The 50,764-nt window shown below is 43.1% G+C and overlaps 2 protein-coding genes and 1 non-coding gene across 3 annotated transcripts; 2 read left to right on the top strand and 1 right to left on the bottom strand.

The window, feature by feature from the left end:
* Window positions 1-1,643: 1,643 nt before the first annotated feature.
* Window positions 1,644-6,240, top strand: LOC141591611 (succinate dehydrogenase subunit 6, mitochondrial). The gene is made up of 3 exons (XM_074411996.1): window positions 1,644-2,016; window positions 3,481-3,583; window positions 5,767-6,240. Exons 1-3 carry the CDS (start codon window positions 1,831-1,833, stop codon window positions 5,919-5,921), a joined length of 444 nt encoding a protein of 147 aa, XP_074268097.1. The 5' UTR covers window positions 1,644-1,830; the 3' UTR covers window positions 5,922-6,240.
* Window positions 6,241-8,412: 2,172 nt separating this feature from the next.
* On the bottom strand, window positions 8,413-13,110 carry LOC141591610 (fasciclin-like arabinogalactan protein 16). Its single transcript, XM_074411995.1, has 3 exons — window positions 11,509-13,110; window positions 9,757-9,872; window positions 8,413-8,900 (listed from the first exon to the last, which is right to left on the bottom strand). The coding sequence occupies exons 1-2, from the start codon at window positions 12,845-12,847 to the stop codon at window positions 9,805-9,807; spliced, it is 1,407 nt and encodes a 468-aa protein (XP_074268096.1). The 5' UTR covers window positions 12,848-13,110; the 3' UTR covers window positions 8,413-8,900; window positions 9,757-9,804.
* A 22,457-nt stretch (window positions 13,111-35,567) lies between these two features.
* On the top strand, window positions 35,568-35,674 carry LOC141593702 (small nucleolar RNA R71). Its single transcript, XR_012521771.1, has one exon. It is a non-coding gene; the product is annotated as a small nucleolar RNA R71 (small nucleolar RNA).
* The last annotated feature ends 15,090 nt before the right edge of the window (window positions 35,675-50,764 follow it).

The raw sequence follows: 50,764 nt of genomic DNA, 5'->3' as shown, positions 1-50,764 counted from the left end.
TCTCATGGGCTTTATCTACCGTCTACTCCGCATTATCAAGACCTCAAAATTGACAGATCAGAACAATTCGACCCGAATAACCCGACTTGCACCCAAATTAATGATCCAATGTTATCTAATCCGACCCGAATATTTATTATTATATACTGACCGTTATTTCAAATAAGTTGATAACAATTCACCCGAAAATGATTTGAACCGAAATAACCTATTCCAACCCGAATTCTTACAAACTCGAAATGGCCTGAGTCGAGCTGATTCAAACCAATTGACCCATTTGCCAAGCCTAGTATACTCCCCTTGATTATAATTTTATTATCTCTTCCCCTTCTAAAATTTACGCACGAGAATGCCTCTGTTGACGATCCTTTTTCTCCAAATCATCTAAGGTTCCTCGAACAATGTGATACATACCAGATAATTCCTTAACCATTTTCTCAAAAAATTATTCGACATTTGACATTAATTATTCGATACATACATAGATTATTTGTTATCGTAATGTAATTGTAGTATAATGTATGAACAAACCAATGTATATAAAGCGGAAAAATGTTATTATTCTTCCTTGTGTTTTAGACTATAATTTTTTTATCAATGTTCTATCTTGGCAAGTAATAATATTATATTAATAATGATAATAATATTATGGGTTTTTCTAACGTGTGTCCTAAGAGCACATATTAATAAACCAAATATGGAAAGATTCACAACATATTCTCATGATAAATGTAATTATAAACTTTATTTTACCATAATTAGTGAGAATATGTTGTGAATATTTCCATATTTAGTTTATTAATGTGTGCCCTTAGGACACACATTAGAAAAACCCTAATATTATATTGTAATAATTTTTTTTCTTCGCTGGGAGAGCTGGATCCAAAAATTTTCTATTTCTCAGGATGCAGGGGCTTGCGCGGTCGTTTATATTTTTACTAGACTTAGCTTTGTTATTGCTAAGGGAGTGGGGGCCTAGATTGTATCTCGGCTTGCCACTAATTTATTGTAAAAAATTTGATTATTTTTAATACAAGTTCCGGTTTATAATAAGGGAAAAAAAATAATACTCCCTCCTATTCTGAATAATTGTTCCATTTGCCATTTCCGTCTATTTATATAACTGTCCCATTTGCCATATTTGGACATGTTTTTTGACTTTCCTACCCTTGACTCTTTTGTTTATTTACCACCCCTAAACCATCACATTCAATACTTTTCATTATTTAACTCATATATTCTTACCCCTATATAATACTTTTCATTATTTTACCTCCATTCCTTAATTTTCGTGCCATTATCCAAATGGGACAGTTATTCAGAATAGGAGGGAGTAATAGTTAAGTTAAATAAAATAAAATAAAATAAAATAAAATTAAGTTAATTTAAGTTCGACTAATATAAGTTCAGTTCAGAAAAGTTCAGATCTTATAAGTTCGGTTCAGATCTTATAAGTTCGGTTCAAATCTTATAAGTTCGATTTGATTCATATCCTATAAGTTCGATTCGATTCGAGATCCTATAAGTTGATTCGAGATCTTATAAGTTGATTCGATTCAGATCCTATAAGTTGAGATCGATTCAGATTCAATAAGTTGATTGAGATCCTATAAATTGATTCGAGATCAAAGTCGTTTTGATTCGAAAAAACAACGCGCCTAAATCCCTACGTTTTGTTACGGCCCAAATTTGTGCATTTACAATTTACATCACTCAATTCAACCTCAACTCAAAACCCACAAATTTAGTGACAAAATCGTCACAAATTTTACACAACACAACAAAAGCCAAAAGAAAGAAGCTCAAGACCAAGAGAAAACCCAGAAAAAAATGGGAGAAATCGGAGAAGATGCATCATTTTATGCAAAAAGTTGGAATGGTTGGAAAGGGTTTTGGTCTGATCGATTTGCATATCTTGATAATTATACAAAGTTTGTCAAAGATAAACCTTTACCTGCTTGGTCTGATTCTGATGTTGAAGCTTTTATTGCCTCGGATCCTGTTCATGGCCCTACTGTATTATTCTAATTCTTTTTGGGTTTTTAATCTTTTGATTTTGTTGGTTTTTGTTGTTTGATTGATTTTGAATCTAGGTTTTATTGATGAATTTGATGTGGGTTTGTTGTATTTTGTGTTTGATTTCATTTTTTGCCATATGGGTCTGGAAATTTGTTGTTTTGGGTGTTCTCGACGCAATTTTTATCTTGGGTCATTCAGAAACCGTCTACTCGCAATTTGAGGGAGCCCTTGTGAGATTGTGGGTGTTGGAAATTATGTATTTATGGTGATTTTGGGAGATTTTGGTTTAACTTTGATGTATTTTTGTAATGATTATTGGGTAATGGAAAAGAAAGTGGATTGATTGTGAAAAAGGAGGGATTTTGGTGGAATGTTGATTAATTTTTGTATGAGACGGATTTGATGGCTAGTAAGTGGATTAATATGATTCACTTAGAATTTCATAGGTTATGATGGTTTAATTTCGTTGTTTTTACTTTAGTGGTTTAATTGATTAAAATTGAGTGTTATTTGTTTTATGATTATTGGGCAATGGAAAAGAAAGGAAATTGATTGTGAAATGGAGTGATTTTGGAGGAATTGTTGGTTAATTTTTCGCATGTGATGGGTTTGATTGGAAGTAAAAAAGGGTTCTAAGAACTGGTAAGGAACATTCTAAGTGAATTAGTTGGATTCATATTCCGTATATAATGGTGTCACCTTAGTAGTGTTAGATTTAGTCATAAGATACTCATGTTCTTTACCACATGTATTGATAATGTGAGGGTTTGAGTTTGGTTAGGTGAAAGTGATGAACAGTTAAGATGGCATCTGGAGTTACTATGGATAGGATGTGAATCTAGTACTTGATCCTCAATACTTTTGAGTTTCTGAGTTTCCACATATTGGATGGGATTAAAGCTTGTAAACATTTGGGAATCTGATGTTCACTTGATGTCTGGAACGTCGCTGGATGAAACGGATTTCAGATACAGTTATTGTGTAGAACCTTCTGTAGAATTTATCAAGTTCACTACTTCCACTCTCTTATGTGTAGTATTTGCCCGTATTTGTTAAACAAAAAGTTAGGCAAAACCTGCTTATAAGCTATGAGCATCGTTCTGTTGATTATGAGAAATCACAGATAAGCTTGAATTTCTCTACTACTTCTGCTCTATCATGTCGAGACATTAATTTTATGTGGTGTAGTCTATGATTTTACGGTTTATGCCGGTTTTGTCTTGTTTTTTAGTGATCCAGCTTTTAGTTATGCTTGTATATCTTAGTTTTGTTTTTATTGTCGTTTATGGGCCAAACACTGATGTTTCTCCATTTCATCCATTAATTTCTCTTTTCGAGTTGCGCTTGATTAGCATGTAGTACTATAGCTTTTGGTTTTATTATCATTATTGTAGCATTCATCAAGTTCTCAGTGGTAGCGAGATTACGACTGAAGCATGTTTTGTATTACCTTTCTGCCAGCTGAAAACTGCCAGGGAAGCAGCCAAATATGGCTTTGTTGGAGCTACTATTGGAGCTGTCTCAAGTGCAGGTGTTGCATGGAAATACTCAAAGAGCCCTCATGGTATTCCTCCCTCTTTATTTTACTTCGTATCCCTTCCTTCTGAAATTAGGGTGACTGGAAGATTTAACGTCCGTATGTTCCAATAAGATTATGAATGAGCTTTTTTGAGCAAAGGTTGGTAGCCTGTTTAAATTTCTACCTACTCTTGAACGGCTGATCATCAGACGTAAGCTAATGATGACTGACACTAAGTACTGATTTACCATGATAAAAAGATATGTTAAGATCCTTAAGGCTCGTCGTTATAGGTTGTTTCTTAGATTATAAATTATCATTTTTTTGAGACACACTTACCCTTCAAGAACCTTGCATTGTAGTCTACCTTTGCCGCCACTCTAGAGACTTTCGTTGAGGGCTATTTACCACTATGGCCATATTTAGATAAAATCAGAACTTCATATGATTCCATGGTGCTCCTACAGAGTATTATTTGCTGTCGGAAACCTTGTTCCGAATTGTTTCATGCCCAATGCGGCGTCTTGGACAACATTCTGGATTTTTTTGGTAATATGTGGTGCACATAAATTATAATATACTCAGGATGATGTTAACAATCTACAAATTATGCCAGCGAGTCACGGGGAGGAGAGTTTTGAGTCAATTTATCATCTTAACAGTAGTTATTAGTCTTATTTTCTATTTCCAATAGAGCCGAGAGTCTCATTACTTTTTTTTATTATTATTATGGATTATGATGAAATAAAGCAAAATGACTCGCTAAAATGGTTGGGCTTCTTTCTATTATGAAGAACTAATACTTAGATGTAGTTCTCGACAAATTTGTCATCTTGGTTCATTTGGAAACAGCCTCTTTGTTTCGCTAACACAAGAAGGCTTCTTACATCTGAACCCCCCACCTTGCGATTTGCATAACCCATTGGTGGCACCAGGGTATGTTGTTGTCACTTGTCACTGTAGTAAATAGTCTCGACATGGGTTTGTAATGGTCATAAGGTGTCCATTATTCTAGTGTTTACAGTTTTAGCTTACTTGTTGCCCAAGGTGCTTATGTGATGCTAAATTGTAAGATTATCCGACAAGAACGATTTAATGAGTCACGGTCTGAGCACAATTGAGAATTTTTGAGGATCATTGTAGGGATGCTTATAGGTTACGATCATGAAAATTGATCCAATATCAAGCAATAAAATTGTGGATCAAGCCATCATCAAATTCTAGTGTTATCCACAATGTGGGTCTAGAAAATTTTACTGGTTAAACCAAGCAGTTATGATAGCCCGAATGCCCGATATGAACAATAACATGTTGCATCAAGCCATTTCTGAATTTGCCCTTGGTTAAGGCAACGTGAATCAAAATACGAAGCTAGATTGTCAACTACCCAACTCGGCACTGACAAAATTACTCCTACGGCGCCTATAAGGTGATATTTAGATAGAACTCACTTACTGAGGTTGTCTCTTAATGTCGAAATTGAATGGTAAACATAAGAGTTAAGACCTTATTGGGCCGAATTAATTGAAAATTATCCAAGGGGTCTGTATGGGCAGGTGTTAGCACTCGTAGGCCGTAGCAGCTGTAGACCACAATTTAGTTCATCTGATTTGAGTCACATGCCAATTCAGGTACACCATACCAATGCCCACATCAAATTCTACTTACAACCTCGTGATTATTGATACCTTCGCTTCATCAATCCTCATCCCGTAGGTTGTTAGTTGTTACTATCATAACATGTGTTCCTATGTTTAAAACTGCTACTTTTTTCCTCTTTTGTAGAGGTTCATGGCTTTCTCTTGGATGATTGGAAACTAATTGAAACCTCATCATTTCGCACAATAAGTTGAAATAACCGATTATAAATGATGACAATATCTGCAAGAGGAGAATAGTGATTATTTGCATTTGTTACACCAGTTGTTTTACTGATCGTTTTGCTCCAAAGTATTTTTTTATTTCTTCTATAGTAAAGTCGTAAAGGATAAAACACTTGTTGCATTATTCATTATGTTTGCTGCTAGACGGCCTATAATTCCTTCATTTTGAAACGGGGAGTAGAATTGACAATGTTCATGGTATAAAAGGACGTGATGTTCTATGGACTCTTTTGTGTAAGGGAGCCGTAAGGGCAATTTGATGATGATGGGCTTTGAAATGAGATCATGAGTACCACATCTTGACTTAAGTGCGACTTTATACACCTTGTTGTTCAACATTTGCAGGTGCTGTGCTCGCCTTTGGTGCCGGAGCTGTTTGTGGTGTGACATTTGGAATTGAATTCGCAAGCCATGCCCTACAGCTTTACAGATTGGACACCATGACTGCTCAAACTAAGTTCATGGAATGGTGGGAGACCAAATCGGCTAGTCGATCTTAACAAGCCTGCATTGCTATGTGCTCAGCTGGAAGTGGTTCTCTTTTGAAATAAATGGTATACCTGTGTGTTGCTATTGTAGTACTGCCATTTGATTTCGTAGTACTCTTGATTTACTCAATGGCATGACAATGGGAAGCTACTAAATACTCGTGAATATTTAGATTTTTTTTGGAAAACTAGCATGAGTGTTTATCAAATCTTGTCTTTTCGCGATTTTAATTGAATCAAAATGTGGTTGCAGTCTTGACTCTTGCGGATACATCTCTCTAGAATAATTTGTGTTAATACATATGAAAGCTTGGAAAAGGTTTTTATTGCACTGGCTGTGGTTCGTGCCATTTATGGTTGCTTTAACCGTCGTCTAGGTAGTGTTTATGCTTGATATAAGATGCACACCTCTAAGAATGCGTTCAATGTCGTCGAGTGATTCGACCAGACCTAAGAAGGTGTCTCCACATTGATTAGATGAATTTACGATGTTAACACAAAAACTCTTAGCCATCATATGGTGACTTTGTTGTTCGATAATAAGAGATTATTTGACGTCACAAGGTTATAGCTCTAAGAACTCAATGTGTTTCTGCTACTGTGAGTCGAGAAGATGTCTTGAACGAGAATTATGTATTTTGGGATCCTCGGGTGACGATAGTAGAGTAAGTTGAATTTGTCAACACAAACACCTGTATACCCCGATGTCATTTGTTTACCTTTTCCATTTTGGGGTCAGCCAGTTGTTTACCAGTTTACCTTTCTATTTGGAGAATGTATTTGATGGGCAAATTGACCTACACATTTAATTTGGTTCACTTGTCATCTTATAATTGGCTCTTTCCCCTTTGCTTGGTCTTTATGCCAAAATGTATTTGGAGTATGCCACTTGGAAACCCGGTTTAAATGTTTAGTAGTGTCTTGTGTGAATCGCGACCTTCTATTTTAGATTTTCGGGACCATTGCGAATCCCCAAACGACGGTGTGAGAATGGGTTTGAGGCTCTGAATTCAAATTCATACACACTATATGATCTTTTGTGGCATATTGGTGTGAAATATTTGCATAAATAGGATTATACATCCAGTTGTACCATAAGCATGGTACAACCAAGTATAAGAATCCGAGCTTACGTGTATTCTTTCTGAGCTAATTTAAATTTCATGTTTTTAATGTGTAAATGAATGAACCCAATATTTTCTAATAAAGCTCATATTCTTTAATATAAAGCTCGGATACTTTGACACAAAGCTCAGGTTCTACACCGTACAACATATACAACTGGTTGTATAGTCCATGAATTGAAATATTTGTGGTGATTACAAACAATCCCATAAAATATTTGTGGTGAATATTTCACAAATCACCCTTGGGAACCCTTTTAAAATTTTCCAGAAGATTTTGCCGGGGTGATCCGGTAAGATATCTCAGAAGTGGCTTTCATTCTTTCAATATCGGTATTTTGGGTGCCTTTCAAACGACATTATTAGACCAATTTCGGCAACAATAGTTTTTTATTTATTTATTTTATTTTATTTTATTTATGCTATCCGGTTTAGTCCGTTTTGAGTTTATAACACTGATCCATTCCCAAAACTCAAACTCTAAACTTTGGCGAAATTAGAACAATCTCTTAATAATTTAGATGGAGTTGAGTAGTTGACTTGAAACTTGTGTAAGGCACTTTCGTAAGTGATTCCTATAATCGATTGGCATATTAATATTTTAAGAATATACATATTGGCGGTGATGATAACATTTAATCTACCAAATGAGGAGAACCAACCACTGATTGAATGATTGTTTTAACTATTATTTTAATCCAAATTTTTTTTTTTTTTTTTTTTTTTTTTTTGTCAGAATGGTTTGTTTTTATCTTAGCTACTGTTCAATGTATTATTAGGATCGCTTATTTTAATCCAAATTTATGCAGTGTTAATGTACTACCAACAATTGAATTAGGTCAAAAGTATCTTATCACTTTTTTTTGTACCTTCTTACGTGACTATGACATTCAAGAAATATAAGCCAGACAATGACACATGACCTCACTACCTTAGGAACATTTTCTTTTCTTTAGATATAAACAAACTATAAATTCTTCTCTATAACAATTTTCGCAAATGATCTACGACGATCGTAAATTACGACGAGATAAATGTGAGTATATTATGATAAAAAGTGAACACTTTATAATGATAATATAACGGTGGTGAACTGATAAAGCCACATTTTACCATAAAATGTCATTTTTTGTCCGTTGTAACTTACAACCATCGTCAGGGTGACCAGGAACAACTTTTTTTTGGTGAAATCAACATAATATATATAAAAACTAAATAAAAAATGTTAATAGAAATGTCAACGAGGTTGATTTACCCATCTACGATAGATGAGTAACACCGTAACACCTCGAGTCAAGAATATCGTCATGCATTATGACCTTGGCAATCGACGATACCACGGTGGCAAAAAAGTAATAAGAATATAAGACTATTAACAATACAAAAAAGAATCAATTTATTAAAATGCACAATTATTAGGGTCCAAATTGTTTATTAATGAAGGGGTAGGGCAAAGATTGATGAATGTGAATGCAATATTTGCCCCCCACCAATCCATCTCTCTTCATCACACACAAAAATAATTCCCCCAAACACCACCGACACCCTTCAACATCACCAACAAATTAAAAAAAAAATACAAAAAAAAATACAGAGTAATAAAATACTCTTTAATTGTATATTTATATAAACTAATAATAAAGCAGTAATTCTCTTAAGGTGGGGGAACTATGCACTGGGAAAAAGCAAGGACTCAAAAAGGAGTTTATGATTATATATTGCAAACCTCCTTGATATTTCCCAAAATATATATTGTAAAAATATGCAAACCGAATTAAAAAAAAAATTAAAAAAAGAGAAAAAAGAAAACTGTATTAACATCAGTGATCATCTGGGAGCTGTCCACTTTTGTCCAACAATTTTACATCTGCATAAAATAAATTATTTATATTAATTATAGTTTTATCGACGATTTATATAAATGGTGATTTGTTTTAGTGAACAAATATCGGCGCAATGGTTAGTCTCTTGTAAGGCTGTTTTACACTAATATAGGGTGAAACAGATTCACCAATAAAGAAAAGCTAAAAGCTATGCTACTCCGACACTTCACTTAGCTGCCGTATCAAATGTCTGACACGGCACGACACGACAATTCAACACTTCATTTTAGACCACAAAATAGAAAAATTCGGACAGAATAGTCGTATCCGACGAGAACTGTCAGAGAGTCGGAGTAAGACCGAATCATAGCATTATAAATGGAACCCGGAAAAAAATGCGGTTGAAAAAACCGTTTACACAAACGCTTGTGTAAGGAGTTTTGTTAGTTCTCTTTATATGGATACTATGCTTAATGTGCAAGGTTTATCTTAGTCATGAAACTAGAAATAACTTGTAGAGTTGTAGGTTACCATCTAAGACACTTTCAAATTAAGAAATATATCACAATCACCACCAAAACCTCCCTTAAAAGTCTTAAAAATAGAGGGATGGGAAAAAGAGGTTCATAATGCCTTAGAATCAAAGCAAATGGCACAAATATATTAAGAAAACTTAACCCATATTACAAACTTTCTTAGAAAGTATAGATTATTTTAAGGCAAAGTACCCAAAAACAAGAGCAATACCTATATGCAACAAAAAAAAGGTTCTAAAGTCGAAATCGACTTAAAAAAAGAAATCGGAATAATATAAAAATCAAATGAATGGAAATATTGGTAGGGGAAAGGAATAAAACAGGTATTGTGAGGTCATGAGAAAAAGAGACAAGAATGTGAAACCTTTTGGTTTCCTGAGATGCCTACTGTCAGCCCGAAATGGCGATTCTCTCATTGGCAAGGGTTGAAGCGCCTTCCCATCGAGCCTAGCATCCAGCAAGTCGTTTCCAGCAGTTTCCCTGTTAACCAGCACGAAAGCTTGCTTTAGATTTAAAGACGATTTCACAAAAGGGCGACAATTACTGTTTCAGTCGTAAATGAATCACATGGTAAAAACTAAAAATACATTCATATAGGGAAAATCACGAGACATATTAACACGAATTCTTTTTTTTTTTTTTTTATGACGAGGGGGTTGAATCCCCCGGGCCCATGCATTCCCGCACAACCACATGGACCATGTAAGCCACCCCCTTCGGGGGGCTGCAGTGGCCAAGTGATTAACACGGATTCATTATATGCATTGATGGGTAAGGGGTAAATAAGCGGCCTTATACGAAATATTATGTGAGACCGTATTGTGCTTGTTCCTGCGGGAAATAAAAAGACGACAACTTTACAAGGGTAACTTTTTAATCAAACTAGCCAAATTATTGATTCATCTTCCAACTCGTGATGCAACGGGAATTTGACGTGTCAAGAGAAATTTTAATAAAATGTTTTGACCAGTTAACCAAAAGGAAACTTTGTCAATAAACATGATTAGACAAACCCAAACTGTAGGGCTTAACCTTTAATACAAGTCTCTATCGCAACCTCGTGTTCTTTCTTCTACTACAGCTAATGTTCAATGAAAAACAGTTTTCAATAGCTAACAATTTGCAACCAAAAACTTTGCCAGCCCACTTTCCCTAATCGATGCCAATTTACTGCACAGTTCCGCGTAGTTCATAATTCATCAATAATGGCTTCCTCTTATACAAAGTTTACTAGTCTGTATTCTGTAACCACAATCTCATTACCCTTGTGCCCTACAAACTCGTACAATCTACGATTAGTAAGGGCGTAGAAAACAGCAACAGTCACGCTCGTCCATCCGCCCACAAAGCAACTTGCTTTCTCACAGCAACAAAACATCCCAAATTATGATCCATATATTCCAATGATTTTGACTTGGTTTTAAATTACAATGAATAAAGCAACGCGTCTTACTAATTGGCTGTGTTTCATTCTAGTGGAATATCAGTCCTTTGACGCAATTCTCATTCTGAATAATCGCGAGACAAACTTTGCTAAGGTTTACTCCATTTGTGAAGGACCTTAGAACACCGGGCCTCGGGGTACTAGAATTGCTCTATTCCTATAACCTTGACCACTACAATTATCAAACAAACCGGAAATGATCAAATCCAAAACTTAACACCAATTCCTCTTCAGTAGTGGCGGAGCTAGGATTTGAACCCAGCGGAGGCGAACTGGTTATGGTATAAGGAGAACTAAAAAAATTTCAAAATTTTCAACTAAAACTTTTACGATTTCCATCCGCTAGCCCCTGCTAGCTCCATCACTGCTCTTCAGTCAATCGATAATCAAATGTCCAATACTAACACAGCTATGAAGGAACTATCTTCATAACTTACACTTACCAAGTTAATGTTTTTTTTTTACCAAAATCTGGCATTCGAGTCGCATTTAATCAGTAATTGAGCTAAATCAAACCAAAATCAAACCTAATTCACTAAAATTTGCATTACAAAACACAAAATTGGCAACAAAACAATTAAATCACAAGCACAAAATTGAATCACGACTACTAACAAGTCATTTCCATACGTTTGTTCAGAATAATCACACAAGATTAGCGAAAAACCATACCTCTTCTAGCTTTGGCAACAACCTTAGCAGGTCGATTCGATATCTTAATATCATTCTCAGTAGAATCACTCTTATCCTCAATTGGGAACAAAACACCATCAATCCCTTGAACCGAGATCCTCCCATCAGTATAAATATCCGGGTCAAACAAATACGCCGACCCATCACCCGACCCAAATTTAACCGAACCATCAGCTTCCTCAGCATCTACCTTATGAGGAAGCCTCAATGTATCATACCTAACTTTACCGAACCTCCTAACAGCATTATACATACTCTCTTCGGTTTGGTACTCAGGTATTACATGATAATACACTATTTGTTCCGGAGCTCCAGGTTCGGATAACTGGTCCGTATTTAACCTCGACATAGCCTCGTCATTTGGGGCTAAAACCGTAATTACATACCCTTCCGATACTAGCTTCCCCATTTCCGTAGCTAACGAGGTTAAATTAACTAGAATATCAGCTAGTTCGTTATAACCGCCGTAATGTAATAGCGTGTGGATAAAATCCTTTACCTGGGCCTCACCGTCGAAATGATGGTGTGGCCCACCTGGCCCCGGCGCTGGGGCCGGGGCCATGGACGGACCAGGGGACATCGCGTCGTAGATTGAGACCGTCTGCGATGTCCCCGGTCCGGAAGGTGGACCCGAGGACGATAGCAGCTTGGATTTCTTTTTTACCAGCCTGTTCGTCCTCGGGTCCACCTGCGGTGCTCCCTCGGGCAGCACCGCGGAGATGGAGCGGAGGTTGCGTCCGCGGTTGTTGAAGTCTTCCTGGACCGACTGCGGAATCAAAACCCGCTCTATCCCGTGGATCACGCCGTCCGGTTTAACGACGTCGTTCGGTCGAATCACCCGAGCTCGATCCACCGTCTTCTCACCACCATCCTTCAAATGAACCTTCTCATTCGATAAGGTAACGTGATGCCTATGACTCGGCCACTCGTCCGAGTCAACTCGAACCGGAACCACATGAAACAAAAGCAAAGTCTGAAGAGACTTAATATTCCCCGGTTCAAGTAAAAACCGCTTAAACTCCGGGTCTAAATCTCGCTCCAATGCGTCATTTTTCGGAGCAAATATAGTAATATTGTGGGACCCAACAACTTGCTCAAGCTTCTGAAGAAGAAGCGCTTTCTCTACCAACTCAGCTAACTCGGTATAATGCGAATCGAGCAACGCAACCAATACCGAGTTAGAATGGATTGGACTCGGACTCTGACTCCGACTCGAACTCGATTTAGCTGGTCTAGCTGGCAATGCGGAAACCGAGACGGCGAAGAATTGGAAGGAAATGAATAGGAAGAGACTACAGAAGAAGCCAAGGTTACCCATGGCTTTTTTACACAAATGTGGATCAAGAATCTGAGGGGGTTTTTTTTTTATTGGGATTATTTATTTATTTTGTTTTATTTGATTAATTGAATTGAATTGAATTGAATTTGGGTTATTGAGAAATATTGTTGGGTTTAGTTATGAAGGAGAGAGAAGAGAAGAAAAGAGTGTGTGAAGGAGAAGAAGAAGAAGAAAGTTTGGAGAGAGAGTGAGTGAGAAAGACAGAGAGAAAGAGAGAGTAACTGCGTGTTTGGTGAAGGAGTGTCGGTTCCGCTTGGCAATGTGAGTAGTAAAATGTCCGATATGGTAAATTGTCGTATTCTCTTCGTCTCGGTTATTTGTATTTGATTTTGTTGGGTTAGAGTTGGATTAAAATGTAGGTGGTAAATTGTCGTATTTTTTTTCGTTTCGGTTATTTATATCTGATTTTGTTGGGTTAGAGGTGGATTAAAATATAAGTAGATGACGAGTTAAATGTTAAAACAATTTTGGTAATAGATATGTAAATAAATGATTATGATCGTGACGAAAAAAATATATTTTTGATGATGAAAAACTTAGTTAACCACATTTTCTTAGAAATAAATAAAAAATACTCGTACTCTGTATTTAAGTAGAATAAAAAGTAGGTTTGTTATGACTCGGGAAAAAAAACACTTTATATTGGCTCGAGTATATAACCATGGAGTTGGACAGTCTTATTTAGTTATGACTTAAAAAGGACACCCGTTTGTCAAGTTATAAACAAAAAGTCGTAATGAATCGGGTTAATTGCGGGTTAGCATACTTGAAAAATGGATTAGATAAATTTCAGGCCACAAATTAACCTCAATTTATCTTGGTAAATTGGCTCGGGTTTGTTATTCGGGTCTACTTAGAGGTGCTCATTGGGCTGGGCCGTGCTGGAGTAGAGCAGCACTGGCACGACACTACCATAAGACCGGGCTGGGCTGGGGTGGTTTTCGTCAGGCCCGGCATAACACTATAGGACCGGGCCGGGCCGAGCTGGTTACTTTTTTCTTTTAAAAAAAAACGAGTTGGGCTGAAAAAACTCAACACTAGCACGGCCCATAGTGCTGATCGGGCTGGGCCAGACCGAACTAGACTGGCCCGCCATGTTATCCACCTCTAGGTCTACTACATCCGCCACCCGGTGTATCTAAAAACTTTCATGTGAGTCTAACAATACAAGGGTGACGTGGAGGAAGACAATTGGTTCGTGACATAGGCAAGGTACATGAGCAGGTAGGTGACGATAGGGAGGCGAGGGTCAAGGTTCGGACAGGCTGGAAGTGGGCCCCACAAATGGGTACGTAAAAAAGTAGCCAAGTAAAAATGTGGGCTTTGAGTTTACACAAATTCTCATTTGTGACATGCAATATCCGTCACTTTGGAGTGACGGATACCATTTTATCTCACAAAGTACTCATTTTTTCTCTCTTTGCAACACTGTTCATGTGGTCCCCTTTCTCCACTAACCTATTTTGTTACCATTTTTACTCACAAATTATCCGCCATAAATGATAACCCGTCACAAGGGAGACCAATTGGTGAGTTTAATGGTTTTAATTAAATAAATAGAGAGAGAAGTAGTGAGTTGTGTTGGGTCAACTTGGGTTGTTTGGTTGAGGAGTTGTGAGTTGAAGTGGGTTTGGTTGTCCCATGTGATTTTATTTCTTTGCATTTAGTGTTAGATTCATTCACTATTTGTATCTAATTTTATACTTTGTCCGTTTTGGTTAATAATGGTTGTCTTTGATTTTGACACAGAGATCAAAGAAGATAAAGTGATTAATTACTACTCCCACCATTCAACTCCACTTTACATCTTTTATTTATCACGTTTGCCAACGCAACTTTTACATGATAAATATCGTTAGCTGCGTATTTGCAAAAATTATAAAAGTTAGATATTTTTAATGTACTCTTAAAGACGAATTAAATAAGATCTCACATGAATATATTTTCACTTATGTATCGAGAGAAAATTGAAGTTAAATGTTCGCTTGTGAATAGTGCGCAAAAGTGAAACTTGCAAAGTGGAGTTGAATGGAGGGAGTAAATGACAAGTGGACCAAGTTAAGTGTGAATGATCAAACAAATAGTCTTGCTATAGACGGATATATCCGTCTATAACTAAAGACGGGTCAAATAGCTTAAAAGTAGTGACATTTTTTTGCCTCGGCCACCTCACTTGTTCTTTGTCCTATTAGGAATGTTGTATTGTATTTGGCCCGTCTTTAGTTATAGACGGATATGTGCCGTCTATAATGAGATTTTGTGATGATCAAATTGTTCATCAAGTTCATTCTTAAAATACAAAGGATAACAATTGACTGAAATACCCATGATGGGGCATATTCTGCACCGCTGACCAAGTCAACATATTGAGCAAGGTCAAAGATATCCACAGCAAGTCAACGACTTATGCGGCTAGCCGTCTGACCCCCATCTACTGTCACTGGTCTCGGCATGGCAACCCGCGGTAGGGACACACCCGCGTACTCACATCCAAGACCCCTCGGCGGTGAGTCAACGGGGCCCGCCGGCCTGCCATAGGTCCCTCGGCCGAGGGGTAGATCAGTCTTTCCACCTGCTAGCCACTTGGCCACTTGGCCATTACGTGACAAAAGGTGAAAGCCTATAAATACTCCTCAACCTTCATTGAGGAAGGACCCCAAGAAATCCACAACTAAACCTAAATACACTATTCATCTGGTAACATCTTCCTTATCTCTCTACAATATACATTCAGCCAAATAACAACTTATCCTTTAAGTTTACTAACTTGAGCGTCGGAGTGAGTACGCTTGGCACAAAGCCAAGCCCTCAGTTCGTTCATTGTTGCAGGAGAGGCCGAGAGGAACGATTAAGACCGAAGGAGAATCCAACTCAAGACATCATTCAACAAGCCACGGGTGGTAACTATACTTGCTCTGGAATTACACCAGGAACAATTGGCGCGTCGTGGGGAAAGACACTAGAAGCTAGTCACATTCATTCCCAAAAAAAAAAAAAAAAAAAAAACAACAAAAACCCACCCAAAAAGCTAAGAAGATGTCAAAACAACAAGACGCAGTCGTGACCGACGAAACCGCATTCTACCACGATGATACTTTCAACAATTTCTGAGTCGTGCGGCCCTCCACCGGGCGTGAGTAATCCAACCGGAGTTCGGATGCCAATAATACGGACACGCCGCCGCTACCAACTGTGTCACCATCATGGGACATGTGGTTGACATAGAAACCGAAAATGGTCCCTGGACCCCTAGCAATACGCCCGCTCACACCGTCACGCCGACAAGAGCGGCGGAAATCGCCAGAGACCGGGGCCCAAAACGTGACTCCGAGAAATTTGAACGGAGCACCGGGAGAAGCCGACCCCGGTCAAGTCGCGGGGAGCCCAAAGTGGGCGTGGTAGACCTAAGTCCTTCCCGCACTCATGGGAGGACAGCGTCCCCGCAACACGAACGAGGCTTACCCCAAAGGAACCAGAGGAGTCCGACTCAGCAGAGTTGGAGAAGAAGCCCGAGTCGAAGGAGTCCTTCCCGCTACGAGGAGAGGAGCCGGTTTAGGAATGCGAGGAGCCGATCGCCGCGTGTCGTTCGACACGTGGTCGACGACCCCTCAACGCCTACGTCCTAGAAGTCCGGTGCCGACTAAGCTCAAGTTGCCACCCCTATCATACAAAGGAGATGGTGATCCGGCCCGACCACGCCGAGGCTTTCGAGTCTTACATGTCGGTATGGGAGCACCCGATGAGGTCAGTGCCGAGTTTTCCCAACAACTTTGCAAGGGATGGCTCAAAGTTGGTACAAAGGGCTTCCCGACGGCTCGGTATACTATTACGCTGACCTAAGAGACGCCTTTCTAGCCCAGTACTCTTGCAACAAGAGAAGGGCCGTGGAGACATCGGACCTCCTAACTATCAAACAGGAGGGGGGCGAGTCTCTACGAAGCTATGTGAAGAGGTTCGATGGAAAGGTCCAGCAGATTCGGGAAATTAATCCCGGCGGCGGCCTTCGCGGCGATGAAGGGCCTCCCGAGGGGAGACTTAAAAATGAGCTCATCAAGTGCGGAGGCCGAGCTTGGATGCGCCGGGAGGATGGCCGACCAGGCCATCAAGGTAGAAGACTATCACAAGACATGGGTAGGCCCCAGCGAGGCCGAACACTCCGAAAAGAAGAACCGCCGGGAGGACAACCCGGATGAAAGACGCCGTGACAACAATGGATCACGGTCCGATGAAAGACGCCGTGACAATAATAGGTCACGGTCGGACAAATCTGCCGGGGGGAGCTCGGGAACATACTACAAAAAACGGTACGATGATCACACCCCCCTAGTCGTATCGGCCGCCGAGGTCTTCGCGTTGAGCAAGAACGAGGGCCGGAAGTGGGAAAGACCCCCTAGGCCGAGGAGTGACGGTGACACGAGCCGATCTTTGTGAGTACCACGGCCCACACAGGACACTTAACCAACGACCGCCGACATCCGAAGAATGCCATTGAAGAAGCGATCCGTAAGGGGAGCCTCGGCAAATATGTTGCGGGGCCAAAAACCGATGCCGGCGGGTCAAATAGCAAGCCCGTCTTTGAACGGATAGGAGTAATCCACGTTGTCATCTGGGAAACGGAACGATGGGTCCGCTCGGGCACAAACGGCACCCGAATGAACCATATCGGGCCATCAACTTTGTGCCCAACACAGCCACCCCGCCCCGCATCCCCGATATGACCATCGGGCGGGGAGGACTACGAGGAGTCATCGCTCCTCACAACGACCCACTTGCGGTCCACCCGAACATAGCCAACCACTTGGTGAAGAGGTGCCTGATCGACACAGGCGCCTACACAAACGTCATGTACAGAGAATGCTTTCTCAGCCTCGGTCTGAGAATTGAAGACCTGAGCCCCTGCACCAACCCGTTGTACGGCTTTCTCGGAGCCGGCCCTGGTACCCCGGGGTCGGTCAGTTGCCGATGAGGTTTGGCGAGGGAGGCGCGACCAAGAATGTCATGTCCGGGTCGTAGTCATCGACGGCACGTCCGCCACAACGTTCTCGTAGGACGGGTCACTTTGAGCGAAATCGACGCCGTGATCTCCATCCGGGCCCGACATTGATGTACGTCTCGGACCGGGGGGAAGCACATAAACTCGTCTCGAAGAACGAAAAGGATCCCGGCGTATGGGAGATCCACACTAACGGCCCTTCCACGACGGATAGCTCGAAAGCCAGCATCGTTATTTTTAGCCCAAACGGAGACGTATTTGAGCACGCCTTGAAGCTTACCTCCGTGACCTCAAACAACGAATCCAAGTACGAGCGTAATAACCGAGTCAAGCTAGCCGAGCCGCCGGGCGGAGCATGTCGTGGTGAAAGCAGTTCGCTCTTATTGACCAACCGGATCAAAGGAGAGTACAAGGCTCGGGACTATAGGGCGACAAGGTATCTAGAGAAGGTGAGAGCCGGCGCTTCAAAATTAAAATCCTTCCAGATACAAAGACACTCCCAGGCCCGAGAACGACCGAACCATCGCATGGTTGAAGGAGCAGAGACGAGAGGAGGTGGAGATTGATCCGGGCCGCACCGTAACCGTCGGTGTCAACCTAGAACCAAAATTCAGGGCCAAACTCCTGGACTCGCTAAGGAAGAATAAGGACGGCCGCCAACTCGGCGGCCGAGATGCGGGTGTGAGCCGGGAGGTAATTACTCACAAGCTAAACGTACTTCCCACCGCTCGCCCCGTCAAGCAAAGGATGAGGAACTCCTCGGTCGAGAAAGATGAGGCCATCAAAGCCGAGGTAGATAAACTACTTACGGCGGGTTTTATTATGCCTTGCACTTACCCTGAGTGGCTAGCCAATGTTGTGATGGTGAGGAAATCATCGGGAGCATGGAGAATGTGTGCAGATTTCACCAATCTTAATAAAGCATGCCCCAAAGATTGTTATCCTTTGCCTCGAATAGATAGCTTAATCGACGCCACGGCAGCTACACCATGCCGAGCTGCTAGACGCCTTCTCGGGTACCACCAGGTATTCATGGTGAGGAAGACATGCCTAAATGCGCATTCATCACCGCTAACGACACATACATGTACAAAATGATGCCGTTTGGTTTGAAAAACGCCGGCGCAACGTATACAAGACTGGTGGACAAAGTGTTCCAAAATCAAAAGGGCGAAACATTGAGGCTTACGTCGACGATGCTATTGTAAAAAGCAAGTCCGACAACGAGCACGGCCGATTTACACGAAACATTTTGTTCACTAAGGAAATACAAGATGAAGCTCAACCCAATGAAATGCAACTTCGGTGAAGGGCGGGTAAATTCCTCGGTGTACTTGTCGTGCGGAGGCATCGATGCAAACCCGGACAAAATCCAAGCAATCCTAGACCTGCAGGAACCAAGGAATCGAAAAGAGGTTATGATGCCGGCCTGGGAGAATGGCGCTCTCGCCCGTTTCATCTCTCGGTCACCGACAAGAGCACCCCATTCTTCAAAGTGTTGAAAGGGAATAAAGACTTGGTGGGGGGAGGAAGAGCACGGCTTTCAAGCAACCGAAAGCTCATCTTCGACTCTCCCAACTCTGTCCGTGCCGATCTTGGGGGAGACGCTATACCTATACATAGCAAGCATTACCTCGGCCACGGTCGCGCCGTGATCATCGGGAAGAAGACAAACAAGAACACCCAATCTACTTTGTCACCATACGCTGTGTTGCAGAGAGAAATTACCCACTAATTGAAAAAGCAGCCTTCGCCGTCGTCGTTGCCACGAGGAAGTTAAAACCCTACTTCGACGCACACCCCGTGAAGGTCCTAACCGATCAGCCATTGGAGAAAGCTTTGGAGAAATTCGAACAATCCGGCAGGCTCATCAAATGGGCAGTGGAACTCTCCGGTTTCGGCATTCAGTACAAACCAAGGCCTTCGATAAAGGGGCAAGCACTTGCAGATTTCCTGGCCGAATGCACATATCAAGAAGAACCAAACCCGGGCATATGGGAGGTTTACACCGACGCTCCTCCACCACGAACGGCTCAGAGCCGGCATCCTTATCATCGACCCAAACGGAGACGAGTTTGAGTACGCCTTGAAATTCACCTTCTCGGCCTCGAACAACGAATCCGAATACGAGGCGGTGATAACCAGAGTCGAGCTAGCTAGGGCCGCCGGAGCAGAACACATTGTGTTGAAGATGGACTCACCGTTGGTTACTAACCAAATCGAGGGGAGTTTGAGGCTCGGGACGACGGAATGGTAAGGTACCTAGAGAGGGTAAAAGCCGACATAGCGAAATTGAAATCTTTCCAAATCCAATGCGTTCCCAGATCCGAGAACAACCGGACCGACGCTCTCTCCAAACTTGCCACCAACCATCAAGAATGTCACCAACCGTCTTTGGTAGATATCGAGAATGCGAAGAGCATCACCGAGACCGTCGGCATGGTGGGCAACATAGAGACCGAGACAACGTGGATGACTCCGATAATGAAATACAAACTTACGGGTGAATCCGGAGGACCGCAATCCCTCGGCCAAAATAAAAGGATCGCCGCCGTGTACTTGGTGTTCGAAGGGGAACCGTACGGAAGATCCGTAATAAGACCACTCTTGAAGTGTGTCGGTCCCCCGACGCAGAATCGAGCATCGACAGAGATTCACGAAGGCATCTGTGGACACCACATGGGGGCAAGAACACTAGCCCACAAAGCTCTCCGAGCCGGCTACTCTCGGCCCACCATGCTTCAAGATTCCGTAACAAAGACCAAGAAGTGCACGAATCGTCGGATGCATGCCCGGTGATACACGCTCCCTCCAGGGGACCTACAACCGTGCTTAGTCCCCTTCCTTTCGCACGGTGGGGGATGGACATGCTAGGGCCGTTCCCAACGGCCTCCGGAGGAAGGAAGTTCTTAATCGTCGCCGTTGATTACTTCACCAAATGGGTTGAAGCCGTAGCAAGACCGGCGAAGACCACGCGGCCGTCGAAAGGTAAACTGGGAAAATGTTATAACTCGCCGGATTACCCCAAGTTATGGTATTTGACCACGGCCGAGAGTTTTGGAGCGACGATAATGAATCGGTTAGAAGAGCTTGGCATCAAGTTTGCGTACTCCTCCGTCTGCCACCCACAGAGCAAGGCGGCGGAGGCGCCAATAAAACAATCCTCAACGGTTTGAAGAAGACAGTTGAAGACCTTAAGGGAAGGTGGGCCGATGAACTACCCGGCGTCCTGTGGTCCCTTCGGACCACGGAGAAAGAAGCAACGGGGTACACCCCTTTCCACCTAGTCTACGGTTCCGGCGAGTCCTACCAATTGAAGCAACGGTGCCAACATTCGTAACGGCTACCTTTAACCCTTGGTTGAAAACGAGGAAGGCGAAAGCTTCCTAGACTGGTCGAAGAAAGCCGAGATACGCACGCCTCAACTTCGCCGTATATCAAAACCAGGATGAGAAGAGCCTACAACCGAAGAGTCCACAAAAGGGACTTAAAAGTGGGAGACCTAGTCCTAAGGAAGTCGGCTGCCACCAACAAAGGAAATATTCATGGTAAACTAACGGCCAACTGGGAGAGTCCCTACAAAGTTGCCGAAGAGATGAGGCCGAGTACATACCGGCTGACAGACATGGGAGGTGTGCCTTTGATGAGCCATTGGAACACCGATAACTTAAGAAAATACTTTGTATAGCGGCGGAGGTGTCCAAACCCATTGTGGACACCCCAACGCACGATCATAACAAACAAATGAATCACCCAAGTTCTCCATCAAAGTGTTTTTCTCCTCCATAATTGCCACCAGGCGGGCACTCAAAGAGAAGAATTGCTATCGAGCCATAACCCTGATTACCTCGGCCTTAGCCGAGAGCGACGGGGACACAATGACCGATACGCCAGAATAAATACTATCGAGCCATAACCCCGATTACCTCGGCCTTAGCCGAGAGCGACGGGGACACAATGACCGATACGCCAGAAGAAATGCTATCGAGCCATAACCCCGATTACCTCGGCCTTAGCCGAGAGCGACGGGGACACAATGACCGATACGCCAGAAGAAATGCTATCGAGCCATAACCCCGATTACCTCGGCCTTAGTCGAGAGCGACGGGGACACAATGACCGATACGCCAGAAGAAATGCTATCGAGCCATAACCCCGATTACCTCGGCCTTAGCCGAGAGCGACGGGGACACAATGACCGATACGCCAGAAGAAATGCTATCGAGCCATAACCCCGATTACCTCGGCCTTAGCCGAGAGCGACGGGGACACAATGACCGATACGCTAGAAGAATTACTAAAGACGTTACGCAGTTGAGATATGCATTCTAACTGACTCGGCCCTGCCGACGGTAAAAAACGAAGGCACTCAATGAATAACGCAAGATAAGTAATGGTTCGTGATCAAAGCCCCGGCCAAGCCGAGGACCAAAAAGATAAAACTCTATTGAAAATGATTGCAAGGAGAGTACAGACGACGGCCGTCCCCTTAGGGATAGCCTAAACTCTACCTACCAAAGCTTTACAAAAGCTAGGAAACAAAAAACAAAAGGTTACAGACTTGGGATTTGAAGCGCCAAAAGATGGCAGGGAGAGAAGGCTCAATAATTGGCCCCCGAACAGCTAAAGCTATCCGAGACGCCGGGTGAGTCTGGTGACGACCGCCCGTCTCCCTATGCCTTCTGCTGCCCTCCATCAGCAACAGCAGCATCTTCGGTGGCCGGCTCAGAAGAGGGCTCGACATTTTCAAGTGCCTTTAGCCCGTCACCCTCCTTCACCTTTGCATCACAGGCCGCCTTGGCCTCAGCTATCTGAGCCACCTTCGCCGCCTCCGCCTTCTCTGCAGCCGCTGCCTCCGCAGCCTCAGCCATCTCATCCAGAAGCTGGTCGAACTTATCCCACGGGAAGGAGCCGTCGGGGACGAGCTTTTTAATGGCCTCCCTGGTCGCCTCCTCAGCCTGGTCCCGGAATTGGGCGCACATTTTGGGAAGAAGATCATCTTGAAGCATTTCAATATCCTTCTCCCTTTGAGCAAGGGTAGCTGATGGTGTCAAGCTATACCTCGCAAGTGCACGATTTTATCGTTGTACACTATTAAGGGTCGATCCCACAAGGAGTTGAAAAGATTACTAATTGTTCTAATCCGATCGTTTAGCTAAGTCGAAAATAAAAGATGATGGTTGCTATACTAATGCTCCCTAAAACAAAATGAAAAGCGAACTTAACAAAAGCAAGGAAAATAAGCAAGAACGAAGGATAAATTGTAATTCAAATGATTAAACGGCCTAAGACTCGGTTCTTCCCAAACAATTCGCAATTCCACATAGTTAAATCTCTAGGCTAATCACAAGGGTAGTTAGGTGAGGAGGTGACGACTCTAATTCGCCTAAGACCCCCCTCTCGGGTTCGAAATAGGACACTAGTGCTACCCACCAACCCCCCTCTCGGGTTCGAAGGTCGGAATCCCTAACTCAATACCCGACTACCCCAAAAACATGCATTATTCCCAAGGTAGTCCAATATTTGCTAAGGTCATTAAGCCCCGTCAATTCCCGGGTCATCCCACTCCCTCTCTCGAGGGTCGATTTCAAACGCTAGATTAGAGGTGTCCTACCCCGGTTCTCCCTTTCGGTCTCAACCAAGGTCAACAATAGGGTCAAATCAAGGGTATCCAAATCACAACCTAACCAACTCTCGTTGGTGGTCAAGGGTCGTAAGTCGACACTACCCAAAAGTCAACCCATAAACCAAGTCATTCCTCTAATCTACCCTCACCAATTTCCCCAAATAATTAGCCTTTGTGAAATTCAATTAATGAAATTACTCATGTTGGGTCAAACCGAGCCCTAGTGGAGGACTACTCACTAATCATGGTCCTAATTGCAAAATAAACAATAAAGATGGAAACTTTGGTCACAAACATGGTGGGAAGATGAAATTCACTACTAAACATGCAACAATCTAACAATAGGTGTAAGGAAAGATGATTTAATCTAATGACAAGAGTGATTAAACCTAAAGACACAATCTTTAACCAAATCAACTCAAAGATTAAGTCTTTGAGGACAACTACCCAAGGATGAACAAATGAAAGAGAAACAAAGGAAAGAAGAACAATGAAAAGATGAACAATGATGAAATTAACAACAACAAACAACAACACCAACAATTTTAACATAAACAATCAACAAACATAAAAGATGAACAAAAATGTAAACAAATGAGAATAGGTAGAGAATTAATACCAACAAAATAGTGAAAGAGGAACTTGGATAGAAATAATAAAGAAGGAAATCCTTCAATCTTCTTACAAACCCAAATTCAATCACTAATTGATTGAAGAACTTCTCTAATTAAAGAAAGATTAACAAAGAGATTAAGAAAGTTTTAAGCTTGAAAGGGTAAAAATTCTGGATCTAGGGTTGTGTGTTAAAAAGGGTTTAAGAGGGGGTATTTATAGGCTTTTACAAGATTAGGAAGAAAAGAGGAAGAAAAGCCCAAATTCGCGTCATTGCGTAATCTTAGGTGCACCGGCAGCCGGTGCTCCTACCGGCAAAACCGTGCAAGGATTTAAAATTGCTGGCATCCGTGTTTTGCCGGTGGGCCGGCTGCCGGCCTGCCGGCAAAACACCTTCTTCAGGACTTCCTCTTCCTTGTTGATGTGTGAAATGCCGGTTGACCGGCTGCCGGTGCTCCTACCGGCAGCGAGGCCAAGCTCGTTTTTCCTTCAATTCTTCTTTTAATTCCACTTGTTGTGCTTTACCGGTGGGCCGGTCGCCGGCCTGCCGGCAAAGCACCTTCTTCAGCTTTTCTTCAAATTTCTTGAGTGATTCTCTGGGGTGTGTTTTGCCGGCGGCTAGACCGGCTGCCGGTCTGCCGGCAAAACACACAGTCTTCATTTCTTCACCTCTTCTTCATGTAAAGGCAATGGGGTGCCTTTCTTGCCCCAATTTCTCCATACTCGGGTCGTTTCCTACAAAAGGATGCACAAGGTAACAAGTACGGGCATTGGGCACAAAAAGCAAAGAAAAACACCCGAAACCGACTCGTTATGAGTCGGTATGCATAAAAGAAAGAAGGAATTAGAAGTAAATTAATCGTATATCAAACCTCCCCACACTTAAACCTTACTCGTCCCCGAGTAAGTCCCTAAACCAAATGTACAAAGCATTATTATGATAGCTATGGAGAGTGAATGCACAATATAAGCATCACTCAACTAAACTACTACTTAAGCCGATCGAGTATTAGCGCACTCAACGCCCCTTCAACTCACAATTTGACACCCATGAGAGGAGAGTGCCCTATTGCAAGGCAAGTTGGGTCTTGCTACAAAACTTTCGACACATTCATCATGAAAGCACGTGATCAACAAGTAGAATGCATCTAACAAAATGACCCACTTTCCTCATCTAAGTGGTCGGATTTTTCAAACAACAAAACATGGTCTCGGTCGGGAGTACCGTCTCAGGAGTGCCAATTGAGGTGCCAACCCCCTAAATGTGACAAAAGCAACCCTTGTGTGACCAATGCTCAAGAAACAAATTCAAGAGCGGGGAAAGGGAAGAAAGGCGAGTCCGCCGAGAATTACAAAACCGACACAAGATTCAACCAAAGGACCCATGACTAAGGAGACCAAGGCAACGACATCCTCACGGTTTTCACTCGTCACTCAATGAAAGAACAAGGTGATTTTTGTGACAAAAAGTAACCAAAACCACTCAACTAACTCGACTAGCGAAAACGTGCCCGCAATCTAATGTGTAACACCGTCCTATGTCCAATGAAATGCAAACAAAGGGAAAAACGCACAAAACATGAAGCAAGGGTTACAATGGGGCTAAGGAGAAGGTCGAAACGGGATTGGTGCAAGCACCGTTTGGACATGTGGGGTTCAAATCAAGAATCGTCGACACATCACATCCCATCTCTTATTGCAACACATGAGACACGTCTATGCCCTAACATAGCATTGATGACCAAAACCATGCAAAAATTGCATAAACCCAACTCAAGTAGGAAAAATTTGATAAAACTCCTTTTATTTCAACAAATGGTAACGTCTACACCGTAACAACGACTCGGTTTCCCAAGTTATGCAAAAATTGTGTAAACCCGACTCATTTTGGAAAAACATCAATTTGCCCCTTTTTATTTAGCAACGGCTTTTTCTACCCCTTTAAATGATGAGTAGGGGTGTTGCTTGCCTTTTTCTTTTTCTTGACAACAAACAAATATATACAACACAACTAACTCATTTTTTTTTGGATTTTTCATGACTTTTTTTTCACTTTTCTATTTTGTTTTTCATTCCTTTTTCAAAACCTCTTATTTATATAAAATGCCAAATCATACCAAATTCCGACCCAAACGGAGATGTATACTATCCGCCATTATGACCCAATCACCTCCTAAAACTCTACTACAAAACCGACCAATTCTTGATTAAGGAAAGGTGTTTATGGAATGTAGTTAATTTAGTGGGTTTGCCAATGAAAAGGCTAAGGCTCAAAGGGGGTGAATAAAAAAGGGAGATAATGTAGGGAATAAAACAAGGCTATTTGGCTATCGTGAGGTTCATATAAACTGATTTTTGCTTCATATCGTATGCACAAAAATGCAATGCAATTTCATGATCTAAGGACGATGCGACACACTTATGCGTAGTGATGTGACACGCCTCGCGAGGAGACCTACTCTCGAACCTAGATGAGGGCGGGGTATGAATGTACCCGCCCTAGGAGGCTCTACCCTTACCTTTGAGTAGCTGAGTCGAGCCAAAGGTCTAGTCTACGGCCCTAGGTCTCACAAGATCGGTCTAAACTCATTGGTCAAGCCCTCCTTCCTCGGCTAACTAAGAGGCCACGGGCGCGAGTCACGAGGAGGGGAAAGGCACTATTGGACACATTAGTTCATCATGGGGGTACTTGGTTCCCTTCCTTTGACCATGTTCTTCCTTAAAAACTTATTTACAAACTCAATGCAAAAGAAAGAAATGCAACAAGTATTTACATGTGAACAAATGCATGCGGAAATTTAAACAAACATGAAATGAAACGTGCAACAAATTGGCTAAACCTAGCAGCACATCAACACCAAAATTCCAAACGGTCTCCCAAGGAGACACCCAAAGCAACAAAATTCCCATTCTCCTTCAAAATATCAAAGATACCAAAAAGAAAGAATAGTAAAAAGGAGCAAGGGATAGGAAGGATTATACCAAGCGGTCTTCTAGCTCCTTTTTGCCTCAAGTGGTCAATGTGCCATGCCAAAGGTTAGACAAAACATATATATACAATGCAAATTTTTTTGAATTTTTCAGAAATTTTTCAATTTTTAGGCATTTTCTCTAATTTATAAACATTTACAATTATAAACAAATATTCACAAGAGTGGATATTTCCCTCCCCACACTTGAGATGTACATTGTCCTCAATGGACAAAAGCATAGGGAGTGAATAAGGAAAAGAAATGAACATATTTTTTGATTTTTGATTTTTCAAAGGGAAAATAACATATTTTTGTGAATTTTGGTTTTGAAAAATTTAAAAGACGTATTTTTTGGGTTTTTGATATGAAAACTCCCTCCCCACACTTATTTATTTACATTACTTCCAAATGGAAATAAATGTGTGGAGGGAGTACAAATTAAAAGACATGTTTTTGTTTTTTTTTTAGGCCCTCCCCACACTTATTTATAGACATGGGAGGGCATATTAGTGAAATAAATTAACATGTTTTTGGTTTTTTGGTCATTTTTTCAATTTTTAGTTGGTTTTTATTTTGAAAATGCAATGCATGCTCTATTCTATATGCTAAATTGAAATGACAATGCAAATTATGCTAAGTGAATGCAATTACTAAATGTGACAATATATTACAAAATTGAAATCTAATGCAATCCTCTATGATGCAACTAAATGCTTTATCAACTAAATGCATGCGAAAAATTTAAACATGAATGAGAAATTTGGATAAAAGGGAGAGATCGTACTTGTCATTTGGATTGATTGGGAGGATAGAAAGCCATCAACTCGGGGACTAAGACCCCATCTCATCATCATCATCATCATTGTTATCTCCGGTAGTAAAGTGGGAGCCTTGAATCAAATCATCGGGGTTGAAGGTGAAATTACCTCCACTACCGCCGACACCCGGAAAACCACCCGTGAAATCACCACTCATATTCATCACGCCGCTATCTCCTCCCGCGAAACCACCACCGGATCCCGACGCACCCGCATCACTAGCAAAATAGGGCCGAACTCCTCCAAACCATTGGGCCTCATGCCCCTCCGGTCTAGACTCGGGCATAGGCGGGAAAACGGGTCGCGCAAAGTAGTCCGGTTGGAGGTTAAGACCTCTGCGGACCATACTCCCATCCTCTCTCGAGTAGTTACCATCGGGCCAAGTGAAGTAGGAGGGGTGAGGGTGCTCATAACCCACGTACTCCCGTCGACAAAAATCATCATAGATGGGATAAGTACCGGTAGCTTGATCATAATATATCCGGTCCAACTTTCTCCCCAAAATGTCCCTCTCACTAGCGGCTTTCGCCGTGGCAACGTCCATCCTCTCCATCCACTCGGTGAGAGATGGTGGTAAGGGAGGGTAGGAAGGAGGGTTCGAGGAGGAGGCCTCCCCTTGTTGAAATTGCCATGGTGGTGGTTGGTGAGATTGAGGTGCGGCGTATCGTAGGGAGGAGGGAGTGTCGCGTCTACGGTCCCTAGAATAAACCCGTGGAATATTGGGAGGAGGTTGGTCGGCGGGAGGGTCTTCTTCAATATCAAGGAGATAAGACTCCTTGTCCTTTTCAATTTTTACCGCGGTAACATTTGGAAGCCGGATGGAGTTCTTGTGATTGATTTGCCAATATTCAAGGCCGTCGTTGGGGTTCTCTTTGAGCCACTCAAGCTTTGTAGTCAAGTAGTGCTTTGTCAAGTAAGTGTCCCCGGGTATCCAATTCATCGTGGAAAGGTCAACCGGACGGTCCATGTTGCGGGCAATTCGGGTGATCATGCCACCCACATGTATCGGGGTTCTATGCCCCGGAGAACTAGCAATCTTGGATAGATTAAGGGCTAGGTAGTGAGCCACATTAATTCGGAAGGGGGTGGGTTTCGTGAACAAGTGGGACCCCAAAATTTCAAGCTCGTGGGTCCTAAACACCCATGGCTCATCTACCGCAAGAACGGTGCACCCCATACATCTATGCCACACCCGAATGACGGGATTGTGGCAACTCATCGCGGGCCTTTTTACCCCAGGTTGATCATCAAGGCCCGAAATCGCCTTCCATACACGGGAATAGTGAAAGTCAATGGGCGGGGTGTGCGATGTCGCATTTTCCAGCCCAAAAATTTGAGCCAACCGACCCAAAGTGATGTTATGTTCCCGGTTCATGAGTCTAAAGCTAAGGGTAGCCACCATCCCCGTTTCAGGTGCTTGGTAATCTTAAGACTACTCAAAAATTCCCATGTAATCCGGGGGTAAGTGTATTCATGCATGGAAAATATGCCCCTCATACCACACCCCGTAAACAAAGCTTCCGTCTCCCCAGCAATCCCAAGGGTACACAAAGACGGATGATGAAGAAATTTAGTAGGGGTGAGGGGACGATTTTTAAAGAGAATAAACTTACCCTTCTGCGTAGGTGTGGTAAACTCGACAGTGGGAAAGTCCGGATCGGGGTATGTATCGGTTGCGGCCCGAGCAATCAATGCCTCTTGGTCCCTTGCTATGTCGGCTCTTGTCCTTCTTCCCGACATCTTGATGATTGGAGTAGATTGGTGAAGGTTAGAGGGAGTTTGATTGAGTTTTAATGGAGTTAGGGTTGAAAAGGGGGAAAAAATATGGAGGAGTGATGAAGGAGAAGAGAAGAAATGAATTGGGGAAAAAGGGCTTCTCGTGTTATAAAATGTGTTCTGCGGGTGCGTTTTGTTAGGTTGGCGAATCCCAAGAAATGGTCTGCCGGTAAAACGCACTCTCCTTTTTTCAATTTTTTCGATTTTTTTTCCTCAAAATTTTGACCTCGCTGCCGGTGGACCAACCGGCTGCCGGTCCACCGGCAAAGCACACTCCTCACTCAAATTTCGACTTCCCAGCTTCAATACATGAGTGTTTTACCGGTGAGCCGGTTGTCGCCTACCGGCAAAACACTCCTCTTCACCAATTTCCAAAATTTTCCAAGTCTTCGGTGTGTGTCATGCCGGTGGGCGGTTCTTGGCCTGCCGGCAAAACACACTCCCAATCATCAATTCTTCGTGTTTTTTTTTGCCGGTGTGTTGTCGGTGAGCACTCGCCGCCCACCGGCAAAACACACCACTTCTTTAATTTCCAAAAATCTTGTTTGGTCTCGCTTAGGTGGACCAACCGGCACGTCCACCGCAAAACACAACACACAGACCATTTTTCGTTGTGTTCTTCAAATTTGCTCAATTTTTCTTCAACTCAACTTTGAGCTTTTTCATTGACCACGGGATTCTTGTTTTCCGCAACTACTCCGACGCATGATGCGGGATTTGGTCAACGAAAATAAATACTTGTGTTCTTCAAAAGTGACCTCCGTCACCAATCCAAATAGACAAAATACGATTCCAAATTTCTCACTACTAGTCTAGGATGCAAATTATATACAAAGATGCATGGGTTGCCTCCCATGAAGCGCCCTTGTTTTATGTCGTAGGCTCGACGGAGTTATGAATGACAATCAATAATTTTGAAGGTAGGTAGCAATGGAGCTCACACTCTTGATGATGGGGGTTCCGGCAATGTAGTGCTTTAGCCGTTGTCCATTTACCTTGAATGTTTGGTCTCCATCGGATACCTCAACCGACCCCAGGGGAAAGCTCGGACCACGGTGAAAGGCCCCGACCACTTTGACTTTAGTTTTCCCGAAAATAGCTTGAACCTTGAGTTAAAGAGGAGAACCAAGTCCCCCTCCTTGAATTCCCTCCTTATAATAGCTTTGTCATGGAATCGCTTGGTCTTTTCCTTGTACAACCTAGAGCTCTCATAAGCCTCTAGTCGAAATTCTTCAAGCTCATTGAGGTCAAGTAGCCGCTTCTCCCCGGCGCTCTTCAAGTCAAAGTTAAGTCGTCGGATGGCCCAATGTGCCTTGTGCTCCAACTCAACCGGTAAATGACAAGGCTTATCAGACACCAACCGGAACGGTGAAGTTCCTATTGGTGTTTTGAAAGCGGTCCGGTAAGCCCACAATGCATCATTGAGCTTGGTATACCAATCTTTCCTTGACCGGCTCACGGTCTTTTCAAGGATCATCTTGATTTCACGGTTAGAGATTTCGGCTTGGCCGTTAGCTTGTGGGTGATAGGCAAGGCTCCGCCTATGTTGCACCCCATGCTTCTTGAGTAAAGCATCAAGAGTCCTCTCCCGGAAATGAGTTCCACGGTCACTTATCACAATTCGTGGAACTCCAAACCGTGGGAATATGATTGTCTCCATGAGTTTGGTTACTGATTTTGCGTCACAAGTCTTTGTTGGAATTGCTTCAACCCATTTGCTCACGTAGTCCACCGCAACAAGAATATACTCATTCCCATTTGATGAGGGAAAAGGGCCTTGATAGTCAATGCCCCATACATCGAATAACTCCACCTCAAGTATGTAGTTCATTGGCATTTCATGCCTCTTTGAAATGTTACCACTTCTTTGACACTTGTCACACTTCTTGACGTAGGTGGCCACATCGTGAAATAGGGAAGGCCAAAAGAATCCACATTGGAGCACCCTCGCGGCGGTTTTTCGTGAACTACCATGCCCTCCACTTGGCATGTCATGGCAATGAGAGATTATGGGTTGGACTTCTTCATTGGGGATGCATCTTCTAATTATCCCGTCGGCACAAGCTTTGTAGAGGCACGGTTCTTCCCAAAAATATTGCTTAAGGTCATGGAAGAATTTCTTTCTCTTATGGGAATCATAACCGTGTGGGATGACCCCGGATACCAAATAGTTTACATAGTCCGTGTACCACGGGGTATCCATCAAAGCTAGTGCGAATAGTTGATCATCCGGTAATGTGTCATCAATTGGTAATCCATCCTTATCCTTGACATGGAGTAGCCGAGAAAGATGATCGGCTACCACATTTTCTACACCTTTCTTGTCTCTAATCTCGATATCGAACTCTTGCAACAATAGTATCCACCGAATCAAGCGGGGCTTTGACTCCTTCTTGATTAGCAAGTGTCTCAACGCCGTGTGATCGGTGTGCACAATTACCTTAGAGCCCACCAAATAAGAACGAAACTTGTTCATGGCATATATGACCGCCAAAAGCTCCTTTTCGGTGGTAGTGTAATGTGATTGAGCTTCATCCAAAGTCTTGCTTGCATAATATATGGCATGGAGTTTACCATTCTTCTTTTGTCCTAGCACCGCTCCCACCGCCACATCACTAGCATCGCACATCAACTCAAAAGGTTCTCCCCAAGTGGGAGGTTGCATGATTGGAGCGGTGATGAGAGCTTCCTTCAACCTATTGAATGCATCCAAACACTCATTAGTAAATTCAAACGGCACATCTTTTCCAAGCAACAAAGTTAAAGGACGGGCAATCAAAGAAAAATCCTTAATGAATCTCCGGTAAAAACCGGCATGCCCAAGAAAACTCCTAATTCCTTTTACATTAGTGGGAGGGGGTAGTGTTTTGATCACTTCAATCTTGGCTTGATCAACTTCCAAGCCCTTACTTGACACTACATGACCCAAAACAACCCCGGATGTCACCATGAAATGACATTTCTCCCAATTTAAGACTAGACCACTCTCTTGACATCTTTTCAAGACCTTACCCAAATTAGCTAGACATCCATCAAATGAGGTGCCTACGACCGAGAAGTCGTCCATAAACACCTCCATGATATTCTCAACATATTCGGAAAATATAGCTAGCATGCATCTTTGAAATGTGGCCGGCGCATTGCAAAGCCCAAAGGGCATGCGCCTATAAGCAAAGGTGCTGAATGGGCACGTGAATGTGGTCTTTTCTTGGTCATTAGGGTGAATCGGGATTTGGAAAAACCCCGAAAACCCATCAAGGTAGCAAAAGTGAGAATGTTGGGCAAGTCTTTCCAACATTTGGTCAAGGAAAGGGAGGGGGAAATGGTCTTTCCTAGTTGCCTTGTTGAGGCGCCTATAGTCTATACACATTCTCCACCCGGTAGTGACTCTTGTAGGAATTAGTTCATTCTTATCATTGGTGACTACCGTGACCCCGCCCTTCTTCGGCACAACATGCACCGGGCTCACCCATGCACTATCGGAGATAGGGTAAATTATGCTTGCATCATAGAGCTTCAACACCTCCTTCCTAACCACTTCTTTCATGGCGGGGTTAAGGCGGCGTTGAGGCTCAATGGAAGATGCACTCTCATCCTCCAAATGAATGCGATGGGTGCAAAAAGAAGGGCTAATCCCCTTGATATCATCAATTGAGTACCCAATGACATCTTTGTATTTTCTCACAACATCAAGTAATTTTTGAAGTTCGGTGTCATTGAGTGCACTATTGACAATAATAGGGTAAGTATCATTAGGGCCAAGGAAAGCATGTTTAAGAGTAGAAGGAAGAGGTTTCAACTCCACTTGAGGAGGCGTAGATCTCTCCTCCTTTTTACCATCTCCTCTCAAGCTTTCAAATTCTTTGTCCGGGTCTTCTTCAATTGTTGCTTCCATAGCTAAAGCATACTCCCGGTGCTCCTTGCAATCCTTTACCTTGCCCTCAAGGAACCCTTGCAAACCCTTGTCTTCATCAAATTTCTTCATATCAACCCATTCTTCTACCACATCAATCATATAACAAGACTTTTCTTCCGAAGGCTCTTTCATAGCCTTGTTCAAGGAGAATTCAACCTTATCTTCACCCACTTGCAAAGAAAGCTTCCCATTCTTCACATCAATCATAGCACCCCCCGTAGCAAGGCAAGGGCGCCCCAATATGATGGGAATATTTGAGTCTTCGGGGATGTCCATTACATAGAAATCACATGGAAATGCAAGTTTCCCCACCTTGAGTGGGACATCCTCCACAAGACCAATCGGGTATCTTACCGACCTATCCGCAAGTTGGAGAGAAACCCTTGTTGGTGAAAGCTCATAACCCTTCAACTTCTTGAAAATTTTGAGGGGCATAAGACTAATGCTTGCCCCCAAATCGCACAAAGCCCTCTCAATGTGCACGGTCCCAATCTTACAAGGTATGGAAAAACTCCCCGGGTCTTCAAGCTTTTGAGGAGCTTCATTCATGAGAATTGCACTACACTCCTTGGATAAGCTCACCGTAGTTGTTGGGCTCAAAGAGTTTTTGTTTGAGATAAGCTCCTTCAAGAACTTGCCATAACTTGGAATCTCCTTTACGGCATCAATGAAAGGCATAGTAATGTTGATACCCTTCATCATATCCATGAACTTCCCATACTTTTGTTCAAGTTTGGCTCTTGCCAATCTTTGTGGAAAGGGAACCGGTGGTACATAAGTTCTTACCACTTGTTGTTGAGGCTCTTCAACCACCCTCGTCGGTTCATCAATCACCTTTGGAGTTTCCACAACAATTTCCACGAGTTCCTCTTCTCCCTCCTTTTCTTCAATTACCTTTGGAGGTTCAACCACAACTTGAGGTTCAATGACATTACCCGGTCTACTACTCTTCCTTTTCTTGACAAATTCCCGGTCTTCCAAATCCCTACCACTCCTCAAGTGGATAGCATTCATGGTTTTCGGATTTTCCTCGGTTTTTACCCAGGAATTTCCCTTGGGAGGCTTGAAGTTGGCTCATTTGAGTAGCCAATTGGGAGATTTGGTTGTCCGTCATCCGTTGAGAAGCTTGCATTTGGGTCCTAAGTTGGTTGATGGATGAGGTTGTCTCGTCATGTTTTTGAGTGGAATGGTTGATGAATTGTGTTTGAGTATTGACAAGTTGGTTTTGTGAAGTCATCAATTGTTCCATCATGAGTTCCAAGCTTGACTTTGGTTGGGTGTTTTGTTGGAAAGGTTGGGTGGTTTGTTGGAAAGGTTGGGTGGTTTGTTGGAAAGGCGGGTTGGTTGGTGGGTTGAGTGGTTGAAATTGTTGTTGCCTTGGTTGGAAGGTTCTCCCTTGGAAACCCGGTGGACGTTGATTAAATGTTGTGTTTTGTTTTTGAGTTTGGAAGTTTGGTTGTTGTGACTTTTGTTGGAAGGTTGGGTTTTGGACATTTTGAGAGCCATAGGAGAAGTTTGGGTGGGCTCTCAATCCCGGGTGATATTGGTTGTTGTTAAATGCTTGCTTGGCCGGACTAGACTCTCATATCCCGTTCACTTGCTCCATACAACTTCCATCTCCAACCACCAAGGGACACTCATTGGGTGGGTGTCCTTGGTCTCCACAAAGCTCACAACTATAGACTTGGTTCCTCATAGAAGAATTGCTAGATGTTTTGCTTGAGCTCATCAAGGCAACTTGTTGCTTAAGCTCTTCTATCATCTCTTTCACTTCCACATTGTTGGCCGATTCGACCGTTGACTTCCCTTTCCTTTTGTGCCTATCATTGTTCCAATGAAAGGTACGAGAAGCCATTTCTTCAATAAGTTCTTTTGCCGTCTTGTGATCTATCTTATCCAAAGCTCCCTTCCCGAGCGGAATCAAGGTTCATCTTCATATCATTGTTTAACCCTTCATAGAAATTGTTGATGAGCTCATCATCTCCAATACCGTGGTGAGGACATAGCCTTTGGAGGCCCTTGTACCTCTCCCATGCTTCATAAAGGGTCTCATCTTCTTGTTGGGTGAACCCTTGGAGCTCACTCTTGATTCTTGCGGTTCGTTGGGGTGGGAAATACTTGTTGAGAAAAGCCTTAGAGACATCATCCCAAGTCCGAAGAGAGTCGGGTTCACAACTTTTAAGCCATTCCTTGGCACTTCCCCTCAAAGAGTAAGGGAAAAGCCTAAGGCGTACGGCGTCTTCCGTGACTCCATTGGCCTTGAACATGTCACAACTATCCAAGAACTCGTTGAGATGCTCGTTGGGGTTTTCGGTGGCTCCCCCTCCGAATTGGTTCCCTTGGACAAGTTGTAGCAAGGTGGCTTTCACATCAAAATTGTTGGCTTGAATAGGTGGCTTGACAATACTCGGATTCACCACCTTTTTCGGAGCCAAGTTATCTCTCATAGGAACCGCGGCCATTGTTACTTCCGTTTCCGGTGTTGCAAAAGGATTTTCGAAAGTTTCAAAGACCCGTGGTTCTTCTTGAAGGTTCTCAATTACTGGATTTTCTTGAGGAATTGGTGTTTCTATAAGCCCTCTTCTACGGAGCGAATTTAGTCTTCTCGCGGTTGCTTCGATCTCGTGGTCAATCGGACGTACTGGTTGGCCTCTTCGAGATCTCCTAACCATGCAAGAAATCCTACACACTCAAGAGAGGGATTAGAAACAAAAGACTTAGTCTAAACAAGAACGAAAACAATTAATATCTAGCCGAACTCCCCGGCAACGGCGCCAAAAATTTGATGGTGTCAAGCTATACCTCGCAAGTGCACGATTTTATCGTTGTACACTATTAAGGGTCGATCCCACAAGGAGTTGAAAAGATTACTAATTGTTCTAATCCGATCGTTTAGCTAAGTCGAAAATAAAAGATGATGGTTGTTATACTAATGCTCCCTAAAACAAAATGAAAAGCGAACTTAACAAAAGCAAGGAAAATAAGCAAGAACGAAGGATAAATTGTAATTCAAATGATTAAACGGCCTAAGACTCGGTTCTTCCCAAACAATTCGCAATTCCACATAGTTAAATCTCTAGGCTAATCACAAGGGTAGTTAGGTGAGGAGGTGACGACTCTAATTCGCCTAAGACCCCCCTCTCGGGTTCGAAATAGGACACTAGTGCTACCCACCAACCCCCCTCTCGGGTTCGAAGGTCGGAATCCCTAACTCAATACCCGACTACCCCAAAAACATGCATTATTCCCAAGGTAGTCCAATATTTGCTAAGGTCATTAAGCCCCGTCAATTCCCGGGTCATCCCACTCCCTCTCTCGAGGGTCGATTTCAAACGCTAGATTAGAGGTGTCCTACCTGTAGACACCTCGTTTCTGCACCCCTCGCAAACCACCCAGTGATGATTGGGCCGCATGTTTGATTCGCGGAACGATTAGTGACAGTTCGTAAGATTATCGTCAAGTGATTGCTCAAATATAAATGTCAACCTCTTAGTTGTCATCTACGTGCCGATACGGTCGTTTTTGCGATAATTAGAGTACATTCGAGTCCGGTCAAAAACCGTCTCCATTTTCTCGATAGTTGTTAAATCCGAGTCGGAATGTTCGGAATGTTAGGATATTTCTATTCCATATTCATTAAATTTTATCTTTTGGCAAATAATATCCCGTAATATTTAAAAGATAATCGAATAAATCCGTCCTACCATAACTAAAACGCGGAAATCTTTCTTAGCGGAGGAAACCTCCACGGGAACAGACGACAGTCTTTGCGCCTCTTCCAAGAGACGAGTGGGCTGCTGCGCCTCTTCCCAGGCCCTTCTTTGCATGATTTACGTATCTTTTTATATCTTTCGGGATTCACTTCCAAAGAGTCTCCGAAACCCTATTCCTTCACGTGATTAGTATAAATAGGAGCTTTCGTTCCTCATATTTCTGACGCGAGTGTCCGCCCTTCTCTTCTCCCTTTGCATTCTAGACTTCGTTCTTACTAATTGGCGCCTACGTGCTTGGACTTCCGACCACGTAAGCTCGGATCTTCCGGTACCACCTCTCCGTTGCATGACCGACCAATTTGACCACTACACTCAATCAATTTAATTAATCAATCGTTTTCCTCTTACGAGGGCACTCTTTCCTTGCGTTCGCGTCGAGCATTCACTAATCGATCTTCTTAGTTCTTCTCGTTCCGTCAACATGTAAGTCTGAGGGTGTATTAATCTCTCTTTTATTTATTGTATTTAATTATTGTATAACAATTGTAAGATTTATGTCGAAAGTACCCCATTAAAATCGATTTCTAAAACCGTCTTTAAAACCTGTTTTGCGGATTTCCAGTAGGCAGACGTCGAGAAAAGACGCAGCAACTGCTGCGCCTCTTCAAAGGAGCGCAGCACCTGCCGCGCCTCTTTGTGAGGCTGCCGCAGTTCCTGCTTCTTTTCTTCTTCCTCCGTCCTCTGCAATTCGTATCAAATTTATTTCTTTTGTTTTGTTCGTCTGTTAATTCGTTCACATGATAGTTTAATAATTCATATGTACATTAACCATCATTCATTCACATGTTTAATTCATCTAATCCGACTTAAATCCCGAGTAATTCATATTTGCGGGTTTTCGTCACTAATATTCAATTCGAGTTCTAGGGATTCAATTCGTTCATATTGAGTTTCTGGGATTCATTGTTGATATATTTTTTTATCGTGTTCATTGCTAATCCGCCATCAATTCATCATGTTTAGTTAATTATTCGCTTGTTTGGTTCGTTCATTAACATCGACCCTTCACATGTTTAATCTGTCTTTAATTTTGTCTCATCCATGTTTTACTGTTTTTATGACCCAATCATATGTAAAACAATTCATTAATCACTTTCATCCGAGTCTAAAAATCGTAATCAATCCATTAAATTAACAAATAACATTAACGGATTGCAGTTCCGGCTTCACAGCCAAAACTCACCCTTAGAACAGACGCAGCGTCTGCTGCGCCTCTTCCAGAGGGCGCAGTTTCTGCTGCGCCTGTTCCAGGGTGAATTTTGTCCCTGAATTCCTTTTCTGCCTTGACCTAGTTTAATTAGCTGCGTATTAATCAACTAATAATCGTATTATCACCTTCTGACTTGTTCGTATTTCTTTGTTTTTATTCTTTTATTCTTTTTTCCCAAATTATCCGTTTTAGCGGTATTTTCGACATAAATCGCCTGTTCCAATGTAATTAATGTAATTTTCATTATTGTAATTTTCAATTATTTCTTTTATTATTTGTATGCTTTCACATGTAAATCAACATTAAATCCTACTTCGACCCAATTGTATGCTAATTACGTGTCAACCGACTTAGCCTAATTCTCACATGCTAGGATTAATCTATGGATGTTGCATTGCATGCATATAGCCGACGATATATCGAGTACGAATAATTTCCCTAATCATTAGTAGAGGCCGCTATCGAGGCGGGCGGGATTAGGTGTTCGATCAAAAGAGCTTCCTAATACGTACCCTCACCCCTTACTCCAGATCTCCGTGAGCACCCGTGTTCATTGGCATCCACGAGAGTCATTCTAGACATAGAATGCTAAGGGTAACGATTGCTTAGTGTTCATGTCACTACTTTGTGTCTTGACATGACACGAGGTATTCGAACGGTTCCAATTTCCCACAAAAATTGGTGGCGACTCCTTACAAAATGCAAACGCTTGTTTTCGAGCCCCTTCACTCCCAAGCGCCCCCGTGCGGCCCCCTGTCCACGGTTTGGCGACTCCACTGGGATTATACACTTACGTGTAGCTAGGGTGAAACTTGAACAAGGTTAGGGAATAAGTTTGTGCAAGACAATTGTCGGTTTTCATAACTCGGTCTTCCTAGACCGTTTAATTCGGCCTTCCTAGGCCCAACCCAACCTATTCGACCAATCGTCCCGTCTAAACGGTCCTAATTCTTATTTGGGCCTAAGGATGGATAGCGGTTGACGTCATCCATACCATAGTGCTTACTCTTGTTTGTACCAAGGGCCTTCACTACTTGAGGAAATGGACTAGGAATCGGCCTTACTCTTGTTTGGCACGAGCCTCTCCACAGACTTCGGGTTTGATGGTTCGGTATGGCAACCCACCCTTTAAACCAAAACCTTTCTAAAAGCACTCAGCATCCCGTTATAATGCTTGTATAAATGTGTAAAACTCTACATGATCACCATTTCTAAACAAAACCATGACAAATTTTCAAAAATCAAAACCCAATTTCAAATCAAGAATTTCGAAATAAAGGCCTTCAATTAGCGCAAAATCCGGTCAAAACTCTGTCCGTTTGTCGTGTCAAAATTCGGGCCACAAGCCCATTTCAAAACCTCACTTCGAGTCCACTCCTACAACTACACTACAGTTGGCCAGGACACACATTTTCAAAGACCTTGTCTTTCTTCAAAACTCACTCAACACAAGTGGCACACACCCACTTCACGAGTCAAAACTTTTCCTCTTTTAGCAAGTGTGATAGAATGGTCGATTGTGTTTTGATTCGTCGCCGATCTCTTACTCAGTTTTCAAGATGCCTGGGTCAAGTGATGATACGAACCTCCAGCAAATTCAAGAAAGTAATGATCGAATCCTAGCCGCGCTAGCCCAAATGCAAGTTACCCAAAACCAAACCTATGACCGCCTCGAGCTCATCGAAGGCCGTATCTTTGACGTAGAGGGAAGGTTGCCTCCCATTAAAGGTGAAGTACTACAATTTTCCGATGACGAGTCTAAGGATGAGAATCCTTTCATGGGGACGACTTGGTGAGAAAAGGCTCCAATACCTAGAGGAGCAATTGATGTACCTTAAAGGAGATGACATTTATAGGGAGAACAATCGTAAGTATGAAGCCGTCAATTCCAAATTGCCCACTAACTTTAGCATGACGGATATCCCTAAATTCAAGGGACATGAGAACCCTTTGAACCATATCCGTGCCTTCAAGGATTACATGTCTATCAAAGGCATCAAACCCGAGATGTTCTTAAGGATCTTTCCTTCATCTCTCGACACCATCCCAAAGCAATGGTTCTACACTTTAGATCACAAAAAGGTCGCTACTTGGGAGGACGCCGCGATCGAATTCTCAAAACAATACGCGGATAATGCCGAGATCCAAGTCAATATGCGCACTCTAGAGGTTCTTACCCAGAATGACAAAGAAGGATTCACCGACTTTCTAAGTAGGTGGAGGAAGACTAGTACTCAACTAGTAGAACGCCCGGATGAGGCCACTCTTGTGGAGAAATTCGTGGACAATCTCAAGCCCATATATGCCAACCATTTGAGATATCAAAACATCAAGACTTTCAAAGACTTAACCGTGTTAGGGACACGAATTGAAGATGACATCCGCAAAGGACTCTTGTCCAAAACGGTAGGTCGAGGATATCAAGGGTCCACAAGTCGTTCATACGGCTCTACTAGCAAGACCGACGAAGTTAACCTTCTCGAACCATCCAAGAAAACTAGCCCACCAAGGAAGTTCACAAACCTTGGAGATACATACTCCAATGCTCTAAAAAGGCTAGTGAAGCAAGGCAAACTCCAACCCATTGGACCTACTCCCGAGCCCGAAAGGAAGTCCAAATTATGGGACGAAAATTCCTCGTGAATACCATAGGGGTAAGGGGCACGACACCGAAAAATGCTACAAGTTGAAACACGTGCTTCAAGATATGATCGAAGATGGTCGACTTCCAATTCCACCAGGAGGTAAGCCAAATAACACTCAGAATCCTCTTGGAGTTCTAGTGATTACAAGTGATGAATCTACCTTAGATTGCTCACATCTCATTTCTCCCGTCGAGGATGAAATTCATGCAATTGAGAAAGAAAGACTCTACTCTACCATCTCCCCTACCATTTCCGACTTCATCGCCTGGGCAAGGAGTGTAGATAGACAAGTGTGGGAATTAGAAAGCATGGTAATGATCTTGCGCGATCCCAATGCAACACCTAAAGAACGCGTACCATTGATCTTCTCTCAAAATGCTACTATGCAAGAAGTCATCACCATGGTCGATAAACTAGTCGATCAAATCATACAACTAGAAAGCGACATCATGAGGATGAGGGAACTAACCGCGATCAATGGAGTTTGGGCCGATGACGATGAAGACGAATATCTCATTGAAAACTCTTTAGTCAAAGAAATCGTCCAAAATGGCGAAGACCAAGATGTGGATCACCTAACTCGCTCGGGTCGTCCATACCAAAGCACTACTCAAAACGGTCCCACCAATGTCATCACACCAAATGACAACGAAGATGACCCCACTGATCATTTGCTCAAGCAATTACAAAAAACCAAGGCTGATCTTTCGGTCTGGCAACTAGTGGCAAGCTCATTTCCACACCGCCAAGCTTTCGCAAGCTTTGGCCAAATTGAATGTGGCACACAACTCTACTCCTGAAGATGTAGTCAACTTGGTCTTCCAAGAATCCCCGAAACTAAGTAACCCTGTTACTTTCTCGGATGAAGACTTGCCACCTTTTGGCGCCAGTCACAACCTCGCTCTATACATCACCGTCATCTGTCTAAAGAAGAATGTGCCAATGACCTTGGTAGATGATGGCTCCATGGTCAACGTCATACCCCTCAAAACGGCACACAAACTAGGCATGAGAGAGTCGGACTGGACTCCTACAAATCAAGGTGTACGTGCATATGATGGTACACGACGAAAAGTGGTAGGACTTGCTAACCTAACCATAGCAACGGGACCAATCGAACGAAAGGTTAACTTCCAAATAGTGGACATCGAAGCTTCATTCAACATACTTCTGGGAAGGCCTTGGATTCATGCTTCTAAAGCAGTAACATCCACCCTTCATCAAAAGATCAAGATCCCACTAAATGGCAAAGTTGTGACAATCACTTCGTCACCCATTAAGGCCATAATCGAGAAGCAATCAAATAATCAAGTCCTTTCGGATCCCATATACGAACTTGGGGGCTTCCAAAGTGTAAATGTCATAGAAAGTGAGTTGGCACCCTTATACTATAATCCCTACTCCAACTTGGTGGTCAACCACATTCTCGAAAACCAGGGATACTTCCCTGGAATGCCTTTGAACCCAGTTCGGAAAAACACCTTCGCGCCATACAAGAAAGGCAACTCATCGAGAATACCACTTGGACTAGGGTACAAACCCACAACAGAAGAAGTTCTCGAAATGCTCGCCCAAGTCCAAAACCGCAAGTATGTAGGAGTCCAAATGAGGCCATATCTTCCTACCCTCAATGGATACTTCGTTCAAGAAGGAAGTTCGGAACTCTTTCATGGATTTCCCGAACCTTGGCATTACCTCGAGAAGAAGTTAGCCGGAATCGAGATCTTTCACGATTGCTACTTCATTCCTCCAGAAACGGTTCCTACCGTTAAAGCCCGTCAAGCACCTTGCTTAGACGAACAAGCTGTTAGCCTCCTGTTTGGAGAGGACCGATTTGTTAGGGCCGCGCAGGATGAGATCATTACTACGATACTTCAAGACGATCGCTTCAACCCCACCGCATTGATCACGGAAATCGACACCAAGCGCGAGAAAGGGTGGAGAAAATCAATCAAATGGACCAACAGTCAAGGAAGACTCTTCAAGCTCACCACTGGAGAAGGAGAGATGTTCAAAGAAGAACCAGAAGACGACGAATTCGAATCAGAGTCGGAGTCGGAGTCAGAGTCAGAGTCTAGAGGAGTCATTAGAGAGTCTACTCCTGTCGTCATCCCCACCCCCATCGTTTCTCCTAGCTTATTTTCGAGTAGTCACAGTAGTTCGGGAAATGCCCCAATTCTTTGTCCCTTTGCCGCCACTATCCTTGGATCGGTTGGCTTCTTTGTTTCAACTTTACTCAAATCTTAATATGAATAAATCAGTTCGCTTTACTCTTTGCGTTATCTTGAGTGCAATTCTGCTTATGATGATACCGAGGATGACCAAGACCCGGACTTGACCGAAATACCTCCTTACGTAGCCAAAGAAATACTACAGGAAGGGGAAGGGGGACTAGTAATTGAGGACACCGAACCCATCAATGTTGGAACCGAACTAGAACCCAAAGAACTTAGGATAGGGACTACCTTAAGCTCAACCGAAAGAACCGATTTCATAGATCTCCTAAATGAATTCAAAGACGTTTTCGCTTGGTCCTACAAAGACATGCCGGGGATCGACAGGGATATCGCCGAACATAGGATTCCGATTAAACCAGGTTTCAAACTGTGAAACAAAGAAGCTTCGACGAATGAGAACAGAGTGGGCTCAAGATTAAGGAAGAAGTTGACAAACAATTCAAAGCCGGGTTCATCAAAGTTTCCGAGTATTCGATTTGGGTAGCTAACATAGTACCCGTGCCCAAAAAGGATGGGAGAATCCGAGTTTGTGTTGACTTTAGGGATTTGAACAAAGCAAGCCCAAAAGACGACTTCCCTCTACCTCACATCGACATATTGGTAGACAATACTGCAGACCATGCATTACTATCCTTCATGGATGGATATGCGGGTTACAACCAAATCAAAATGGCCATGGAAGACATGCATAAAACCGCGTTCGTCACCCAATGGGGAACCTATTGCTATACTGAAGAATGCCGTTCGGATTGATCAACGCCGGAGCTACATACCAACGCACCGCGACTACACTCCTACATGACATGATGCATAAAGAAGTCGAGGTATACGTAGACGACATGATTGTCAAATCCAAGGAAAGAGAGGGACATATTGCGAACCTTCGCAAGTTCTTCGCAAGGCTACTAAGTACAATATGAGACTCAACCCTCAAAAGTGCACATTCGGGGTGACATCTGGCAAACTCCTAGGGTACGTCGTTAGCCAACGAGGCATAGAAATAGATCCTTCCAAAATCAAAGCTCTGATCGAAATGCCACAACCTCAAACAGAAAAAGAAGTCAGAGGATTCCTGGGAAAAGTGCAATACATAAGTCGATTCATATCGAAACTTACGATGATTTGCGAGCCTATCTTCAAGAAGCTCAAGAAAACAGATCACACCATATGGGGACGACGATTTGTCAAAAGGCATTCGATTAATCAAGGAGATATTGGCTAAACCACCAGTGCTCATGCCACCACAACGAGATCAACCTCTTGGTTTATATCTCACAAGAATCGAAATCGCCATGGGTGCTATGCTAGCTCAAATCGTAGGAAGTGAAGAAAGAGCTATTTACTATCTAAGTAAGAAGTTCTTGGAATACGAGTGCAAATATTCACAACTCGAAAAGACATGCCTCGCTCTTGTGTGGGCAACAAAGAAGCTACGACATTACATGCTTAGCTACTCTGTCAAGATATTCTCCAAAATGGATCCAGTCAAATACCTCTTCGAGAAACCCGTTCTCAACGGACGTCTGGCAAGATGGACCATGATGCTCTCCGAATTTGACCTCAAATATGTGCCACCGAAAGTAATAAAGGGTCGCGCCGTCGCCGAATTCTTCGCAGAAAATCCCATCAACGACGCACAAACCATAGATACTTGGTCATTTCTCGACGAGGATATACTTCAAACAGATGTAGACTCTTGGGATCTATACTTTGATGGAGCATCAAACCTAAGAGGATTTGGGATAGGAGTGTTGCTCATTTCTCCTGAAGGTGAGCATACACCGATTGCTGTCAAACTCGACTTCGAGGTGACAAACAACGCTGCAGAGTATGAAGCTTGTCTCATTGGACTACAAGCGGCAGTAAGCTTAGGTATCAAAAACCTACGAGTGCATGGGGATTCGTCACTGATCATCAACCAAGTTACGGGATCCTGGAAAATCCGAAGTGAAAGCCTTGCACCCTATCAGGCTAGGATAGACCAAGTGGCTCAATTCTTTGATCATGTAACCTACTTACACCTACCTCGAGAGGAAAATCAATTTGCAGACGCTCTTGCGAAACTTGCATCTTTGATAAACATGCCGGATTACATGATGGAAATGCCTTTGTGTATCGAACGACGGTCGAGAGCGGCGTATGTCCATCAAATTACCGATGAAGAAGAAATCGCACAAGAACCCTGGTTCCAAGCAATCCTAAACTTCAAGCTTAACGGTACCTATCCACCAGAAATGGACAAAAGGGGACAACGAGCTATACGCCTACTAGCTTCCCAATACATCCTAATGCAAGGAGAATTGTACAAAAGAACACCTATTGGTGTAGTCCTACGTTGCCTTGATCATTCACAGGCACGGAAAGTAATGGAAGAAGTCCACGACGGAGAATGCGGTCCTCACATGAGCGGGCCTATGATGGCAAAGAAAATCACACGTCTAGGGTACTATTGGACCACAATGGAATCCGATTGCATCAAATATGTGAGGCATTGCCACAACTGTCAAATCTTCGGGAACGTACAACACGTCCCTCCTTCGTTGCTCTATACAATGACATCTCCTTGGCCATTCTCCGCATGGGGAATTGATATAATTGGGAAAATAACCCAAAGCCGAACAGGAGGTCTTTGTTTCATCCTAGTAGCGATTGACTACTTCACCAAGTGGGTAGAAGCGGCTTCCTACACCGCTCTTACGGCTAAAAATGTGGCAAAGTTCATACAAAACAACATCATCTGTCGATATGGTTGCCCGCATGAGATCATTAGCGATAATGGGTCCCACTTCCAAGCCAAAACCGAACAATTGCTAGCCAAGTACAAGATGAAGCATCATCACTCCTCGCCCTATCGACCACAGACTAACGGCGCGGTAGAGGCGGCTAACAAAAATGTCGTCACGATCCTCAAGAAGATGACTGACAATTATAGAGATTGGCCAAGCAAAATACCCTTCGCTTTGTGGGGGTATCGTACATCAGTCAGGACGCCCACTGGGGCTACTCCTTTCTATTTGACCTACGGCATGGAAGCCGTACAACCAATTGAGCTAGAAATACCATCCTTGCGTATTCTACTAGAAAGTCAAATCCCTAAGCCGATCGAAAAGGGATAGATACGAAGAACTCATCCTCTTGGATGAACGTAGGCTACGTGCCTTACATAATGTCCAAACATATCAAGCACGTATCAAACGAGCTTTCAACAAAAGAGTTAGGCCAAGAAACATCAAAGAAGGAGATTTAGTTCTCAAATCGGTTAGAGCTCTTTTACCTGTCGACCCGAGAGGGAAATTCAAACCTAATTGGGCCGGACCATATCTAGTCAAATCCATACTCCCAGGGGGTGCGGTTAGAATCACAGACCTGGATGGAAATGAGTTTTCAAACCCCACAAATCTCGACCAACTGAAACGATACTATGCCTAGGATAGAACAGAAACGCGCCTCGCGTAAACCTAAGTGTCGCTCTTGTGGCACTAAATAAACGGCCCCTGGCCTATTTGAATGTCACTATGCTCTTGCATCTTGGCAAACTTGTCATCCTCATATCATCAAACAAACTGAATTCGCACCTCCAGAGTAAGTAAAGCTCATGCTTGTTTTCTATGTTCATTACAAGCTCTTGCTTCGAACAATTATTCTTTTACATTTACTCGAACTACGCGCAAGGGTTTGATTTCGCTTTCTTTAAGTGAATACGTAGGCAATCCTTCACCGGATTCAACCCGCCATTATATATAAAATAAATGTAAATAGAAGGACATTTGCATCGCATCTGAAATTCGACAAGAATAATTAATGAAAATGCCAACGGTTTCATAACCATTTAACCTCTTTTATTTCATTCAATTTCTAATAATAATAGTACGACAAATAAATAGGCTAGGATTCTAAAAATCCCTCCTTTTTATTGCAACAATAATAATAATAATCAAATAATAATAACTAAGACTTGGGCTATTCCTCCATCTTTCCCTTGCCCTTGTCGTTCTTGTCATATTTCTTGTCACGACCTCGAGCCGGGCGCTCTTGCACCACTTCAGACCTAATCACCAACGGTCTTTCTCGAGGCCTGACTCTCCCATTCTTGCCAACCACCATCTCTGCGGCGGGGAGTAGTCTTTGATTTCTTCGAAGGATGAATGACTTGAAAGCCGGCTTCTTCTTCTCCTTCGGTCAGATGCTTCTCTTTCTCTTTCTCTCCCTCGCGCACCTTGTAATCAACGGGCTCGCGCTTCCTCAGTCTTTCGCGCTCTTCCGAAGTTGCAGCCTTCCTCCACCTCAGATAAGAGTCCGACACCCACAAAGCATTGGAGGAGAAGCTCAGGAACCACATGTTTCTCTGGGCCCATTTCATAGCCCACTCCCTTCGGCTCTCGGTAGTCAACGCCATAGCAGTCTGCGGGACGGTGTCGAGCCTCGGGATCATCTGCTTCAACCCAACTTGCCTCATCAATCTCTCAGGGAAGATGCACACCATAAACTCCAATCCAGGGATGCGCACGGACCTAGTGGGATCTAAAGAAGACACCCCAGTGACAGACTTGAGGTGCCACCACGGTACAACCCACCTGATCAAAGGGTCGTCATCAGTCTTCAGCTTGTTCTTCCAATAGTCACAGACCCGGGTGAAGTCCACCATGTACAACCGTGTCCTCATCGAAATCATACGGGCATGATAGGAAAGTGCACGAACTGGGGGCTCAAGCAATCGGAGCCGTTCCATGAGCCAAACCTACCAAGACAGGTATTAGACACCAAAAGAAAAAAAAAAAAAAAGAAAAAAAAAAAAAAAAAAAAAAAAAAAAAAAAAAAAAAAAAAAAAAAAAAAACGTGTCTTTTACCTGTAGGATAACGGGACTTCCCAAGAACGGCAGATCGCGGTTGGATTTCCTATTATCCAAACCCAAAATGATCTCCCCTAAGCACAGACAAGCTGGGCTCCTGCGCAGCTCCATTTGCTCAATAAGGCTCAAAAGGCGAGGATCACCTCTCAAGTCCTCATCAACATGTCCCTGAAAGACATACACATGCAACAAACAGAAGCCAAATGCTCTCCTTCTAGCAACATAAGAGACAGTAGGGTCGGCCCTGTTGATGAATCGGTCTATAAAATCCAACATCCGCACGCCTTTCGCGGTAACAAGACGATCTACCTCGAGCCTAGTCAGTCCAAGCAAATCTCTGAACTTACTCTTATACCCTTGAGCAGTAGAAGGGATGGCAGGTAAGTGTTCGGGGTCCCACCCGCCAATAGCAGCAATTTCCTCCGGAAAAGGACAAATATCACCTCCTGGAAAGGCGAATACATGATAATTTGGATCCCAATAATCAAGGCAAGCATCTAAGAACGGTTTCACTACCTTGATGAGTTTCAAACTCAATAAAGACCCAAGATTATAAGCACCCATGTCGTGCTTTTCCGTGTTCGAAAACTCATTAGTCCATTCCTTCAAGCGAACCTCCAAAGTATTCATGATGATAATTTTCTCTTGAAAATTTATTTTAGGAGTTTTAGGAGAAGCGACGAAGAAAAGACGGAAGAATTATATGATTCAAAGCCGGCGATTTCTATTTATACTAATTTCTTTGTTTCAAAAATCCGTCGAACAAACCCCGTTGGGAACAAGCGCGAAAGACTGCCGCGCCTCTTCAAAGGGACGCGGCTCATGCGCGCCTCTTCCCCAGGCTCACTCATGTGATTTCCGCGTTTGGATCTTTCCTAATTCTATAACACGCGTGATTTCCTATTCCTATGGGATTTTATTTTGGTAAACTACGGAAGTTTACCATGTTTTGGAATTTCGCGGGCACGCATTTCGAGGCGACATTGACATTTTCGCCATTTTATCACATTTGTATATTTAATTGTCCATTTAATTCTTTTTATTATTCAAACATTTATATATTTATTTCATTTTCTTAATTTCTTTTTCTACATTTTCTAACTTATGAATTTCTATTTTTCTTTTTTTTTCGGGGGTAACCCTCCCTACCGTCCGGTCATTTTCCGGTCATTTCCGGCAAAATTTTTGCATTTTTGCGTTTCTTTTGAGTCTCATTGTGCGCTAATTAAGGCCTTATGTGTATATAAAATGTATGAATCGCGTGATTTTCCATGTAAATTTCGGCAAAGATAACGGCATAAACCGTTATCTACCAAACTGTTCAAGAACTAACTGCAGTACAAACAAACAACCAAAGAAAGAAAGGCACTCAGGCCATCATATATACAACAAAAAGCAAATGTACGAGCAAACTAGGGGCTTGCGCCCGAACAAATCCAAATGTACAAACCGGGGCTTGCGCCCACCAAATCCAAAATCCAAGAAAAGCGGGGCTTGCGCCCCAAACCGAGTCCAAAAATGTTTCAAAATCAAATCTAAAAAACTACACAAGCTACTGCTGGGCGCCCTCCAACTCAGCAACTCTCGCCATCAGAGCGGCGATCTCGGCATCCCGAAACTCAAGCTCCCTCGACAGGCGAGCCGTCTCCTCCCGAGCCTGGGCCAACTCTCGTCCTGACTCGCTGTCACCCTGCAAACAGCAACGAATTGGCTCATGTCAATCAACTCAATTGGAAAACCAAAAAATCAAAAAAAAAGAAGATCGAAAAATGGGTATAAAGGTTCATACCTGACGACCTCGACCGCCGACGAGTGCCTCAATGGCCGTAGCTCGTAGCCGGTTGGCCACCCTCCATAGTGCCACGAACCGAGATGGCGCGACCTGCATTTCAAAAGGAAACTCTCAACAAATTAAACAAATTCAGTCAAACGTGTTCTTACACGAAAACCATGCAAAATGGGAGCTCACCCTCCGAATCAGATGCTGCCAGTCATCTAGGCCAGCATCCGTCACAGCTACGTCAAAATCACGCAGCTCGGAGATCGTCGTCCTCCCAGTAGCGTCAGTGTACTCGAGGGTCTCGGGGTACTCTGGGGGCTCGATGCCCGCCGCCTCAACCTCCTGAAAAGACAAACAACTCTCGTTAATCGATGATCCTTCGTCGTAATTTTCAAAATCAAATCAACAAGAAAACAAAGGATACTCACCACTACCGGCCAATAGGCCAATCTCCCGTAAAGGAACGCTGAGTAATCCTCGTCAGGGAGAAGAAGGTCGTCGCCACCGACACCGGCCAAGTCCGCCTCCCTCTCAGCCTCAGAAGGCTCCCTAAACATCGTCCTAGGAGGATCGACGGGAACCGTCAACGCACCCCGAAAGCACTGACGAGCTAACCGCTCGCCCAGATACCATACAGGACCCATCGACGTCCACAACAGCAGCCGACTCGAACTCCTAGGACGAAGGG

This window comes from Silene latifolia, chromosome 7 (genome assembly GCF_048544455.1).
Source record: "Silene latifolia isolate original U9 population chromosome 7, ASM4854445v1, whole genome shotgun sequence".
Classification (NCBI taxonomy): Eukaryota; Viridiplantae; Streptophyta; class Magnoliopsida; order Caryophyllales; family Caryophyllaceae; genus Silene; species Silene latifolia.
This window is presented reverse-complemented; position numbering and strand designations above follow the sequence as displayed.

What these genes read in the sequence shown, in the direction of transcription:
- LOC141591610 (XM_074411995.1), bottom strand. Translation starts at nt 12,847, where the DNA reads ATGGGTAACCTTGGCTTCTTCTGTAGTCTCTTCCTATTCATTTCCTTC. An exon ending in TGTTGCCAAAGCTAGAAGAG is followed by an intron (nt 9,873 to 11,508) that starts GTATGGTTTTTC and finishes GCTGGTTAACAG; the next exon opens with GGAAACTGCTGGAAACGACT.
- LOC141591611 (XM_074411996.1), top strand. Translation starts at nt 1,831, where the DNA reads ATGGGAGAAATCGGAGAAGATGCATCATTTTATGCAAAAAGTTGGAAT. An exon ending in ATCCTGTTCATGGCCCTACT is followed by an intron (nt 2,017 to 3,480) that starts GTATTATTCTAA and finishes CCTTTCTGCCAG; the next exon opens with CTGAAAACTGCCAGGGAAGC. An exon ending in ATACTCAAAGAGCCCTCATG is followed by an intron (nt 3,584 to 5,766) that starts GTATTCCTCCCT and finishes CAACATTTGCAG; the next exon opens with GTGCTGTGCTCGCCTTTGGT.